The following is a 72,089-nucleotide window of genomic DNA, read 5'->3' on the forward strand; positions in this document are numbered from 1 at the left end:
CGAGTAATTTCACATATGAAAAGTTCAGTTTTTTTGTTGGCTAAAATGTATAGTTGGTTAGTTTGTTAGGGGAATAGTATATCATACTTTATCAAATTGTTGTGCATTTTTGTAAGTGATGTGCAAGTTTTGTGCATTTTTTTGAGTGCATGTGTTTTGAATTTTTTTGTGAAGGCATGTACTTCTTTTCTTTCAAGGACACGAACACAAGGCATAAAACACTTGAGTTCAAATACACACTCCACTAAATCTCTCTCTTTTTTCGCTGTTACTATTATATTGCTGCCTTACCTAACTGGCTGAAAGCCAAGGCTAGACTGTGGGAAACTTGCTTATTTTTCTCTGCATTTGCATTTCTTACTGGTATGTTCTAATTAAGCTTCTGCACCAACAACAACATGCTTATTTACTGTTTCTTGCATCCTTGCTTGTCTACTATTTGTATTCAACCTAGTACCATTATTAAAGCATGCTGTAACTTCCCCTTTTTCCTGTTCTGGATTAATGTATCATGACCTGTGAATCCTAAATCCCTACCCTAAGGTGTTTAATACTTGTGGTTGGTTTGGGGCATGACAACATTGGACATTCCCAATCCCTTGACCCCTTTGTATGAAATTGTTAACTCTGTAAAATGCTAATGGCTGTCTCCCTATAATCCTTTCCCCTCCTTTATTCCCTCAGTTCTTGAAACTCTGTTTCTGCACTTTCACCATCTTCTTAGACTTAAGTTCTGCCCCCCTTATGTGAGCCCTGCCTTGGGACCCATGAGCTCCCTCTGAACTTGGACACATAAGAGCTGGCATTTCCACACTACACTCATCCCTATTCTGGTTATGTAACTTGGGTGTGAGCACTGCCCGGGGTCCTATTGAGACCCTTAGGGAACTCTGACACACTCAAGTCCGAAAAAGGATTTGGATCAATGGCATTTTTGAGGTGGTTTAATCCATAACTCAGAGAGGAAGTCAAGAATTAGGCTTCCTCTGGTTGTAACTTTTCTTTGTACTTTTCTGATGTAATTCATTATTTCTGGTTTGTAATAATTTGCAATAAATATTTGGGGGCTGACTAGTGAAAAGGGTTGTGTAACTATATATGCTCAAGGGTATAGAACATGCCTATAAGACTTATGTTCTGAACAATTCAATTCTGCATTTAGAAAAACATGCCTATAGGACTGTTTTAAATTCTTTGTGTTCAATTCTGCATTTCTTTAGACACCATGTCTGTAGGGTTTATCTCAATTTTTTCATGGTCAATGTCACACCTAGATAACCTGCATATAGGACTTATTTACATATTGTATGCCACTTAGATATCATGTTTTAGGTTCTAAACGGCTATAAATAAAAGTCATGTTCATAATATCGAAATCAGTAATATATAGAAATCATGCCTATAGGGATTCCCAAGTAAATCTGGTTCGTTTCCATACATTCAATATTAGATATCATGTCCATAGGGTTTAAAATTAGCAATAGTAGATACCATCGCCTGCAGAATCTGAAATTAGTTCAATTTAAGATCAGTCTATTCTGAATCAGTTTTAAATAATCTAATTCCCTTCTTTAACGAGGTTTAGCAAGCATGCCTAGGACCCCCTTTCTCTTTATTTGCAAACTCCTTTTTTAAAACTCTTTTTTTAATTGTTCTTTCTTTTTATGCGTTTAAATCCCCTAATATTTGAGCCCATACTTGTCTATTTGCTAAATTCACAATAAACTGTCTGGTCGGGAACCACACTAGTGGATCCCGAGGGGTGCCTAACACCTTTACCTTGGGATAATTTTAAGTCCTTACCCTATCTCTGGTTATTCAAACGAAACTTAGAATTGAACCCCATTGGTGTCCTAATGCACCTTAAATCATTAGGTGACGATTCTTCAAAATTGCAAAACCCAGCTCCCAAAAGGAATGAGTTGTCTCATTCCAAATGTCATAAACCCGATTTCGCGAGAAAAAGGGGGCGCGACAAGCAGCCTAGGTGAAGCTACATACTAAGGAAAAGAAAGAGTTTAAAATCTACATACTAAGTAGATTTAAATCAGTTTTCTTTTCTTCTTTTATTTCCTTTAAAATATACAATGGTTTATCTTTTCAGAAGTTACAGCTTATAAACAGATCGTTCATGTAATGAGAAAGTCACATGCTCTTTAATATTGTTTAGCAAACTCCCTTCGTTCTGTTTCTTCTTTTCTTAGTTATTTTTCCGGTTGAAATCAAAGTATATCTATATTCTAATATATTAAATAATACTTATATATTGTTAGGTATTTAACAACTTGATGATGGCTAGAGTTTTGAATACAAACACCACTATTACTTTTATATATATTTGTAGAACTTCTAATTAACTAAACAAAGTAGATTCATTGGAGCGTCTTCCATTCTTGTGAGTGCATGTGATAAATAGTTGTAAAAGTCCAAATATACCTTAAATAATTGAAAATATCCAAATTACCAGAATGCATGAAAATACATTCTATTAAGTACAAGTACTATTATTGCTTATGTCAATTCTTGTTCTCCTTGAGCTTTTCTTTTTTGCTTTTGGCCTCTTTGTAGACTTGTTTTATATAGCATAGAGCAACAATTGAATGAGGTTGAGAATTATTCCAATTATCGCAGGTATCTGAAATAAATAACTAACGTTTACAAAATGAACAAGATAAAAAATTGAAGGAGAGAAGGTACCGAAATAAATATACAAGAATGTAAATATCAAACCAGATGAGGGCAAATAGTTTTGCATGTGATGTGCAAGTTTTGTGCATTTTTTTGAGTGCATGTGTTTTGCATTTTTTTGTGAAGGAATGTGATAAATAGTTCACTTTCATACTTTAATTAAGATGAAAGCAATGATATATATGGTTTCTAAAGGGATATAGGGTGTGTTTGGAATAACGGAAAATATTTTCCAAGAAAATATTTTCCAAGAAAATATTTTCTTGAAAAACAAGTAGCAATCTTATTCATTTTCCGGTGTTTGGTACGCAAATTAAGAAAACTAACTATCAAGAGTATTCATAAATAATTTAGATACAATAAACATGAAGCCATAAACTTTCGAACCAACAACCTTTCGAACCCACAAGTTTCATAAACTTCCGAACCTCTAAACTTTCGAAACTGCAAAATTTCGAACGCGTGAACTTTATAATTTCTAAACCCGTAAACTTCCAAATACATAAATCTCTGAACTCATAACTTTGGAACTTATGAAATTTCGAACTTGTAAACCGAAAAATGAAAAAAACTAAAAGGGGGAGGGGGTAGTAGGGTGGGTGATGACGGAAAAAAAACCTTTTTGGAGAGAGAGAGTGGGGAGAGTAAGCATGGGGTGGGGTTGAAGAGGGCGGGGAAGGTTGAGAAGGAGTTTTGAAAAATATTTTCCCTTCTCTTGATATTGAAACTTGAAGTTCTACTCATAAAACAAGCATGAACTTTATTCAAGACCATCCACTTTGAGAATTATTTGTGTTTTTCAACATCCAATGAATTTTTTTCTTTCTTCTGTAAATAATCCTTAATATGTTGTCCTAGGCCCAACTTCATTTGTTCCAGAATGTATATCCTATGACCAATCTATATATTAATCTAAAATCTCAATTAGTTAGTTTTCTGTTCTCTCCAATATGGGGATATGGTATTACATGCTCGTTTATCAAATAAATTCAGCCGCTAATATTCATCCACCGTCAGCTTCACCAATTGCTCAAATCCGACTCCGGGTTTCCAATCCAAAACCTTCTTCGCTTTGATTGCATCTCAGATTATCCACTTCAACAACAACAACAATAACAACGACACAGTATAATCCCACAAGTGGGGTCTGGGGAGGGTAATATGTACGCAGACCTTACCCCTACCCCGAAGGGTAGAGAGGCTGTTTTCAGGAGACCCTCGGCTCAAAAAAAAGCAACAGGAGCCGATATATTAGTACCATAAAAATGCATAATACAATAACAACAATATAAGAGATATGAAATACAGAATACGAAATACGTAATACGAAATAAATGGCTTGTATAGTAAAACTAGCAGGTAAAGCCCTGCATCAATAGACGACCAATGACATTCTTAGTCTAACTCCTAACTAGCTAGTCTCACTCTATTGTGCTGTAGAAATATTCACAACTTTCCCTAACCTACAACCTTAATGCTCGACCTCCATAATTCCCTGTCAAGGGCCATGTCCTCAGTAATCCTAAGTCGCGCCATGTCCTGTCTGATCACCTTTCCCCAATACTTCTTAGGTTGCCCTCTACCTCTCCGCGTGCCCACTACAGCCAGTCGCTCACACCTCCTCACCGGTGCATCAATGCTCCTCCTCTGAATGTGCCCGAACCATCTGAGTCTTACTTCCCGCATCTTGTCCTCCATGGGGGCCACGCCCACCTTCTCTCGAATATCTTCATTCCTAATCTTATCCATCCTTGTATGCCCGCACATCCACCTCAACATCCTCGTCTCTGCTACTTTCATGATTATCTTCTCAGATTATCCACTTCCACAGGCCTAAAATACATCTGGCCAATCTTCACACACATAATCAAATGTCACTTCGCAAAACTCCTCCACACCATGTGACTCTTCAGTAGCCAACACATAATCATCATGCTTCTCCCTGTTGTCTATCCGGACGAGTTCCATTTTGTTCTTCACAAGTGATTTAAATCAGGAATTAACAAAGGAATCCTTTAACGTATATATCAACCATGCAGTCTTTTCAATGCATGAGACAAAATGTGACAATTCAACCAGTCTTTTCACTTCAAGAATCTTTTCCAGTGAAATGTTTTAAATGGTATACCAAATTGGTGATCATTTATATATCCATATGTTATAACGACAACTCATTATAGCAGACAATAATAATATAGCATGCATGTGATGATATTAACTAATTATATAGCATCCCCTGAAAGAGCTAGCTTTACGAATTATTTCTGAGATAAAACTTTAATTTGGCAGTTGAAGAGAATTTTGGGGCAACGGTAAAATTATTTCTGTGTGATTTATAGGTCGGGTTCGAACCATAAAACCAGCTACTGATGCTTGTATTAAGATAGACAACCTACATTACGTCCTCTTCAGTGCGAACCTTGACGGAACCATGCATGAACGTGAAGTGCTAGTTATTAGGCCTATAATCGATCGAACGAAAGATGTTTTATAGGAGAAAGCAAAATATATGGATAGAGGCATATTCAGAATTTTAAGGGGTGAGTGCATTGATAATACCGTTTGGTTTGATTTCATTAAATTTTGCCATGACAATAATTTGACGAGGAAATTATAGTTAATATTATTTTGACGAGTTTTTATACTTTGAAAATAATTAATAATAACATTATCATTTAAACAAAATCTACTTAACAAATCAAAGAAAAAGGTTGAAAGGAAAAAAACCCATTCTTTTCACTTCTTTTTTTCGTCATTCTATTCAGTAATTGCACTTTTATTTTCGTGGGGCTGAAACTTGGCATTGAGTATCTCTTTCAAAAGTTAATAAATAAATGGAGTATGTATTGTCATAAAGGAATTATGTGGAGTCTTGTTGAACGATAACAAAGAAGAGTTTTCACACAATGATAAAACTATATATGGTCGTTTAATTAAGTCACGTGTTCAAATTGTGAAAAAGATTTTTCTATAGAATTTTAAGACAATTACATTCGTTAGATTTGATGGTCCAGCTTTTTCCTCGATCCTGCATAGGAGCGGAACTAACTCTTCGGTTACATGTTTGGCTGAACGTGAAATTCAAAAATAGCCAGATTTACAAGTGATAATTGAAAAATAGCAACAATTTCAAAAGTAATTAAAATTTAGCTAATTTTCATGTACAGATAAATCTGAACGAAAACACTGTTCCAAATCCGGAAAATATTCCAGCATAATATACTGGAGATCGAATTTTTTACATGTGAACTTCCAACATAATATACTGGAGTTCCAGCATAATATACTGAAGTTCCAGCATAATATACTGGAGTTCCAGCTAATATACTAGTCCAGCATAATATGTTGGAAGTTCATACACAGGTGCTCCAATCTCCAGTATATTATGCTGAAACTTTCCGTGTGATGGAGTGCCAGCATAATATGTTGGAAGTTCATACACAGGTGCACCAATCTCCAGTATATTATGCTAGAACTTTCCGTGTTACAGCAAAATAGTGGCTATTTTTTAATGACTTTGCAAACGCTGGCTATATTTCTATTACCAGTCTGAAAACTGGCTGACTCGTGCTATTTTCACCCAATAACTCTGGTTCAAGCCCTATATACAAATTATTGAATTTAGAATTATTAACTTTAAAAAGTTATAATACTAAACTTATAGTAAGTTTTAAATCTTAACTCCGCCACTAATCATGCATATAGCGGGAGCTTACTAGGAAGATTTTTTTTTCTTGTTGGATCTTCCATGAAACTTCTCGGAGAGTTGCTACATCAATATTGTTGGGCAAACAGACAGAAAAAATCTGGCCTTCTGTGAAGATAAAGTACTGAGGCTGTTTAAACTCATATGTGAAATTTCTCAGGTACAACTTAACATGTAGTGCACCTTCTTTATCTCATGTGATTTGGAATTATTCGTATTGTTTTCGTGATCATGCATAGGAAGTAGATGCAACTGCAGAATATGGACAAATTCTACCTAACATAGCTACTAAAAACATTTATGCCAAGAAGCGGAGCATGAAAGGGTTATCGGCACCTGAAAAGTTTGACTATAACTTTTTATATATTTGTAAATTTTTTCAAGAAATAGTCAATTATTGACGGAGGTCTCGTACTCAAACTTTTGTGAGCAGTGATAAATTTATATTGAATATCAAGATGCCCCACAACCGTGATGGAGCAGATTTTAAGTATTGTTGGACAAAGCAATATGAATTAGTCTCTAACGTGGTTAGAAAGAATATTAATAGAGACAACAACAACAACAACCCAGTATAATCCCACTTAGTGGGGTCTGGGGAGGGTAGTGTGTACGCAGACGTTACTCCTACCCTGAGGTAGAGAGGCTGTTTCCAAATAGACCCTTGGCGGGATCCCATCGTAACAAGCTGCATAGATTATGGGTGCTGAAGATGTTGGAGAAGGTGATTGGGCTGAAGGTGAACTATTTTGGACAAATGATGACTCAAAAGGTGAATCCATATGTGGCATAGATGCAGGATATGTAGGAGTCCTGTTGGCATTTAGTGTTTTTAAATTAAAAAAAGAAATTAAATGTATAATATATATATATATATATATATATATATATATATATATATATATATTTTTTTTTTTTTTTTTTGAAGAACCGAGTGAGAGCCGAGGCATGCATGAAAAAACTTATCTATTATTTTCAAGTATGTATCGTCCGCTGCATTATTCGTCGTTTCTGCTGCTACCAAAATCCTATCCTACATTGTTTTTTTTCTTTTTGTGTTTTTTAGGGGTCTCCGTCTTCAAACCGGTCCGTCGGCCTAATATGAATGAATATTACGTCAATAGAGTAAGTTGTTCTTTACGCAAATAGCGAGCAAATTTACTACTTGCTTTTCCTATCCAATGTACATAAATTATATACTGATTAAATACGGTTATATACATATATTATATATATGCGATATTCTTAGATTATTTTTAGTTTAAGCGGATGAGTGAGTAACTATTTAGGTTAATTCTTTGTCACTATTATTTAAATGGCCTTTTAGTGATTTCTGAAGAGGCCTTCTTGATTTTGACATTGACGTTGTTAGTGGATATGGCTTTTGCTGAAGCTCCAGTTGTTTATTTTAAACAAAAAAAAAATTGGTATTTGTTAAAAAAAAAAAAAGAGAGAAATTAAAAAGATAACAAAAATAAAATAAAAAATTCACCACAAGTTATATTTTTCGGCTATTTGACCACCACTGGTTATTTATGTGATAAGTATTGCGACTTTTAAGTGAATAAATAACGTTATGTGACTTTGGTGCAAAAATTATAATAATTGTGTGACCATTTTGAATTTTACCCTGAAATTTGAGGAGCAATTTTTGGGATATGAAGAAAAATAGGTTCTTTAACATTGACAAAGCACATCGCACTGAGTAGCTGAATATGGCTAACAACAACAACAACAGTATAATCTCACAAGTGAGGTCTGGGGAGGGTAATATGTACGCAGACCTTATCCCTACCCCGAAGGGTAGAGAGGTTGTTTCCAGGAGACCCTCGGCTCAAAAAAGCAATAGGAGATGATATATTAGTACCATAAAAATGTGTAATAAAAATAACAACAATATATAAGAGATATGAAATATGAAATACAGAATACGAGCTGAATATGGCTAAATAGAAGTAAAATACAAAGACTTTGATGTTTGAAAAAATGTCTTTTAGTATAGCTGAATATGGGTATTATGTCATTTGGTGACAACATTTCTGTTGGCATTATTACGAAATAAAAAGGAACAAAAGCAAAATAACCTTCTCTAGGATAATCTTGAGAATTAAAGTGAACTTATATAATTAATAAATATAAAGTCTGATGGCTTATTTAGCCATAATTTTTTAATTTTTCCAACAAGGTAAAAAAAATACCAGGTAATTTGTTTTATTTTTAAATTTTTAAATACTTTTCCTTGACGTCATTACTTATTTTTTTTATATACTCTTGAATAGTTCGATGATTTTATTGTTGCAAAAAAGAAAAAAAAAGATAATCCCTTCATTTTAAAAGAATGAACGTATTACTATTTGGGGAGTCAAATAAGATTTTTTTTGACGATATTTTTTATAAATAAATTTTAAATATTTTCAATTGTTAACTATTATAACTTATACTAGTATTTTTTTATACAGTTTCTAAATATGTATATTTTATTTTTAAAAACTTAATGAATCTATGTCCGAATTCACAGTGAACTCAATTTTGATCCTCTTAATTCGAATAAGTTCAAATAGATTGAAATGGAGGGGGTAAGTGACTTTACTATACAATTTTATTAATTTGAATGACCATTCAAGAAATTAACTCTTATACTTTAGCCTCCTCTAGTTAGTTAGGTAGAAACTAAAGTATTTTTTTCAAAATGAATTTTTTTAAAGTAAATAAATTTTGGGGTATGGTCATTTAATTTCACTTACACTTATACTTCACAAATTAACTTCTAATAGCAAGCATAAAATTCTGCATAACATTTTCCTCTATATATAGTATCATTTCCAAAAGTAAAGCATATTTTTGCTTAATGGTCACTCATTACAAAACTTAGTTCTCTTTCATTACCTCTTCAACCTTAGTCTATTTGCATATAATTCAAAATTTATACCAAAAATGGTAGATTCAAGATCAAAACCTCATGCAATATTAGTATGTTATCCACTACAAGGCCATGTTATTCCCACAATAAATCTAACCATCAAGCTTGCACAAAAAGGCTTCACTATTACCTTCATCAACACTCAATCTATACACTATCAGATCACTCAAAAGAACGATCAGGACGATATATTTTCTACCTATCAGGGTCTCGGGCTAGATATACGTTACATGACAGTATCTGATGGACTTCCATTAAATTTCGATCGGTCATTGAACCATGACCAATTCATGTCTGCCTTGTTACATGTGTTCTCAGCTCATGTTGAGGAAGCTTTGCTGAAAATTATGGAATCGAAAATCGATCCTCCTGTGAATTGCTTGATTGCTGATTCTTTCTTTGTTTTTCCAGGAAAATTGGCCAAGAAATATGGACTTTTGTACATATCTTTTTGGACAGAGACAGCTTTGGTTTTTACCATTTATTATCATCTTCATCTCTTGGAGTTAAATGGCCACTTTGGTTGTACTGGTAAGCCTCCCTAAGTTCATTTTCCTTCTCTCCTATATGTTTAATTTGAGCGGCAACAACAACAACAACAACAAACTCAGTAGTTTCCTACAAGTAGGGTATGGGGAGAGTAAGATGTACGCAGCCTTACCCCTACCCCTGGAAGGGCAGAGAGGCTGTTTCTGATAGACCCTCGGCTAGAGAACGACTGAAAAAGAAAAAGCAATTGCAACAAGTAGGAATAGTAACAAGATGAAATAAGATTGAATCCAAGAATGCAGTTAAATTTTATGTAGTAATAGTCATCTATGGATAAAAGATATCGTACTAACACTAATGCTAGCGAACTGAGTAAGACAAAAAGAAACGTTCGACTACCTACGAACCTTCTACCCTAATTTTTGACCTCTACATCCTCCTGTCTAGGACCATGTCCTTAGTCAACGAAGAATTTCAAAATATGGCATCAAATATATATGATGGTAGGTTAAAGTTAAATCCTGAATCACAAATTTCATGTGTATAGGTATATTAATTAATAGAAGAGGCGGAGCTAGGTTCATGTGAGGGGTTTAATTGAATCTCCTTCATCGAAAATGGTACATGCAAATAGGGAGACAACGATTTTTTTCTGGTTATATATAAACTATTGAATCCCCTAGATATAAGGAAACATTTTAGTATGATAGCAAAAAGGATCGATTCAGAATTTTTAATGTTCTTTTTAGAGATATTTTTATTCATTTCACAATAAATCAATTTCGTAATTTTAGTAAAAAAAGAAAAAAACTATCATATAAGAAAATTTTTCTTATTCTAATACAACATTCTTTTATAAAGATGTAATTAATTAGTATTAACAATCTTTGGTAACCAAACAAGCCTTAATTGATTTTCCATTTGAATAATCGCCTTTCGTCTTTTTCATTGATTTTCAATATATATATATATATATATATATATATATATATATATATATATATATATATATATATATATATATATATATATATATTAAAAACATAAAAGGGTCAAATATACCCTTATACTATGATAAAAGCTTTAAATATATCCCTCGTTATACTTTGGGTCCAAATAGACCCTTACTGTAATATTATTGGTTCAAATATACCCCTCTTCCGTTAAATTTGTCCAAGGTGGATATCCAATATATCCTACGAGACAGTAAAATTTGATGAGATAGATGTCATGACCCAAAAATCACAAGTCATGATGACACCTAACTCAACCGCTAGGTAAGCCAACTAACATGAACAACACAATACGAATAAGATAATAAGAAAATAGAGGATAGCTAACTGAACCTTTACATATTTAACCAAGATCTCGTAGTACGAATCATGAGCTTCTAAGATTTGGAATTTCAAAGCTGATACAAATAAATACACGTTCTGTTTGAAGGTTACATAAACAGATTAATAGTAATCTAAACTACCAAGGACAAGTGGCAGTTATATCTAAACGCACGAACATCTTCCGAATCAGCACCCGACATCACCAGCAGCTCCACTCCAAAATTTGCACGGGACGTGCAGAAGTGTTGTATCAGTACAACCAACCCCATATACTGGTAAGTATTTTGTCTAACCTCGTCGAAGTAGTGACGAGGCTTTTAGTTAAAAGATGCTTACTGCTATAACATGTACATTAGACTAACAGTAAAAGCAGTTCAAAGCATAACCGATAAAAGTATCATAAACAACTCGGCGAGACAGTCAATAATTACAAAAGGGAATCACAGTAAAGTATGAGATATATGTCCAAAATGCCAACTGTCAAATCACATGGCACGGTAATACCCTTCATGCTTTTATCTCATCCTCACCATGTATAATTAGATTATGTAACATTTCAATTAGCACGACAACACCTCTCGTGCGTTCAACTCATCCTTCCAAATGAACGTATAACGTAACCTACCATATGACAGAAACACAATGACAGGAATTACAAAGTAGGGAATACGTAAATAACAACAATGGACAAGGATATACATGTGGGAAACAATAAAGAACTAAACGGAAAGCACATGAGTAATAACAACAACTGGAAAGCAAGGTATATTAACTTCAATTAACTAGTATATTGGAGGCCTAAGTACAATTATAACAATTTAGATGGAAACGCATGATCTTCATAAGTTAACGAATAAGGCATGAATGGCTAGCATGGTGAAAGACTTAAACTAAAGTGCAACAGAATAAATACAACATGAGTATAATTATAAAAGCAGGAAGTAGGCACGGTATTCGCAAATTAGGCAAGTAAAAGAAATGGACAGTGCAACAACAATAGAGATAAAAGCTAGGTACAGGACAATAGCGACAAGTCACACAAAATATGTAAGTACAACAATAACAGCTCAAGGTAAGGGCACAAATGTATATACGGGAAAGCAGATACCACATCATAATGCATGTCCCTCGTCCTCACCTGCACGGAAACACCCTTTGTGCCATGACCTCACTATAACATACAAGCATAACAATATAAATGAAATGACACGGTATCATCCTTCGTGCTTTCACTCTCAATGATAGGCACAACATCACCCTTCATGCTTTTACTCTCAATAATATGGCACGGCATCGCCCTTCGTGCTTTACACTCTCCCTCACATGATAATGTATAAAGCATGGCGCGGCATCACCCTTCGTGCTTTACACTCTTCCTTACCAAGCATATATAACAGCAACAAACAAGGCAGGAAGCATAACTGACATCAAGGAGAGTGTTTTAACGGATATTTCAAACAATTCCCAATTACAACTTTTCAAGTCAACAATGATTCAATAACCTTCAGGAACCATATTATTCAAATACTTTCACAAATCTCATACATGATTCACAACACAAGTATAGAGTCTAGCATCTCATGAATATCGGTTGTAGTAATGTAGTAATGATTTCACATAGAGATGACCGAATTAAACACATCAGTGTATTCTTACAATTTCCATCAAGTGTGATCCAAGTTATAACAAACTAAGTCTTGATATCTATTATTTAATATTATGTCTTTAATATCTAAGAGTCAAGTAAGGCATTAAGGAGAATGTCACCAATCTCTACACACACAATTATAACATAATCCACCCCATTAGCATGATTAACCCTGGCACATATATATACGCTCATCACCTCATATATGTATCACCCTCGCATGTAGCAAACAATGACAAATAGGAGGAAAAATTCCTTCAACAAAGCTAGGCAAAACACTTACCTCAATTCGGTCAATCCAACACTCAATTTAGTCTTTTCCTCCACAAATTCGCCTCCGCCCGACTCACTCCAGCCTATGACGACTTGAATACACCACACAATGCAAGAGAAAATAATTCCAATTAATAAAGCTATGATTTTTATTAGATTTCCCAAAAGTCAACAAAAGTCAAACCCCGAGTCCGCCCGGTCAAAACCCGGGTCCAAGGGTAGGTCTTGACTACCCATAGTCTCACTAGTCCAAATATGTATTTTGTTTTCAAATCCGAGTCTTATTCGACTCCAAATCTCAAATTTTCATTTTTCAAAGCTTTGACAAAATCCCCAATTTTTTCATAGTTTTCCCATGAATTTGATGTTAAATTTTGTATAAAATCATGAAATATAATTGGAAATTGATTAAAGATACTTACCCAAAGATTTTCCATGAAAATCCCCGCTCAAAATCGCCTCACCTCGAAGCTAGGGTTCAAAAATATGAAGAATAAAGCAAAAACCCGGAATTCTCAGCATTTAACAGGTTACAGATGTCGCAATTGCGACAGGAAGTTCGCAAATGCGAAGCTCCAATTGCGAAGAATACATCGCAATTGCGAACCTGGAGGATACCTGCTGAGGTCGCATTTGCAACAGAAAACTTCGCAAATGCGAAAACCAGCCTTCGCAAATGCAGCTGGTTCATCGCAAATTCGAAAACTGCCCAGTCACCCAGGCTTTGCAAATGCGGGGTTTCTTCGCAAATGCGATGGCCGCATTTGCGATCCAAACCTCGCAAATGCGAAAATACTAGAAACAACAATTAAAAACTATGCAAGAACACTCCGGAACTAATCTGAAACTCACCCGAGCCCTCGAGGCTCCAAACCAAATATGCACACAAGTCTAAAAACACAACACGAACTCGCTCGTGCACTCAAATCATCAAAATAACTCCTGCAACCACGATTCGGACGCCAAAACGCATGCAAATCAAATTAGACTTCAAGAACTTCTAGAATCACAACTAAGCATCCGAACCTATCAAATCAATTCAGAATGGCGCCAAACTTTGCAGACGAGTTCCATATGACAAGACGAACCAATCGAAGCTTCAACTCACGCATGACAGCCTCGAAACGATGAATCACACCTCAAGTCAAAATCAATAAAATTTGAAACTTCAACTTCCACAACCGATGTCGAAACCTACCAATTCAGCTCCGATTGACCTCAAATTTCGCACATATGTCACACTTGACATTATAGACCTATTCCAACTTCCGAAATTGAATTTCGACCCCGATATCAAAAAGTCCACTCCCGGTCAAACTTCCCAAAAATCCAATTTTTGCCATTTTGCGTCAAATTCAACTACGGACCTCCAAATCACAATCCGGACGAGCTCTTAAGTCCAAAATCACCCAACGAAGCTAGCGGAACTGACGAAACTCCATTCTGAGGTCAAATGCTAAAAAGTCAAACTTGGTCAACTCTTCCAACTTAATACTCAACTCTCGAAGTTCATTCTTCCAAATCGATTCCGGACAACCCGAAAACTCATACCGACGATTTACGCAAGTCATAATACATCATGTGGAGATACCCAAGCCTTCAAACACCGAGTGAAGTGCAGATTCCCAAAACGACCAGTCGGGTTGTTACAGTAGATGTCACGTGACATGCTACCTCAGTGCTCCTAACAGTAGTATATTTAGACCCAAAGTATAACGAAGAGTATATTTAAACCTTTTCTCATAGTACATGAGTATATTTAGACCCAAAGTATAACGAAGAGTATATTTAAACCTTTTCTCATAGTACATGGGTATATTTAGCCATTTTCCATAGTAGAAATATATAACGAACCTATTTTTATGACAATTTCACTACTGCAATTCGTTTAGTTTTCTACTAAAATGTTCAGTAAACTTTTATTCTTGTTTCTTTTGCTATTGACAACAGACAAAAGTGAGGACGTGATTGACTACATACCAGGAGTCCAATCAATCAGACCAAAGGATCTAATGTCATATCTTCAAGAAACAGACACAACCTCAATATGTCATCAAATTATTTCTAATGCCTTTGAAGATGTAAGAAGTGCTGACTTTATTTTATGTAACACTATCCAAGAGCTCGAACCCGAGACCATATCAGCTTTACAAGTTGAAAAATCATTTTTTGCGATAGGTCCCGTTTTTCCACCCGAGTTCAACAAGATTGACGTGGCTACTAGCATGTGGTCCGAGTTCGACTGCACCCATTGGCTCGACCTACAACAACATGCAACAGTCTTGTACGTGTCATTTGGTAGCTATGCCCATCTTAACAAAAATAATCTTCTTGAAATAGCTTATGGTTTATTATTAAGTAAAGTTAGTTTTATTTGGGTGCTCCGACCCGATATTGTCAGCTCCGATGACCCGAATCCATTACCGGAAGACTTTCAAAGTGAAACTCATGGTCGTGGTTTGATCATACCTTGGTGTTGTCAGAAACAAGTGTTGACTCATACAGCAATCGGAGGATTCTTGACTCATTGTGGTTGGAACTCTATTTTGGAAGCTATTTGGTGTCAAGTTCCGTTGCTTTGTTTCCCTTTGCTCACTGATCAATTCACTAATCGAAAATTAGTCGTTGATGATTGGAAGATCGGACTTAATTTGTGCGATAAAAATCAAATCACTAAGGACGAAGTATTGGAGAAAATACACCATTTAATGTATGGAAAATCAAGTGATGAATTTAGAAATGCAATCAAGAAAGTGAAAAAGATGTTAGAGAATGCAATACGAGCTGGAGGATCATCACAGGAAAACTTGGATAATTTTATTGGAACAGTATATTTATTGGCCGGTAAAGAACTCACACATCCAGAAGATGAAAGTAGCAGAGATGAGGATGTTGAGGTGGATGTGCGGGCATACAAGGATGGATAAGATTAGGAATGAAGATATTCGAGAGAAGGTGAGTGTGGCCCCCATGGAGGACAAGATGCGGGAAGTAAGACTCAGATGGTTCGGGCACATTCAGAGGAGGAGCACTGATGCACCGGTGAGGAGGTGTGAGCGACTGGCTGTAGTGGGCACGCGGAGAGGTAGAGGAAGACCTAAGAAATATTGGGGAGAGGTGATCAGACAGGACATGGCGCGACTTAGGATTACTGAGGACATGGCCCTTGATAGGGAATTTTGGAGGTCGAGCATTAAGGTTGTAGGTTAGGGGAGAGTGTGAATATTTCTACAGCACAATAGAGTGAGACTATCCAGTTAGGAGTTAGACTAGGAATGTCATTGGTCGTCTATTGATGCAGGGCTTTACCTTCTAGTTGTACTATACCAGCCATCTATTTCGTATTTCGTATTTCGTATTCTGTATTTCATATTTCATATCTCTTATATATTGTTGTTATTTTTATTACGCATTTTTATGGTACTAATATATCATCTCCTATTGCTTTTTTGAGCCGAGGGTCTCCTGGAAACAGCCTCTCTACCCTTCGGGGTAGAGGTAAGGTCTGCGTACATATTACCCTCCCCAGTCCCCACTTGTAAGATTATACTGGGTCGTTGTTGTTGTTGTTATTGTTGTTGTTGTATGTTAATAATAAGTTTGAATTTCTAGAAATTAGCAGGTGCATGATGTTGGTACTATATATTCATGCGTTTTTTAGGATATTAATTATGTAATTTTTTTTTTGCACATTCCTTATGTATTTGATTTGTTTTTTCAATGTAGCCAATTTCCTATAATATATTTATGAAATTAGTAAAGGTAATTCAAATCCAAAAGAAAAAATGTACTCACTCCCTTCACTTTTACTTGTTTACTATACTAAAAGTATATTTTATCACTTTTACTTGTCCACTCTACTTAATAAAGAAAATGACAATCTTTTTTTTTCATGCTTTACTCTTATCATTAATTACGCATTCTCCAAATTATTTCTCAAGACGTTTAGGAAATGGTATTTTTCAAAATTTTTGAAAAATACTATCGTTATTATGGATAGAATTATAAAATATATACTTCATTTATTTTTTTTTTTTAAAGGGAGCAAAAACTCAAAAGTGAACAATCAAAGTGAAAGGAGGAAGTACTAATCAATGGAAACAATGAGGGAATTACTCCTAGTGCAATCCATGCTAATGGACTGAGGATAAGGATAAGTTTGGCCTTGAATTCAGTGTAAACAAAAGGAAAAAAAAAAGTAACTTTGACTTATTATAAATAACCTATTACATCAGAGTAAAAATTCTTACCTGTAGATGTATATAACTTTAACTAAATCCATTATAATTAAGTTTGTCACTCTCCATTTCATTCCTCTTACATTTTCTTGTTCTAGTATTTGTTCTTCTTTCTCTTCACAGCCATGGTTTTTGATAGAGATAATGCTCGTTTTGCTGTTGGTGTTTTTGGTCAGTTTAATTTTCTTGCCCCCCAAAAAAAGTACACATAATTAACACACACACACACACACGAATTGTTTCTCACTATTTATTTTTTTGGGCAAAGTCCTGTTATACATGAATTTTTCTATGTTTTTTCAATTTTCAGGGAGTACTGTTGCACTCATCTTGTTTTTATCACCATTGTAAGTAAGCTTTTCCCATGTTAACTCCACTGTTTTCTTTGAGTTCTCAAGATAAAGAATACATATATCATGACAGTCACGGGCGGATTTAGGATTTTTAGAACATGAGTACACCACTAAAAAAGTGAGAAAAAAGTACGAGGTGGGAATCGATTTATGTTCCTTTGGATAAATAAAGCGGCATTCAAAGTGCATTATTCAATATTTTTAGAGCATGACGGCCAACAGATAATATTAGATCAATTTTACGAGATATATACATAAAATATCCCTTCCCCCGCCCCAAAAAAAAGCATGCATTGAACAGATTATTATTGATTTTACATATATATACAGACAGTATAAAGAATTTAATTGATGATTACCACAAGATAACAAAAGTGATATAAGAGGTAAACTCAATTATGTGCTTTAATCTTTGAAGGGGAACCTTGACATAACTGGTAAAGTTATTGTCATGTAACCAGGAGGTCACGGGTTCAAGCCGTGGAAACAGCCTCTTGCAGAAATGTAGGGTAATTCTGCATACAATAGACCTTTGTGGTTTACCTTCTCCGGACCCGGCGTATAGCGAGAGCTTAGTGCACCCGGCTGCCTTTAGTATTTGACTTAACCTCTTAGTGATAAACTTTTTAACCTTTTGATTAGGCCAACATTTATTCATACATGGAAGAAGAAATCAATGGAGAAGTTCTCACCATTTCCATACATTGCAACATTCCTAAACTGTGGCCTTTGGCTTTTGTATGGACTTCCATGGATTCAACCACATGGGGGCATTCTTATAATGACCATTAATGGCATTGGACTTGGCATTGAGATAGTGTACTTGACGCTATTCGTGCTGTACTCTGAAAGGAAGCAAAGGATGAAAGTTTTCTTCATTGTCCTAAGTGAAATCATGTTCATTGGTTTAATTGCCATTCTTGTCATAACTCTAGTCCATAGCCATGAAAAAAGGTCTACAATTGTTGGTAATATTTGCATGGTGGGAAATATTTTGATGTATGGTTCTCCTTTGGCCATCATGGTACGTAAATAATTTATCTTACGTCAGTAGAAAATATATAGAACTTTTGATGTTTTTTATTTTGGCATAATACATAAATAGGCCCTCAAATTTGGCCTCAGCGGTCAAGTATGCCCTCCAACTTTGGGTGTGCACTAGTAGGCACCTCAACTTGTCTACACTTTATCAGTTGAACACTCCAACTTACAAAATGATCAAGGAAACACCTCCAAAATTTATGTGTCACGTCTGTTTCACGACAACATTTGTGTTTACATGTTCAACGTTATACAAATTGAGGTGCCTACTTGCGCACATCCAAAATTGAAGAGCGTACTTGCCAGTTGAGGCCAACTTTAAGGGCCTATTTATGTATTATGACTTTTATTTTATATAATATTAGTTTGAGATGAGTTTAAATGAAGCTATCATGACGAGTAGAAAAACATAAATTTTACTATTGTAGAAATTGGTGATCAAAACCAAAAGTGTGGAGTACATGCCGTTCTTCCTTTCCTTTTTCTCCTTTCTCTGCAGCGCTAGCTGGACTACTTATGCCCTCATTCGTCTCGACGTCTACATTCTTGTAAGTATTTCTTCAACTAATTCTTTGAGGTTATCTATTGCTATTATATACTGTCAATGTATATAAGTTAAATGCATATCGAATTTTCAAAAAAGTCCAATTCTTCATTTCAGACGCCAAATCTGATTGGAACGGTGCTCGGCCTCGTCCAACTGCTGCTTTATGCTACTATGAGACAGATAGCAGAAAGAAAAGCCCAAGGAAAACTGGATTTGGTTGAGAAGACAGTCTCTGGAGTCACCAAAAACACAAGCAATGAAGCTAGTGTTTAACTTAGTGTTAATAAGGCCCATATTCTAGTTATTTTGGGCCATTAACCCTACCTTATGGGCCCATTTTCCTTTCCTAGGACCACATCCCCCCCCCCCCCATGTTGGAACACAGACAATAAATAACAATAAGCAGCAACAACTTCCATCTACTGTGATAGTAATTCTTTGTTTCTCTAATCTTATTATCAAAGTTTAAATATGGTTAGGCGCACGTCACAGGTTTGTAACTTGCTGATAAAAGTCTGGTATTTAAGTTGAGAATGGTGGGGGTACCCGTTATTCTCTGAATATTGAACCATATACTATTAAAACCATCGAAGATTTATATTTCTCCAAAAATTCATCAAGCTTAAATGATATTTGTGGATTATGCACACATGGCAGCTAAAAGTCAAGTAGTTTATTGGGAGTATAGAATATATATATATGTTTGGTTATACATGCGAGAAGTCTAGAAATGGAAATGGGATAGGGCAGGGCAGGGCAGCACGAAGTGCTAGTAAGGCAGTAGGGACGGAGCTAGAGTACCGAGAGCAGGTTCGGCCGAATACAGTAATTTTGGTTGAAACTTTGTATTTGTCTTAAAAAATTTATTGAATATATATAAATTACTAATGTAGAACCGAATAACTTACAAAAATTAGAAACCCTAACCCATAAGCTTGAAGTCCTGGCTCCGCCTCTGTTAAAGGTAGGACAGGAAAACCAACATAAAAACGACTATTTGTAGCATATAATGCAAAACATATACTCATAAAATTGTATTTATAAGCACAAGACACAGGAACAAGATTCAAGGGCACAACACACACAAGTCATCAATGATATATGTTATTTTTCCATTCTCTAAAAACTGTTTTTTTCTATCCTTTTTTAAAATTAAAAAAAAAAAAAAAAAAATCTTAAAATCCTCTTGAGGGAGGTGTAAGTCAATGTCTGTCTTGCTTAAGCCAGTGTTGTAGTTGGTAGTCGCCAAAAGTAAATTAAACTTATTGTTATTATAAAATTTTAACTTTTTTTTTGTGACGATAGTATACGGGTCAGCTCACATTTCGATCGATAACAGGTATTGAATAATTTTGGCTATTAAAGCTTAGACAAATAAAACAAAATTAATATTGTAGCATGTTAACTACCTCATTTTCCAAGTTCAATTCCTCCCCATAAGCTATAGTTATGTTTTAGGTGATTTCATAGTATTGTTTACACATTTGTATATATAAGTTATACTCTAACAAATGCTTATTTTTAAGATATTTATGTATAATTAAGTTACTTAGCTTAAAGCAATGAATATATTAATTATAGATGTTAAAATATGTTATTCATGGGATATGAAATTGAGTTCATATTGATATGAAACTAATACAAGACTCATTATTAGATTTGTAATATCTAAGATGCGCTTATTATACGGTTTTTGCGTGATATTTAGGATAAAAGTATGGCTTGATATTTTGTTTAAAGTACTTCTCAAAATACATCTGCATACTTGTTTAAATTATGTTTAATGAAATATTTTAATAAGTTGACTTGCAAATATCATAGTATTATGAGTTGGTTTTACTATAGTTTTATATTTATGATAAAAGTATTGTTTGATATGCAGCTTAAAATACTTGATCAAAATAAAGGGCAGCCCGGTGCACTAAGCTCCCGCGATGTGCGGGTTTTGGGGAAGGGCCGACCTCAAGGGTCTATCGTACGCATTCTTACCCTATATTTCTGCAAGAGGCTATTTCCACGGCTCGAACTCGTGACCTCTTGGTCACATGACAACAACTTTACCAGTTACGCCAAACTCCTCTTTTACTTGATCAAAATACATCTATGTAATTGTCAAACTATATTAAATGAAATGTTCTAACAAGTTGACCTGCAAATATGATAATATGAATTATTGAGATGTGATATAATCAAGTCTAGTGATTTGTCTGTTTAATATCTAATTACTTAATATTCAGGTTTAGGTGAACACTTACGTCAATAATGGGATGAATTTCTCTTTTCTTCTTCTTATTTTTTTTTTTACTATCTATTTTTCATAACCTGTCCAGACCAACTTGCGCACGCCTTGCTATCGGTACCTACTGTCAATCCAATGAATTGTCTATCCAAAATCTGTTGTCTCCTTGAATAAAAGAAGGAAATTTTAAAAATAGAATTTGGTTGGGAAGCAAAAGAAACAAGAAGAAAAAAAAACAACTAATTTCCTCAGAGGATTGATACAATTGGAAGCTTGTTACAATTTTAGACAATATGTCAATCAAAATTTACACATATTATGGACAAGATCCTAGTATTACAAGAATGGTTTGACTAATTTTATGTATTTACAGCCTAATTCTTATTATCATTTACCTGAGCTCTCACATGAGCTCCCTAGGTTGGACATAATATCATGAACTAACAACCTGACAATACTGCTACCAGATGATAATGAGATATCGACATATTCCTGCAAATCTGCATCACAAGAAATTGAAACTAACTCGAGATCATCATCTCGATACTTGATGTCGAACGTTCCCAGCTCTAACTTGAGCCTCTTTGCTACTTCTTCGTTCAACTTAACTATACCAGAATTTAAACAAAGCCGAAATCTTATGATATCTTCCCTATATGCTGCTTTTATTGTAACGAATGTCACTTCAGGCCAGGCAGAATACTGTGGCAGCGTGTCAGCAGGAACATAAACAGGGTCCTTGGCAATTTTATCAGAAAATGGTGGGTTTTGCAAACCGTATTCTGGGACACATTCATCAACCAGAGCGTCTCCAGCTGGACAAAGATTTCTCAGATCATGAGAGCTGCCTGCATCCTCGACAAGCATTCCCCCAAACGGCTCCTGAGCACGTTCTGGAATAAAAGGCCTAGGTATTAGGAATGCAGCGGCTAAGTTATTTTCTGTTGTGGTTTGATGAGCTGCTTCCAGAGAGCCTCCCACTTTCATGCATGCCTCATGTGCTGGTGAATTAACCAGGTCGTTCTGAGGGGAGAATTCATTTCCAGCGGAAGGACTGCCTTGGCATGAACCCTGGGATGTAGGTGTCCCTGCGCTCTCTTCTCTTGATACACTCCCAGTTCTGGACTTATGTGAGCCTTCAGCACGCAGAGAACCATTCTGCGGAATGAATTCCTCCTTCCTGGTTACCCTTCCTCCTAGCATTTGATTTGAGGGTTCAGCTTCTTCATGACTTTCTGGTGTTCCATGGTTGGAGAACTCATTCTTCTCCTCATGAAATACTGAAGGTTTAGATAATGGTGAACTTGGTAGATTGGAACCACTAGCACAAGCAGGCCAAGAAATAGACCCAACAGCAGTAGGAAGGGAATTTGGTGCCAGTGAGGTAAGAGTAAATGCACCTTCAGTTCCTTGAACGGATTCAATTACACACTTTAGCTTTGAAAGTGAACGGTTGACCTTATTTATCTTGCGAGATGGCCATCTAGAGATTCCATGCTGCCTACAAATGCGTTTCATTGTGGTAGGGCAAACTGTAGTTGCAAGAACATTAATGAGAAAAAGCTATAAAAAAAAATAGAAAAGAAACGTGCATATATGAGCATTTTGGTCAACAAAAAGCATTTCAAATCGAGAACATACCACCAAGACTCTTAGCAGCATCCTTAAGACTTCCAGCAAAATACTGTTGCAAAACCTCTAAGCTTATTGTTTTCTCAGCTTTTCCACGTTTTCTCTCTGATTTCTTTCCCGTCGGTTTATTGTCAGAGGGGGATATGTGGTTAGGGGCTTCACCTGTGCCACTTTTGCTCCCTGCACCCTTTGCAACATCAGATTCCACTGAAAACTGCTGCTCTCCCAATGGATCAAGATGTGTCCGTCCATTTGGTAAACGAGTAGGCTGAGGAAGAGATTTCGGTGCTGGTACAGATTCAGGCTTCGCATCTATTTTCTCTTCCATGGAAGCCTTAATTATCTCAACTGAGCTCCAGTCATGCTCAAGTTCCTCTCCAGAAGCAATGCTGAGACTCCTGAAGTGCTGCTTCATTGTCAATAAGAGCGAGTTAAGCAAAGCCTGCTGATCGCTGTAATCCCCCGAGTTCGGTGGTAGAAAAAATTCCAGAATATAATCATCATTGCCGGTGTGACTGCTCCGTAAGCAGATTGCAAAACAACTGGTCAACCCGAACAAGCGCGCATAATGTACCAAGGGATACTCAGTTTTGCAAAATTGTGTAATATCTTCACAAAAGCATGATTTCTGTGAAGCATATGCTCGTCCAGCAACTCCCTGTCCCTTTTGCAAGTGATGTTCTGCACAGGCCTCACGGAAACCCCACATGTGAGCATCAACCACATAAAATGCTACGTCCGTTGTGGACATACAGATCTGTCCCATGCAGCTTCCATCAAAGCTACTACAGCTCTTTTTCAACCCACCGCCATCAGCCAGAACACTGCGATGCCTGCACGGAACCCATGTCTGAGCCAGAGGCAATTGGTAAGTTTCACATACCGCAGTTAGTATCTCCAAGATTTCAACCAATGCATTCTGCCGGCCTTCATTGCAAATCTGGTTCATATACCCCATCACATATACCTGTTCAGAAAAATGATGAAAAAACCACTTGAACAACGAGAATTGTTTACAGAACTGTTCCTTACCTGAGTGTTTGGGTGGTCCAATATCTCCGAACTTTTCAAATTCACAGTCTGCAGAAAGCACAAATTATTAACTAAAGAGACTTCATCTTGAAAGAAGAAAAAGTAGGAAAGGATGATGGATGCATTTGGTTTAGATGAAAGACACATCTATCTACTCAAAACTTTTTAATGTCTTACATACGTAACCACACTATTTGGATCAACTTTTGCTGATAGGTATCATGCCATTGAATGGATGTTCAGATGCACCTTTTATGAGCCAAACATATCAAACATTTCCTATTGAATGCAAGGAAGAAGACTAAAAGTTTTATAGGCAAAGTATACATTGTGATAAGTGATAACCACTATAATGCATAGGCAAGCGAAAAATAATGGTGATCTTCAACAGGGAGGTTCTCCAATTTATCATTTCAAACTCAATAGAATCTGAAAATATCCCAAAGAATCACTGAGGTAACACTTTTAGAACCACTGTTGGATTTCCTCACCAGCTTTTCTCGTATTTGGATCCAACAAGTGACAAACACCCCATCAAGTTTGGGCTAACAATCAGGACCTTAGCATAGGCACATAGAATTGACACACAAGTTTTATGAGACTTCATTCATGATCAAACCATGCAGTTGAAAAATATTGTTTACATCATCTTGGATCTGGTTATGTAAACTCGAGGAACATGGACTGCTGATCATTTAGTTTGATGGCCGTTGCCTCAACAAATATGAAGCTATCCGAGCCAAGATATTAACTCTTGAAATAGTACCACTTTTAGCTATTGAAGACTCAAAAGGCATTTAACCAAGTGCTACAACAATGACACTGCAGGCATTTCATAACAAACATTGTTAGCCATTAACGCTGGACACAATGTCTAACTTGTAAAGTGGCTTATCTATCTTGCCCTTGAACTGAATTAAGCACTTGTATAAAGACTGAAAAGCTATGTATGGCAGAGACTTAATGAAATTTTATAAGTTGTGAACACACATCAATGAACAAAACCTCAGCCTCCACCGGAGCGATAGATGCAATAAATGGCTACATTTCAAAAACATTCTACTATAGTTGATGCAGAAACACAATATCCAATGACCAATATTACCAAAAGCTAAGACATCTAACCTGAGATATGAATTAGAAAAAGGTTAAAAGAACCAACCTCGAGTGCTTTGCATACTTTATCCACCTCAGCAGCATAGTTAATCTTCTGGGAGGTCATTATGAGCTCCAGTACACCAAGACAAGATTGTCCAGATGGTTCAAATACAGGCAGCGCTAAAGTTCCTCGAACATTGTAATGCAGAGCATGATCAAGACGAGGGAACTCTTTACTGGAGTAATATTGCACGTTTGGTGTCCATTCAGGCAACTTCAGGCGAAAGACACGGCCCGGAAGTCCAAGAACTCCACCAGTCTCTCCATCCGCAGCAAACATATACATAAGAGAAACTGTTCGATACTGATGAAGCCCATTACAATCTGGATCAAGAACAAAGGGCTGTCCTGAAGTTGTCAGTACATACCGACCTGCGTCCTTTACAGGTGCCCAAACCTGAGCTAAAACTCGCTCTCCCGTCGATTCCTTGAAGTATCGGAGTGCTTGTGTCATCCTCTCCTTGATTATACAAGACCCATTTGGATAATCTCTAGGTGCTAGCTCCAAAATTGGTGAAGGAAGTCGTCCTTTATCAGCGTTGACAGAGACAGTTTCAGTTGTAGCCTCGGGATCATCAGTATCTGCTCCAAAAATGAAAGGCAAATAGATGATTCTTTCATTGTGTGTGACCAGCCAATGATGCACATTCAACTTGTTTATTCTTTTAATGGGGACCAAGTAAAGATAACTTCATAAATCACAAAGTACAGCGACTCTTGGAGAATCTAATTATGGACAGACTACATCTAGTCATTATAAAGTTTAAGATGGAAAAAAGTTTAACTTTTGTACATCAACATTCTATGTTGTTGGAAAAATAACTTACAGAAGAGTGACAGCATAGTTTTAATTGTTTTGCTATGTGAAGTAATCTTTTTCCTTTTTTGATAAGTACTATGTGCAGTAATTTTTTTGCTTATAATACTGAATTCATCAAAAAGAAAAAAACATGACTTGGTAGCTGGTTCAATGTTGCACTAAATCACAGTATCTTTGTACTGTTTTCTTTAATAAAGACAACAAATATTTCTACATATTCTTTTAATTAATATGTGTGCTGATTGTTTACACTAAACCAATAAATAAATGTATCTTTCTTTTTAATAAAATTGTTACCACTAAAGCACTGTTTCAATATCTGCAGAAAGTTTTGCAAATTTTTTTAAAGTTTTTGCATTTGTTTGATACTGTTTTTCCGAGAAGAGTTACAAATTCTGCAAAAAAAAATAGCAAAAGACCGTTGTTGGAAAGCTTAAAACAAACTCCATAAAATTTGAATGTCCAAAAAGTCACCGATTTTAAAGCAAGACTAAAAAGTCAACTAACGTAACATAAAGTTCTTCAAATATTATCAGTGAATTTTAACCTATGATAGAAGTTTAGTTATCATTCTATCAGATTATTAATTAATGATTATGTACAAATTTACCTGTAATTATCTAATAAATGACATGAATATACAAATATTTTTTACATTGTAAGTATATATAACTTAAACTCTATGCAAAAATAGCAAGTCAACAGTAACTTTCCTACAAAATTCTTCAAATATTATCAAGGAAAAACAGCTTAAACTCAAAGGCTTACATACAAGTAGCACCAAATCTAGGGTGACTGGAGAGACGGAGAGCACCGGAGAATGAATTTCCGGCAGGTTTTTCGTCAATATCATCGGAAAATGCCCAAAGAGGAGAACAAGGAAGAAATGGCGAGGCAGGATTAGACGAAACAGCTGCTGCCGCAGCGAAAATCTGATCAAACGACCAGGAAGCGTCGATATCGAGATCGAGATCCATCATCATCGTCGTTGATTCTCTCGCCGCCGCCGTGTACGGTGATTGTTGCGGTGGAGGAGGAGGAGAAAACTCCTTTGACTTTGTTGGCAGATATTTTGAAGTAATTTTTTCTTCTGGTTCTGCCATTTTTGTTCAAATTTTCTCCAGATTTTTTGCTTCTTCTTCTTCTACTATTATATACTCTTATTTTTTTTCTAAGAGAAGAGAGGGAAAATATGTTAAAAGGCAATTGAAAGAGTGTGATTCTATTGAAAAATGAGAATCTAATAGTAGTTGGGCACTTGGGCTACTACTTGTTGGTAATTCAATGGATTAAAGAATAAAGAAATATTCTATGCAATCACTATTTTTTTTGGTTCCCGTCCCGATGTTCAGTACCCGCATTAAGGTCTGACTAAGTCCGGATTCACGCCGGAAAGTCTTACATTGAGAGTAACACGTTGGAAAGTCTCACACTGAGAGGTAAAACGTTCTCTATCAAGGGTGACTCCATACCAAAGACTCAAACTCGAGACTTCTGATTAAGAATAAAGTAATATTTATTACTCCTTACTACAACTCTTGTTGGTCTATGCATCACTATCTCTCATTCAGTGGCGGAGTCAGAATTTTCGTTAAGGAATGTCAAAATATATAAAAATAAACATACCAAGAAATAAGGAGAGTCAATACATAGTATATATATATACATATAATTTATTTTTTTACCTACCTATACAGTGTATTTTTCCCGCGAAGGCCTTCCTATAAGGTGGCTTCGCCGCTGCTCCCATAGTAAATATTTGTACGAATTCGAATTAATTGGATACTGATTTCAAGTATTTGATATTTGGAGTATTATCCAACTAATTCGAATTCATCGTAAAAAGTCTACTATTAGAGATTTTAGATCTTTGCTATAAAGACGATTTCATTCCTGAATCGAGATTTGTTATAAAGTAGAATATGGTAAAGAAGAAAGATGTTAAACTTTAGCACTAAGTTTAGAAATAGTGAATGATAATAAGTAATCCTCTAATGTTGAATTTGCATGAATATAGCAAAATTTACAGTATTTTTTCGTTCTTAACTAGAGATTTTGAATTCGGAAAAAAATTGAATAGTAAAAGTTTCAATAATAGACAAGTTACTAGTTCGGAATTGAAGCATAACTGATTCGTTGATATCACCTTCATATTACAATCTCGTCATCAGCGGCGGAGCCATTTTTGTGTAATGGGAAAATTACACAATGTAGATAAATAAATAAAAAAAATTTATGTATATATATTATAAGTTGAATCTCATTTTCTTTATGTTCTGATACTCCTAAATGATTCATCGTGGCTTGTCATAAAACTTAGTGTCCAATGTATATAGTATTAGATAAAACATTATTGTATAATATATATTATTATTATTTTGCTAAATATCATGATCGTATTTTTAGTGTTCCATGGAGAATAAATGTAAACGTGCAATGATTGTACGGCATTGTAGTATGATTTGAGAATATTGTCCTAATGAAGTTGTTAAGTAAAGTTGACAACAATTATTAAGTGTTGGTTGAAGTAATTATTATTACCCAAAAATATACATACAAAAAAATTCAATATTTTCGACTGACATAATCCATAGAAAATAAGATTAAAATCTCAAATTTACACGTTATATATCAATAAATTCGTAGAAATATCGATATATGAGCTCCTTTTTTCTTTTTTTCTTTTTTCTTTTTTTCTTTTTCAAATTACCGCAAGGTGGAGAAAAAGAAATTGCTCTTTTTTTTTTAACAATAAAGAAGAACGAAAAATATTTTTAAAAGAAAAAGTAATTTTCAATAGCAACGTCATTGTACATGGAGTAGAATATTAAAGCATCAAATTCTCTCTTTTCTTCTTTTTGTCTCAATTTTATGTTGTCATTTTGTTGTTGATCGAAAGAGACATCTTCATTTTGATTGACTTGAGGATACATTTACAATATTTTTTCCTTCCTTATTTTTCTTTATTTTACCTTTCTATTATTATTTTTAGGAGAAAGAAAATAACGAGAATCGAATTTAAACTACATTTTGTTCATTATTGAATTTCCCCGACATTATGAAAATTATTGAATTTACCCTTATATTATAAATTACATACCATTAAACTATATTGATAAACTTTTATCCTACTTCATTGTTTGTCTATTTGATCAAAAAACTAATAAATGTATGATATGTATTTACCTATAGATATCTATCCCTAAATCGTGGTTATTTAATAATATTTAACTACATTAAATCAATTAATCATAATAAATTTAAGCTGGTATACAATCGTCAAATCTTAGAAGGGAGCTGAATGAGACTCTTCTTTCTTCTACTATTGGATTCGATGTTGTAGATGAACTGCTTCCAAGAACGAGATATGGTATTGATCAAGTATTTATATTTACATATTATATACACGTTACACGTTTTTTTTTTCTTCCAATAATTACCCTCCTAGAATTAAATTAACTTGATGGCGGGAGTAGGTAAGTATTTATAGTGATTCGCCACAAAGTAATTTATCAGTTTAAAAGTTATTCCCTTGGCCAAATAGCCTTAACTTTATGTCGACTTTAGTCGTGCTGACATTTTGTAGCAACAATAATAGTTATAAAAGTCGAATAGGTCTCTATTAAAGTAATTATTCCTTGGTGATTTACATAAAATTTATATTTTATAGTCGAAAATGTCGCCACTAAAAGTTGGCATAGCCAATGAATAATTACTTTAGTGGTGACGTTTTCGATTTTTGTAGTGCCTATAGTTGCAACAAAATATCAACACTTGTGTGATTAAAGTCGGCATAAAGTTAGGGATATTGTGGACGAGAGAGTTGCTTGTGAAAGGACAAATTGTTTTTGTGGCGAACTTTGTCGCCTCTGAAAGTCGAAGTATCGTCACTAAAGTCGGCACAGCAGGCTACCACATCACGTCGCCACTAGTAAAGACGACTTATCATGCAGACCTTAGTGGCGCCAGTTTACTTTGAGTGGCGACTTTTGTCGCCACAAAAACTATTTCTCATTTTGAAAGCAATTCCCTTCGCCACAATAGCCTTAGAAGTCCAAGCCCATGCAAAAATGACCTCATTGTCATGGGAGCCCTTTCCTTACTCCTCAATATAGTCGCATGTTCTATACATTAAGATTTGCAGCACCTATTCAGGAGCTGGGGAATCGGCTTGTAAGGAAATCTTGATTGAAAGTCCATATCTTTCTATTTTCCTCTATCTCCAGCTAGAAAAGAATGTATGCATCAAACTTTGATGTCTCACTGGTTTAGATACGACGAGATAATCATCAAAGTTCTAGAATCTCAACTGGAATACCTCACTGCACCAGTACCGGTTATGAGCCACATTCAGCGAAGTGTTTCTGGTCTTTGTCCCCTTAATGCATTATAAATTGCTAGAAAAATGAAAAAGAAAACAAACTTAAATTCTATAGGTTTAGCTAAGACGATTTCGGAAATTAAGAAATTCTTCGATTTCTTGCGGAAACAAATGATTAAACCATCTGCTTCTCAACTTTATGCCGACTTTAGTCGCATAAGTGCTGACATTTTGTAGCAACTACGGTCGCGATAAAAGTCGAATAGGTCACCATTACTGTAATTATTGGTTGACAATATACCTAAGATCTATTTCTATTCAATATTCTTTTGTCGTGTAATTATTTATGTTTTGTAGCAACTTTAGCTGCCAATAAATAATTTATACGATTTTCTAAAAGAAAATGTTGAAGAAAGATAAATGATCAGACTTGTAATCTAAAGGTATCTTGATGTTGCTTTTCATATGATAAAATGACACTAGACAAAATTTCTCGGAGGTGATAGATTTTTCAAGTACTAATTTCTTTTGTAAATCTAAAGGTATTTTGTCAAGAGTTGATGGTTGATGGTTCATGAAATCATGTGTGATTAGACTGGGTACATAGGTCGGGTTGGTTCGGATTTTGCAATTACCAAACCAAACTAATTGTGTCGGGTTATTAAATCTAAAGACCAAATCAAACCAATAAAACTCGGGTTTTTCAATCTCGGTTTTTCTCGGGTTATTCGGGTTTTTTTCCGGTAAAATCTTCGTAGCACAAAACATATAACTTGTACTCAAAATATTTCTTCAATCCTAGTAAGATACAACTATATAAGGTATTTTTTTTAAAATAATACAAAATATGAGATGTGTCATGGCATTATCCTAGAATATTCAACAATTAAAATAATAAAATTATGTAATATAAATATTGCTAATTAAAAAGCTATAATAAAAATAAACATAATCTAAAAGAACTAAGTCATGCTAAAATAAGTAGAGTAGTAGGGGAGCATTAATTACATGACTAAACGTTAAAGAAAAAATAAAAATAGGTTATGCATTTTTATCTAAATTGTTGCAAAACAAAAAATAGATATTCAATACATTGTCGTTCGTAGAATTGAATTGAATGTCTTTTGTTAGTATTAGTATTGATTTGATTTTGGTTTGGGCTTTTTGTTTTAACTTACTATATTAATGACTATAAAACTTATTGGAATATTCAAAAGTTCTAAGTCCAACCTTAAAATAATACCTTAAAAGATAAAATTATGGAAAGTTTAAGAAATATTTATAAATTACATCACAATAAGTACATTTATATATTAAATATATCTAATATTTCTATATATGTAATGTCGGGTTGGTTTGGTTTCGGTTTGACGTTCTTTAGTTAAAACCAAACTGTTGAGATTGATTGAGTATATTTATATACTTGTACTTGTTAGTTAGTTAGTTAGTATTAGAGGTGATTTGTTAGCTTAATAAGTCGTTTAGCAGTGTCATTAGTCAGTTAGTTTTGCATAGGTTAGTCCCCACCATCTGACAGCTGTCAATGTGTATATACGGTATCCAATACAATCAATAGAAATTACTTTGCATTTCTCAATTCTTCTCCTTCGATCTAGAATGTTCTCAGCTCCAGCTTGGAGCTTCATCTCCAATGGAGTTCGAACCCTGTAGTTTCAGTTCTTCACATGGTATTAGAGCGAGGCTCTGTTCCCTAGTCTCATCTCTGATTTTATGCTGTTCCGCTTCAATTCTAACTTGAGATTACGCATCAATTTCGTGAGTTCATGCAATTTTTTGTTTTTACCAAATTCGATTGAGTTTTTGGTTCAGTTCTAGATCTGAAGATAAAATCTTCTAAGTTTTGCATCGATCTCTGACTCCAGCTCAATTTTCTGTTTAGATCAGTTTTCGTTTGTATCGATCTATCGCTTCAACTAGTTTTTCAGTTGTAGTTCAATCTTCGATTCTACTTGAGATATAGTTTTTTTTACTTCATCCTCAATTTTTTCAATTCTTCAAATCATGGCCGGAGAAGATAACATCGCTGATCCAGTCATTGAGACGCAAAATCTGGTGATAGAAGTTATGGATTCCACTAATCCTCTATATATGCATCCATCAGAAAATGCTGGATCAAGTTTGGTACCAATGCCTTTTGATGGAATAGGATATAGATCCTGGAGAAGAGGAGTTCTACGAGCATTATCTGTAAAGAAAAAATTGGATTCATTAATGGAAAATGTAGGAAATCTAATTCTGAATCTACAAATTATGGACAGTGGGAAAGGTGCGACGATATGGTCACCTCATGGATTTTGAATTCACTTTCAAAGGATATAGCAGATAGCCTACAATATGTGAATGATTCAAAGGAACTTTGGCAAGAATTTGAAGACGGATATGACCAAACTAACAGAGCAAAAATGTATCAGCTTCAAAAGGAAATCAATGATTTAACCCAAGGCTCATTGGACGTCACTGGTTATTACACAAAGATGAAGAAACTTTGGGAGGAATTGCACACGTTGAATGCCAACACTCAGTGCAATTGCCAATGCATTTGTGGAGCAAAGGCAAATATGTATAAGGAAGAGCAAGATAGGAGGCTAATTCAATTTTTAATGGGCTTAAATGAGGTATACACAGTAATAAGAGGTAGCATCTTAATGATGAATCCACTGCCCACAATAGCCCAAGTATTCTCAATTTTGATTCAGGAGGAAAAGCAACGTGAAGTTAGACCACACAGTCAGTTAAATTTAGAATCAGTTTCAATGAATGTTCATGGTCAACCAAACAATGGTTTTAGAACAAATTATAATCAGATGACAAACACATGAAGTAACTCCAACAGATCAGGGTACAGAGGTCCACGTCTGTTCTGTGACTACTGTAAAAGGCCAGGCCATACCAAGGACAAGTGCTACAAATTACATGGCTTCCCACAGAATTTCAAGTTCACAAAAGGTAGAAATGTAGCATCAGCAGCAAATGTACATGGAGGACTTCAAAAATTTCCTACCGGAGAACATGATCTAGCTGAGAGCAATGGACAAAATCAACATCAAACTCAAATTGCACCAAACCTGACCAAGGACCAGTACAATCAGCTACTGAGCCTATTGGAGAAACTTCATATTGGAACTGTAGCTGAGACCACAAACAACATCACAAATGGAGCTGTAAACTTCGCAGGTATATTGGTTTGTTGTACTTATGATGAAATCATTGGTGATCTTTCATATAAGTGTTCACATTTACCTGCTAACTTTTGGATTTTGGATTCTGGTGCATCAAATCACATGTCCTATAACAAGAACTTATTCACCAACACTAGAGTCTTGCCATATCCCTTCTTAGTTACCCTTCCAAATGGTTATAGGGTTAAAGTGACAGAAATAGGTGATGTAGTTCTTAGTCCAAGACGGACCTTATACGGGGTGCTTCAAATTCAATCTTGTCTCTATTCATTCTTTGACCTTACAACTCAAGTCGATTGTTAATTTTTCTGCCTATACTTGTATATTGCAGGCCCCTTCAATGAAGATACCTCTAGAGATTGGTAGAGCAAGAAATGGTCTGTACTTCTTCTGCTCAGAGTGTCAATCAGCAAATCTAGCTTCTTTTTTCAGTTATGGTATTTCTAACTCATGTCATGATACTAGAATTGTGTAGACTGGTTCATTGTCTACATCTCCAATTGTAAATAGCTGCCAGTCAAATAATAAAACAGTTTGTACTAGTAAGAGTCTAAGTAGTCTTTCTAATTCTGTGCAAGCATCTAAGTCACCTTCCTTTGCCACTGTAAATACCTATCATTCACATAATAAAAGAGCTTGTTCAAATGGTTCTAGTTCCTTATCTGTTTCAGACCATGCAAATTGTGTTGATTACTTATGGCATAATAGATTAGGCCATGTGCCTTTTATGAAAATGAGAGGGATCCATTCCATACCAATCAATTTTGCACCTAAACAACCTTTTCTTTGTTCAATTTGTCCTATGGCTAGACAGGGCAGACTTCCCTTCACCATTCTGTCACTGGTTCACCTATATCTGCTGATGCTATTACAGATTCCTCTCCACAAGACTTATTCATTGTGCACACACATGAGCAACAAACAACAACCAATCTGGACACTGCCACCAATGTTATGCCTAATTCCTCTACTAATTCTCCTATCATATTGCCTGAACCTAGAAAATCCTCAAAGGTACATAATCCACCTTCTTACTTAAATGACTATGTTTGCTCCCTTCCAACACTGAAAAACCAACCACAACATGAACACACACATACACTCAACTCTCTTCTTTCTAAAACTCAACAGATTTATCTTCACACATTATGCCACAATAGTCAGTAGGTCATGGGGAACATTTCTCATGAGAGTGAACCATGTTCATATGAGGAGGCAACCATGAACCCTGCTTGGCAAGCAGCTATGACACAAGAATTTGAGGCCTTATATGCTAATCACACTTGGGATCTATTGGTTTTGCCTACAGGTAAGAAGACCATAGGGTGCAAACGAGTGTACAAGATCAAGCACAAGGCAGATGAGAGCATAGAAAGATTCAAAACAAGACTTGTAGTCAAAGGTTATACACAAACAAGCAGGGATAGATTATACAGAGACCTTCTCCCCCGTTGTCAAAATGACAACTGTCAGAACATTGATAAGTGTAGCTGTGAAGAAAGGTTGGGATCTTTTCCAATTAGATGTTAATAAAGCCTTTCTGCATGGAGATTTGCATGAAGAAGTGTATATGGATGTGCCACAAGGCTTACAAATCAACACACATGCATTATGTGCAAATTGAAGAAGTCCTTATATGGACTGAAACAGGCAAGCAGACAATGGTATGACAAACTTACAGAATCTCTTTGTTCAAGAGGTTTTGTACATTCAGTAAATGACTACACCCTTTTCTACAAGAAGAATGCTATTTCCAGCATATTTGTGGTTGTATATGTGGATGATTTCATTCTCACAGGGACAAACTTAAGTGAGATTACAGCATTGAAGAATTTCCTACATGATAAATTCAAAATCAAGGATTTGGGCAAATTGCACTATTTCTTGGGTCTAGAGATATTCTATAGGACTGATGGAGTGCTCATTTCCCAGAGAAAGTTTGCCACAAATTTATTGAAGGAGTATGACTGTCTGGGTTATACTACAGTGACTTCTCCACTTGACTGTACTGTCAAACTAAAGGCAACTGAAGGACCACTATTGGCAGACCCCACATTCTATAGGAAACTTATGGGAAAGCTAAATTTTCTCACAAATACAAGGTTGGATATCACCTATAGTGTGCAACACCTGAGTCAATTTATGCAATCTCCAAGAGAACCACATCTCAAAGCTGCATTGCACGTGCTTAGATATCTAAAGGTCGATCCTACACTGGGCATTTTCTTGTCCAACAGCCCTGACTATACTTTGAGAGCATATTATGATTCAGATTGGGCCGCCTGCCCTGATTCAAGAAGATCAGTGAGTGGGTATGTAGTCCTGTTTGGAGAAAGTGCAATCAGTTGGAAATCAAAGAAGCAAGATACAGTCTCGTTGTCGTCTGCAGAAGCTTAATACAGATCCATTCGCAAAGTAGTTGGTAAGCTGATATGGTTAAGGAGACTGCCGGAGGAATTGATTGATACATGTCAAGAACTTATCCTTGTTTTCTGTGACAACCAAGTTGCTGTACATATGGCAAGAAATCTCGTGTTTCATGAGCGTACAAAGCACATAGAGGTTGATTGTCATTTCGTGAGAGATAAACTACAAGATGGACTAATCACTCTGCATCATATTTCAACAAGTGATCAACTAGCTGACATTCTAACCAAAGCTTTGATTGGCATCAAACATACAAGCATCCTTGGCAAGTTGGAAGTGAATTCTTCCCCACCAACTTGAGGGAGGGGGAGGGGTGTTGAGATTGATTGAGTATATTTATATACTTGTACTTGTTAGTTAGTTAGTATCAGAGGTGATTTGTTAGCTTAATAAGTTATTTAGCAGTGTCGTTAGTCAGTTAGTTTTGCATAGGTTAGTCCCCACTATCTGACAGCAATGTGTATATATTGTATCCAATACAATCAATAGAAATTACTTTGCATTTCTTAATTCTTCTCCTTCGATCTAGAATGTTCTCATCTCCAGCTTGGAGCTTCATCTCCAATGGAGTTCGAACCCAAATCAATTATGGTCGAATTTTTTTTCAACACCAAACATAGTCGATTTTTTTTTTCTCAGTTTGACTTGGATTATCGGGTTGGTGCAGTTTGTCGATTTCCTTTGTACACCCCTAAGACTGGTTTTTGGCAGCTAAATCTTTTATATTTAATTTCTCTAAGAAAAGGTTCAGATATTTTTTATGTTCATCGTATTCGAAGTTGAGCAATATTATCTTTCGTTAGGCTTTTGGTATAATTTTATTCAAGTCATTACGAAAAATCATGTTTTTACCATTGACTCTTAACGAAACTCCAACTTGAACGTAATTTTGAACAATAGTTAAAAAGTTAATGGGTAAATTTGATATTTTTTCCTGAAAAGTTGCACGTGCATTCAACATTAGAACTCCGTTAATAATAAGGACAAATATAAAACAATTTACTAAAGATAAGAATATAAATGAATAAATTTTGACGTTTTGTGATTTCTCTAAAGTAAGGTATTGGAATCTGTCGTAGTATACTTTATTCATATTATATTAAGAAAAATTCATTAATGTATTTAAATTCATTAAAACAAAAAGCGAACCTACTTTTGTTGTCTTGAAGTTGAATGCTTCAAATTGTGGTCCATGGATGGTGATTAACATCTGCATCTTTTGTTACTAAGATGACGATATTACCCTCTAATTATAATTAACTCCACTTAATCACAACAAAAGTACAATTAGGGCTGATTTATTTGTTCAACATTCAACATGAGTATGATGGTTCAAATAAATATACAATTAACCTCAATCATTAGGAGAAAATATCTAAAATTTCATTTCGAGAACTAGTATTTGTGGTGAAAAACTTAACACTTTACCATTCAATATGGTGGATGGATAATATTTTTTCGCTTTTAATCAGAAGTCTTGGATTCAGATCTTTAAAATAAAGAAATGAAACATTTTTTCCATTTTAATGGGTTTTAAACGGAGTCTCGGGTTTGGATCCTTAAAATAAAAAAAATAAAATATTTTTTCCTTTTTAATGAGTCTTATACGATGCTAATCTGAATTCATCAAAGTCACCGAATTTTGAATATTGAATGGTTTTTAAAGAAATAAACTTGATGGTTTAAGTTGTCCACCCACTAAAATTTTGTTCTTAAAATATGGATGATTAAGTTTGTCAAATTAGCATGCTTCAAGTTGCCTATGATTGCAAGGCAAATTATAATTATTTAGTAATTAACTATTGGAGTTTGGAGTTCAGCCTTCTAAATTGTCTTAATCACTGAAAAAGTGTTTTCTCCTACTCAATTTTAGTTATTAAATAAATATATTGCAACTTTGTTAGACCAAAAAGGACCCCATAGAAAAAGATAGAATAGAGAGGTTCTGCGTCATGTTAAACTTATAATTAAGTAGTATTAGCAGTAGTATTTAATCCCAAAATATTTGAATTAGAAAAATCATTTACTTTTAATTTAAACACACTGGAGATTTTATTTCCTTAAACCATATTATTACTTGACCGTAAATAATGTTTGGAATTCTCGTCACCCTAGTCCATAAATATTTTTCCGAGATATCAAAAGTCTATTTATTAACGTTGTAAAAAATATCTAAATAATCAAGTCACTAATAAAATAATAACATATAAATTTCTATAATAAGTATTAACTGATAACATGATAAAAACGATAACTAACATTTTTCTATCATATTGTAAGCTCACTTATAGTGTTAATGATCTTTACTATATATATATATATATATATATATATATAACTTAAATCCATACAAATAAAAAATAATCTTACTAATAAATAAAATACTTAAGTGTGTAAAAGTTAATAAACACTTAACCATTTGCAAATAAAATATTACATTTAAGAGTTGGATTACTCATGAAATCTGGCACAACTGGTTCGATCATCATCAAATATGTTCCCTTTTTGTTTGGCGTTTAATTGCTTAAACTAAGGCCCTTTCCAACTAATCTCTGTCTTAATTACCTGTTATTGGCACCATTATCTTCTTAACCATGATTATTATTAGTACTAATTGTCTCTCTATCTAAAAAGAAAAAGGAAAGCAAATACATCCTTAATTGACAAAACCTAGTAATTTTGGATCAAAGTAGCCACAAAAAGTATAAAAAATCGCCACTAAAAGAAAAAAGTCGCCACTAAAAGTCGCGGCATAGTAGGTCGCTAAAGAAGGAACGACCTACTATGCCGACTTTTATTGGTGACCTTTTTCTTTTAGTTCCATTTTTTATCTTTTTTGGTCGCCACAAAAATAATTTATCCTTTTAAAAGAAACTCTCTTGATCACAATAGCCTTAACTCTATGTCGGCTTTAGTTGCTTAAGTGCTTATATTTTGTAGCAATTATAGTCGTCAAAAAGTCGAATAGGTCACTATTAAAGTAATTATTCTTTTAGAAATCACATGAAAATATTTTTAAAATGTTTGGATTGTAGTAAAAAATTGTTTGATTCCACAGGAATATTTAGGATCAATATTTATATTAAAATCAAATAGGTTCTTTTAGGATTTTAGCATAAACATTTTACATAGCATCAAATCTTAAGACTTTTTAATATCAAACAAATATTCACGACCACTTTAAGAAGATGAGGAATCTCTTACCATAAAAGAATAAATGATGGTGGTCAAATTGGCTACTATCAACTCAACTAAAGCAGAAAAAATCTCCTATCTTCTCTTTGAATAAAGTAAATTATTAAATATTAAATAAAGAATATTTGTTTTCTCCTTCCTCCCATTTTATAGGTCTTGTAGATATATCACTATTGAGGTATAAATATTAATTGTTTTATATTTAAAAGCTATTTATCCTCTTAAATGAAGCTCTTAATAACATGCATATTATAAGGGATTCGGACAACTGTCTCAAATGCAATATTCAAAACTATCGCTTGTTGAACCTCAATCTCCACATGGTTATTAGCTAAATGGCAATTGACATTCACAATAAGCGAAGGACTGGTTCCATGGACGGATCTTAACAAATTTTCCACTAGATGACTACTACAACTACATTATAATCGAGGCGCCTCAGTCTGAACATACTAGATTAGTTGATAAACTCGCTTAGTATTCATGTTCGTCTTCTTTCCTTTCCTTCCACACACTAATTTGAACATTAAAACGAAATTTTAAAAGATGATCTCACTGTCTCTAGATGATGGTGATGTAGTGGGTTTTTTAATGTTTAGTATAAATGTGTAATTAAAATTGTTGCATATATATATTTGTTTTGGCTACGTAAGCGATTAATGAGATCACTGTAATATCCAATTTTAAAAACAAGATCCATCTACTATATAAAATACATGTAAAAATAAGCTAGTCGGTGGTTGATTATCTATATTCTAAGAGGTTTAATTAGTGCTTCACCACATCAGTAGAACATTATGAAGAAAAAAAAAGTCTTTTTAGCAATACTCCCTCTCACTTTATGTGAACACGATTTAGAGTAGGAAGGTCAAATTATCTAATTTTTGGTGTGAGTTGGAACACAAAATCTTCAAGTTTTTACAACAACAATAACCCAGTATAATCCCATTTAGTGGGGTCTGGGGAGGGTAGTGTGTACGCAGACCTTACCCCTACCCTAGAGTAGAGAGACTGTTTCCAAATAGACCCCCGGCATCCTTCCCTCCAAGAACTTCCCACCTTGCTCTTGGGGAGACTCGAACTCACAACCTCTCGGTTGGAAGTGGGGGTTGCTTACCATCAGAGCAACCCCTCTTGTCTTAAAATCTTCAAGTTTTTAAAAAATAAAATTTACATATTTAGAAATTACATAAAAAGTAATACAAGTCATACTCCTTCCGTTTCAATTTAGATGAGGTGGTTTGACTCGGTACGGAGTTTAAGAAAAAACGAGAAGACTATTAAAACTTGTGGTCTTAAAAGTATAAGGGGTAAAAGCTTTGTACGGCAATGACAATTGTGTGGTTATAAAAGCTTCTCATTAATGATAAAATAGGTAAAATGAAGAGTTTAAAGCTGAATTATTTCCAGTTACAAAAATATATCATTCTTTTTGGAACAAACTAATAAAGAAAGTGTCATTTAAATTGCAGAGAGAAAGAGTAATAATTAACAATTCAAAATATCTAAAAGAGAACTCACCCGAGGCCCCCGGCACCTCAACCAAAGGCACCAACATGTCCTAAAACCTTATTCAAACTTGTTCCAATCACTAAAATACCTCAAACAACATCAAATGACGCTAAAATTGCGATAAAAAAGCACTTTGAGTCTCCAAACGGTAACTGTGTTACATTAAGGTACTGAAGGAGTATAATTTAAGAATCAATGAATTTGTTTTTATATAATTGGCTATCTTTAGTTTCCACTAAAATTTTGTCATATACGTTCATGTGGAGAGAGAACTAGGGATGATAACTTTTCTCAATCTAGTGTAAGATGAAACATTAAAATATAGTGTTATTTCCAGTATATAAATCACACTGTTTCAAAAAGAAATGAGAATTAAGAAAAGAAAACTAGAGTGTTGCATTTGTGGCCCTTATGGACCACCAACAAGTGTTGTTTTTAGACAATAAAAATATGCATAGAGAGTGGTCAAACTGTTGCAAAATGAGAGGGAACAGTATTACATACAAAAATATTTTGAAGTTGGAGTTTAAAAAAATATGTAAAAATTCACATTTGGATAAAATATCGAGTATTGCTAAATACTGGTAGGATCATCAGTATCTGAACTAAATTCTTGGAGAGAAAAGAACTTTTTTGTTGATCTTGCTTACTAGATTTCTCGTTTGTTAATTTTCTGTCTTTAAAGGAGGGAGATAAGATATCTATAGATGACAAAATTGAATACTTGTTTGATGAATAATGGTTTTCATATATAAATCTTTAACTCGATTTCCCAAGTGAATTTCATGTCCAAGTGCAACTTAAAGAGGCAGAAGTTAGTTTTCGCTAGACGTAGAATTGGAGAGGAGAGTAAGTGTCGAAGACTGCCATTGTCATGCTTGAGCTAAACTCAGTCACAGAGAGGAGAGGTTTTGAGAAGAAGAAGAAAATACTGTTATATTGAATTAAAGAAACAAGTTACAGTACAATGTATTAGTACTGTTTTAACCGCCTAAACTAACCAATCTACTATTTACTTAAATACCCTCTACATCATAACTACTTAACTACTTCAACTAAATCTATATCCGTAATACTCCCCCTCAAGCTGTGCAGTGTGAACAAATTGTACACTCCCAGCTTGGATAGTAGAAATTCATGTTGTGCCTTCCCCAATCCTTTTGTCAACGTATCTGCAATCTGCAGGTCTGTAGAGACATGTGCAGTTTGTATTAAGCCCTGCTGAATTTTTTCTCGAACAAAATGACAGTCGATCTCGATGTGTTCTGTTCGTTCATGGTAGATGGGATTTGCAGCAATCTATATAGCCGTTTTGCTATCACAATAGAGTATTATTGGAAAGTTTTAGGTCAACATTCAGCTCCTTAAACAACTCTATCAACCAGACTACCTCTGCTATAGCATTGGCCATACTCTTATACTCAGCTTCTACAGAGCTCCTTGACACTGTATTTTGTTTCTTGGACTTCCAAGAGATAAGAGAGTCTCCTAGTTTTACTACAAATCCACTCACTGATCTTCTAGTCATTGGACAAGTAGCCCAATCTGCATCACAATACACTGTGAGTTGATCAGAAGCCTGAGATGATAGCAGGATCCCTAGCCCAAGTGCATTCTTTAGGTACCTTATTGACTCAGATTTTGTACAACATAGCTGATGTCTGGCCTTGTCATAGTGAGGTATAACATCTTCCCAACCAATTTCTGATAGCTGCTTGGATCATTGAGTAACACATCAGCAGCCACAGTTCCATGAGCATTAGCTTGATCATACTCTGCACTGGTGAGTTTATGGCTTGTGTCTAGAGGTGTGCAGGCTGGTTTAGAACTTGCAAGCCCAAGTGTAGCAATGAGATCAAGTGTGAATTTCCTTTGACAAATCAAGATGCCTTGTTTGCTCCTTGCAACTTCAAGACTAAGGAAGTATCTCATGTCTCCCAGGTCCTTGATCTTGAAGTGATCTTGAAGGACAACTTTGGCATCCTGAATTAATTGAGAGGAAGAGCCAGTAATCAAGAGATCACCCACATAGATGAGGATGAGAACCAAACCAGAACTGGACTTCTTACTGAAGAGGGAATAATCATGATGGCTCCACAAAACCTGAATAAGAAAGGGCTTCACTAAGCTTCAAGTTCCATTGCCTAGAGGCCTGCTTGAGCCCATATAAGGATTTCTGAAGCCTGCAAACTCTAGGAGGCTCCCCCTCACCTAGAAGACCAGGAGGAGGAGTCATATACACTTCTTCTAGCAAGTCACCTTGAAGAAATCCATTGAATATATCCATCTGATGCAACTGCCAGCTATGCATAGCTGCCAAGGACAGAACAATCCTTACTATAACCATTTTCACCACAGGGGAGAAGGTCTCTTAATAGTCAAGACCCTTCTGTTGAGTGTACCCTTTGGCCACTAAGAGAGCTTTATACCTCTCCACCTTACCTTTGGCATTGTCTCTCTTGGCAGGTGGCAAGGGAACTAGTTCCCAGGTGTGATTGTCCTGAAGGGCTTGCAACTCAGCATCCATGGCTGCAATCCACTTGGGATCTCGAAGGGCATCAATATAGGAAGTGGATTCCATAACAGCAGTGAAAGAGCAAAGGGACTTGAAATAAAGAGAATATAAAGAGGCATAGGACATATAGGCAGACATTGGATAACTGGAACTCAAGGCAGTAAAAGGACCAGCTTTTGGCATCTCATGAACAAAATCATTGAGCCATCCAGGTGGCTTGGAAGTCCTAGTAGACTTTCTTAGCCCCTCTTCTGGCAAAGCATGCAAAGAACCCATACTTGGATGGGCCATTACTATGGCAGGAACTGAAGGAACTGAGGGAAGGTGAGGTTGTACCAGATCTTCAAAAGGTGGGGCCACAGGAGTAGGAGCTGATGATGCCTCAGGAGAAGGTGATGTTGCTGCTGCTGAATTATTAATAGTCTCTGACTCCTCAGAGGTAGAATCAATAAGGAAGGCATCATTTGTGTCAATGAACTGCTCAACAGTGGTCCTCCTGCATGTTGAAGTTGTGGTTTGGAAAGGAAAACTGTACTCCTTGAAACAGACATCCCTGCTTACAAAAAATGTTTGTTAGTAAGGCTATATAGCCTGTAACCCTTTTGAGTGGATGAATATCCCATATGCACTGCTGGTTCTGCCCTAGCTCCAAACTTGTCACCTCTATCAGTGGTAGTAGCATATCAAAGACTGCCCAGAACTCTGAAATGTTGTAGTTTAGGTGGTCGACCATAGAACATTTTAAAAGGTGATTTTCCTGCCAATGTTGTGGATGGTATCCTATTGGTCAAATACACTGCATTCTGCACAAAAAGACCCTAGAATTTCAAAGAAATACTTCCCTAAAATCTGATAGCCTTTGCAACCTCAAGAATCTTTCTGTGTTTCCTTTCTACCACTCCATTCTGCTGGGGTGTGTAGACACAAGAGCTTTGATGGACCACACCTGCATGCCTAAACATATCTGCACAATTCTGAGCTTCCTACACAAGAAATGGCCAAGTTATCTCCATTTGGAAAATGAACCTTTCTACCTATACTTTTAGAATTTTCTTGAGGCTTAGAGATCATTTCACTATTGGACACCATGTGGTCTGTTGCACCTGTATTTACTATCCATTTATCACCCTTTGCTTTACTATCAGTCGAATGACTTACACTAACTGCATTTGAAAGCACTGGAGGACCATTTATACCCGTTGCATTAGCTGCATTAACTGTTGATTCATGGATGTTGTCCTTTTGCATCATCTTCAGAATTTGATCATATTGTTCTGCAGTGAATGGCATTGGCATCTGCATGCTCATCCTTGCATCTTTCTCTGCACCTACAAAATATCCTAGTGATCCCGTGTAACCTGCATTAATACAATCAGTATTTGGACCTAAGGGTTGTGTAACTCCATAGCTAGTGTGAACATTTCCTGAGTTATTTCCCATTCCTTGATGCTGTCCATGACTCCCTAGTTGTGCAGAATTACCAAAATGTGCCGAGTTAGCCACTGGCTTTCTTCTGCCCTTAAAATCCGGTGGATATCCAACTAATTGGTAGCAATTTTCTTTGCTATGTCCTTTCATTTTACAGAAATCACACACTACATTGAAATTCTTTCTAGCTTTCTGCATCTGAGATCCTTTAGCACTCCAAAGTGCAGTAATGTCATTTCCCTCCATTAGTGAGTTAAGACCTACAGAGTTGTGCCCTGACGATCCTTTTTGAGTCTCATCCTCGATGACCATGACATATGCTTGATTTAGACTAGGCTTTGTAGATTTCATAAGAATTTGACATCTTGCTTGACTACACGAGTCATTTAAACCTCCCAAAAACTGAAGCAACCTCTGTTGACTTAAAAGCTCAACATAGTCCTTCACAGAGTTAGGAGGCGGCACAATGGTATCAAATTCCCCCCACAGTTCCTTCAAATTCGTAAAGTATGTAGATACAGAGTCAGTACCTTGAGATATTGTTGCAATTTTCCTATGCAGCTGATAGATTCTCATGCGATTCATCTTGTCAAATTTCTCACGAAGATCCTCCCACACAGCTTGAGCATTTGATGCATACACTATCCCACTGAGTAGATTCGGCGATACAGTGTTCATAATCCATGAAAGGACTATGGCATTACAAGTTTCCCAATCCTCATGCAATGCTTCAGAAAACTTAGCTTTAGTGTGCTTACCATCAACAAACCCTAGCTTCCATTTAGCTTGAAGTGCAATCTTCATCGATCTCCGCCATATGTTATAATTCTTAGATCCTTTAAGTTGGATGTGAATTAGCACTGAACCTGGAGTGTCAGATGGATGCACGAACAAAGGACGGGTGTGATCAATCTTATTTTCCCCCATTTCTGAATCGAAGATAAAATCAGAATTTTGAGATATTGTTTATCTTCCGACTGAGCTTCAACTTCTGCTATTGAGCGACGAAGAGGCGTGTCTAGATCTTCTCCTCTAGCTCTGATACCATGTCGAAGACTGCCATTGCCATGCTTAAGCTAAGCTCAGTCGCAGAGAGAAGAGAGGTTTTGAGAGGAAGAAGAAGATATTGTTGTATTGAATTAAAGAAGAAAGTTACAGTACAGTGTATTAATACTATTTTAACTGCCTAAACTAACCAATCTACTATTTACTTAAATACCCTCTACATCATAACTACTTAACTACTTCAACTAAATCTATATCTGTAATAGTAAGAACAGTATCAGATTCCTAGAAAATAAACACAATAACAACAACAATAAAAAAAACTCAGTATAATTTCACATATGGGGTTTGAGAAGGGTAGTGTGTACGCATACCTTACCCTGAAAGGTAGAAAGGCTGTTTCCGATAGACCCTTAGCTAAATTCCCAAAAATAAAAACAAAAGCAAAAGAGAAAGGGAATAGACATAACTTAGACTAGAACTTTGATTAAGATACAAACGGTGATACCTATAACACCTCCTTTTCGCCACCATTAATTTTGCAGTGAAGGAAAAAAGAAATATTTGTTGTAAACAAGTAAAAATTTAATTGTCTAGAATTACATACGTTAAGACCTCTCTATTATAGCATCTTTATATAACAACCATTCAGTATAAAAATCAATTTTTTTTAAATCGATTTTTTTATGTTATGTTATAATATATATCCTTTATAACAACACCTTAATATAGCAACAAAAAAATATCGGCACAAACGAGGCTGTATAGAGAGGTTTGATTGTATATGAAAGATTGAAATTGCGAAGGAAGCTGGGGTGTTGTACTCAATCAGACAATGCGCTCCAACTCCCTGGCGTAGCTAAGTGTTTGTGTGATAAGCTGCAGGGATGGTATCTCCTTGCAAGATGCATATCTCAGGCTAGATAACATTAATACAGTTATTATATTTTTCACACCAATGCTTCCATGTCGAATAGCAAGTTTCCATGTGTATAACTTCTTCTTCTTCTTCTTTTTTTGATAAGCAAATGTGTATAATAACTGGCGGCTAAAAGAAAGGCACCTGAATATATGTCTAAAAATGCTGCTTTTTTTCAAGAATTCAGGTCAAGCTATGATCACAAAATTATGAAAAACAATGGTTCATTCATTCTCTCTCTGTTTCAATTTATGTGTCTTACTTTACTGTGTAGTCTGTTTTAAAAAGAATGTCACCTTCTATATAGGGCCAAAGCTACTGGCCACATCTTAAAGCCTACATCCGCCACTGGATACAGATAATAACATGGCTGATCCCAACTAAATTTGAGATTAAGCAATAGTTAATTGATTTAATTTCAAACTCGTAATATGTCATGACACTCATATTTTTAAAAAAGTAAAATTTATTTAAAAAATTCAAAAAAAGTGAAATTTTTACGGACTAGTAACAGTAACTCAAACTCTTCAAGGCCAATACAAGTAAATTTCACAAAAAAAAAAAAAAAAAAAAGCCTAGGGTTCTGAATAGGTTTTGAGTATTAGCAATGGTAGGGAATTGAAGCGATTAATTACCTTGAGCTGAGAGAGTAAGCTAGTATTATATGTATTATACATTAATATGCAAAAAATATATATGTTATCGGTTATTATTTTTGGGAGCGACTATATTATGTAGTTTTTCCATTTTCTTTTTCTTTTTTCTCCCACTTGAAGCTCGAAACGACTATTAATACCTCGTAGGCTGTTGAGAATATGGAGAACTTCGCTCGAGTAAGGTCTTGTGTCACTATAATGACGTATACAGAAGTACACAAATAGCCTTCAAAGTAAATGTTCTTGAATTTTTGCCCCCATTTGCACATGAGTGGAACTTCAAGTTTAACAGGTGTTGGCCCTCGCTCACCCCATGAAAACACTTTTAACTTTTGACCTTGAAGTTCTACTTAAAAGGCAAACGGGGGCCAAAATTTAAAGACCACCCCAAAAAGTGTCATATTTATGTAGTTTTTTGGAATATGTACAAATAGTATCAATCCATTATGGCAACCTAGTTTGTATATAGGTTTGGGTGTATCACAAAAGGTTCTTGTAGGGTATTCATCTTTAATTAGAGATCAGATTAAAAGCCGCCTTAATAAGGAGCGTTTTACCTTCTAATGCGAAATTGAATTAGTCGAATCTTCAAAGCGAGTCCGAATAAAAAACAAAAAAAGTTTATGTTTGGAAATTTGATGGAGCTATACATGTCCTAAGGCTTTACTTTTTGTTTCAAAATTTGATTTTACGTTACATTATTTTCAAGTGATGTCGTTTTTTATATGCAAAACTAGTGTTTATTCGAGAATACTTGCCTTGTCGATTCTTCCCGTCGTTCTTTTTATCTTGGACATTGACATTATTATACATGTATGCATGCGTGTATACATATATTTATAAATTTTTCAAAGTACATATGGCACCCCCTGAAGAAAGGATTAGTGATAGGTGATTTACCACAAAATCAACCATTCGGGTTTTTTTCTATTTTTTTATTGGTTAACCATCTAGTATTCGAGATGTACTGGTTTTATTAATCTTAAATAATTTAAGGGGATGCACCTCTTTATTAGATAATTAACGTAAATACAATGAGAACAACCTTCCATTAGTTATAGTTTGGTTCCTTTAGTAGTAAAAGAGGACAACAGGTAGGAGACTATTTTTCCAAGTATTAGTGTAATACCATATCAACTTTTAATTTACGACTGTTTTATTGTTGAAAGATGCATTTAATTTATTTGGAAAAACTAAATACTCTTTTATTGATGTTGCAAACACTGAAATAAAAATAGATATGTATTAAGAAAATCACAAGAAATATAAGTATGATGTTACATATGTCCTACAAGACAAGAAGATATTGTGTAAAGACACAAAGCTAAAAATGTTGAAATGATAGTAATCAGGGGCGGATTTAGGGGCGCAAGGGGGTTCCCCTTCGCCGAAAAAATACACTGTATATATAAGGCAAAATTTATTTTTTACCTCTATATATTAAGTTTTGAACCCTCTCTAACACAATCCAAAAGTGTAGTTTAGTGGTCAAGGGGGTTCAAAATCTACATAAGGTCATGAGTTCAATTTTCACTAAATACAATTTTTTTTTGAACCCCCTTCGTGGAGATCCTGCCTCCGCCACTGATAATAATATTGGTGTGCATCCTGCCTTTATCAGCTCTTAAAACCATAGCTTCATATATTGGCAAACAATTTACTACTCCAAAACAAGCAATAAGAGTGTGGAGAAATAATCCATTGAAGTTTTTCCATTTGGAAAAATTCACTATTGCTTTGAGGAATGCCATTAAATTGATAATTGATGCCGTTGTTAGGGGCACGAACATAGGCGAAGCAACCCCAAACTCAAAATTTCCTTTATTATATCTTGTACCTTGGTCGTGATCGACTACTTTGCTTGTTATATTGAACCTTTGTGTGGCTATACCAAGGCGTTTTGTTAAGTACTCAATAGTTCCAAATGTCAGCTTAACAATCATATTTGTTAGGACCGAAATAATCAGGTGTCATACGGAAGCTAGCAAAACAAATCTTGAGCGACGATAAATCATACAACAAAGGAGAAATATACCAAAAGAGACACAAACAATACTGTTTCCAAATAGACCCCTGGTATCCTTCCTTCCAAGAACTTCTCACCTTGCTCTTGGGGAGACTCGAACTCACAACCTCTCGGTTGGAAGTGGGGGTTGCTAACCATCAGAGCAACCCCTCTTGTCTTGATGAGAAAGACGGATCCTCAATTTATAGAAGTCCAAACCTTTTCCTACAAGAAAAAGGACTAGCCAGGTATAGGAGAATTATAATTTCCTTCTACAAAAAGGAAAACTCAATTAAGGTAATTATATTGCTCTTTCCTTCAACAAATAGGAAAACCAAATATGGTAAGAAAATTATGGTAAACACATAACAATATTTATAATTAAAATATTTCTTATGAAGATCTAATATTACGAGTAATTAAACAATAAATCAAGAGATACCTTTGGAAAAATGGGAACTCCGGTGAGAAGAGAGAGTTGAGGAAGGAAAGCATAGAGCGCGATGGGGATGAAGTAAATGGGCCAAAATGCATAGTAAGTATAACATTGGGCCATTATAGGGCCCAAAGATCGCGTACCGAATGTAAATGGGCTGTATTTTGAGAAAGCCACTTCAAGAAGGCCCATGGACCATCGCTTGATTTGAATAAGCCCATCCATATCTAAAGCCCATCTGTACATCTTTTTGTTGTTAGTTTAGTCACCAACAAAAAGCTTTTTTCAAAATATATATATATGTTAAGAAATGTAAAGACTCTTTTCCACAGAATGATTATGACAGCAATAACATACTCAGTGTAATCTCACAAGTGAAGTCTAGGAAGGTTAGTGCATCCACAGACGTTAACCTTATCTTGTAAAGATAGAGAGACTGTTTTCGATAGACTATCGACTCAAGAAAAGTAGAAATACGGTAGTAGAGAACAGAAGAAGCTGTAATAACAGCCAGAAAAATAAGATAACCAAAGTAAAAGCAACAACAGGTAATAATAGAAATCTAAGAATAGAAATTTTCACGAAATGGTTAAAAGATCATAATTCGAGCTACAATGTTACAAATCCAAATCACACGGGCTTCCTCCTTACTGTTACTTTAGTTGGCTTTTCATGACATCCATGTTACCAGAGGCGGATGTAGAGGATAAGTTATAAGTTATACGAACGGAGTAGATCTAATGAGTTGTGATAAAATTTCGAAATTGCACTCACAAAATTTAAATTCTGAATTTGTCTCTGTCATTGACGATGAAAAAAGAAAATAAAACATATACATACCTTGAAACCCCAGTTAGTTTGGTTCTCATAATTGTAACTTGCCACTAGGTGAGCTTGCTCTAGAATATTTTGGGCCTTAATAATGGGCTTGTTCACTGCATGATCTAGAATCATTTCTTGCTGCACAAATGTTGATGGGCCGCCAAACAAAGCCCGACGACGGAAAAAGCACCCAGTCCTTAAGTAATTGGGCCCAAAAAGGCCATCCATACCCAATGGGTTAATTTGGGCCAGAAATTTGATTCCCTTTGTGTCAATATATTTCGATTTTCGAAAGTCAATTTGACTATTTTTTTTAGCTAAGTTGGATAAGAGCAATTTAATAATTTAAAACTAATGTTTAGATATTCAAAGAACATATATGATGAAAAATATATTTTAAAATATTTATAAAAGTTCACATAGTTTGAACCTCGAGAATCGAAAAGTGTATCAGATAAATTGAGACGGAGGAGGTAATTATAAGATTTATCTGCTAACAGTAGAAAGATATTTAAATACGTAGGTGTAACCACATGCAGTCGGTCTCTACACCAAATTATATTTATGTGAAAAATGGATTAAAATGTGAATTAGAGCTTTAAAACTCAATCGGGTTGACTTTGGTCAACATTTTGATTAAAAACCATGATTAAGAGATAGAAATTTACGCACAATTACATATATAAACACTGAGTAAATTTTACCATACCCAAATTCTATTATTTAGAATTCTATTTTACCATGATTTGGCATAAAAATATCTGTAATGTCTTTGTCTGTGCCGTTTGCCAGTAAAACCTGCTTGAAAAATTTGGGAAAAAGGAGAATGAGTTATATAACTTAATAATATAAAAAATATTTACATAGTCGAAGGATATTAGTTGAACATTTATTATAGCAGAATAAATATCATTTTTATCCCATTTAGTCATGTTATCGTAGAATCACTTATAATTACCACATAAATGACATGATTGTATAAATACTTCTTATATTAAGTGCATGCATCTGGTAACTAGCTGGTGGAGCTAGGATTTCAAGCTTATGGGTTCGTGATTTTAGTCGTTTTAAGTTACTGAGTTCTAAATTAATAATTTATACATATTCAATAAATTTTTCTAAAACAAATACATGATTCGAATCAAAGCTATTGGGTTCGGCAGGACCGAATATTGAAGAAAACATAAACCTGAATAATAGAAGGATGATGATGGGGAGTAAATTCAGAAGACGAATATTTGTTATAAACATAAACAATTAATATTGCCCGTATTATTTATGTATACATATTGATCAATGATCACTCATAAACGATTACCTCTAGGCAACAAATGAATGGAAAAAAAAAAAAAAACTCCATATATATTGTTATAATATATGTCAACTTTGTAGCTGGGATATTCTCTCTTTTTTTATGCTAAATTATTGTATACTTGATCTGTTTTAATTATTATGACTTAATTTTCCTGAGTATAGAGTTTAAGAAAGAAAAAGAAGATTGTGAAAGTACTTGTGATGTTAAATATGTCGGATTATTTGTGCAGTTGTAAGATTTTTGAAATTTGTGATTTTAAATATGTCATAGTATTTGTGTGGCTGTAAAAACTTGTCATTAAAGGTGTGTATTCGTTGTGTTTGGCTTAAATGTTTTGGAAAATATTTTCCTCCAATTGGAGAAAAATATTTTCCTTGTCAAGAGAAGGGAAAACATTTTCCAAAACTCTTTCTCAACCTTTCCCACCCTCACCAACCCACCAACCCCACGCCTACACACCCCACCCCCTCTCCAAAAAGACATTCTTTTTTTTTTCTTTTCAAATTTCAGTTTTTTTTTCGTCACCATCCACCCTGCTACCTTCGCAGCAAAAATAATTATTTTTTTTACTGTTTTTTTTTTTTGTAATTTCAAATTTCTATTTTTTTATTTTTCTGCAATCCCCCCTGCTCCGCCGCACAATTTTTTTCTTTTGTAATTTCAAATTTTTATTTTTTCACTTTTCTTTACCCCCTGCACCCCGCCCTCCCCAAGAATTTTTTTAAATATATTTTCAATTTTAATTTTTTCATCTTTCGATTTACATGTTCGGAATTTTACAAGTTCCAAAGTTCTAAGTTCGAAGTTTATGTGTTTGGAAATTTACGGGTTTAGAAATTATAAAGTTTATACATATTTAATGAATTTTTCAAAATAACTACATGGATTGGACTAAACCGACTGAGTTCGACCGAACCCGCAGTCAATGAGCTAGCTCCGCCCCTGTTGCTAGCCAGCCTAGCATGGAGAGTATTCCAATCTCCTCAATCTCTCTGGGCTAAGATTTTAATCCAAAAATACTTAAATGTGTCTACAACAACAAATCATCGCAAACCTGGCGCAATATCCATACAGCATGGCAATATTGCCAACTTGGGTTACAATGGAAGATAGGCACATTTACGGTTAATTCTATGTATAGGGCCTTCGACGACAAAGTTATTGACACTGTAAACAATTTCAACATATTCCAATGGATATGGAAACTACCATAATGTTCTAAACGTTAATACCACACAAGCGGGTGATTTGTGTGGTATCCAATTTTTCAATCTAGAAGAACCTGGTTCTTCTAGGTGTTCTAACTGCTACTGTTGCAGAATTAAAAGTACAGAAAATAAAGAACACAGAGATTTTTATGTGGAAAACATCTGGCTCAAAAGGTGAAAAAATCACGACCTACTACTCAGTAGGATTTTCCCAAACATCCACTAAAATCACTGAGCCAAAACAGCATTTACAAAACTCTTTGTAAACCTAAGGATTAACTCTAATCCCTGTGTAGCATACAGCCTCAACTGTTGCGAAACCTTCAAGTTAGCATATAACTTGAACCTTGAAATGCTTCTATGAAAGCTGAAAAGGTACAACTTTAAACCACATACTACAATTGAACTAGAATAAGAATAAACACAATGGAACTGGTTCTTCTATCTCGTTCAAGTAGCTTCAGGTTTGCACACTTGAATTACACACGAACTGCTTGCAAAAAGCATTGCTATTTTGCTCCCTATTCACGTTTAACTTCTGCGTATGTGCAACACCTGTAAAAGAGAACAATCACTGTTATTTAATGAGTTAGTAATCAGAGTTTGATTGAGACTCAATTGCTGATCTTCCATCGAAGTTGAGTCCTTGTTCAATACAAACTCCAACCTTATCATTTATCCGGATTGTGTGATTGTGTCCTCTTCCCATAAGGAGACTTTCTCTCCTCATCCAATATGTAAACTTTTCAATCAGTTCAGGAGATATTGCTACTTGATTACTGAGACTTATCTCATTCACGTGTATACTATATTTCTAGGTTGATAAATACTAAGCCTCACATGATGAACCGGTCCATGACTGAGTTCATTTGTCATTCTTCAAAACTTCACCTGAACTTGGGCCAATAAATTCCTCCTTTTTGATGATGACAAACTCGTGTGCTTTTACTAATCAAAGAACCTGTAGGAACTCAGCTTGACCATCAACACATTAACTTAGAATTTTAACTTATAATCAAGAACCAGATTTAATTAGGTTATAAATATCACATTATTCAGAATAAAGAGTAAAACACAATATCTCTTCCCCCTTTTGGCATCATCGAAAAGTTGCATGCATTGTGAATCCCAGATTTTAGTAATTACTCATGGCCACTTGGGCAACTGCAAGTGAAAACATGGATGAAATCATCAATAATCAACAAACATATTCAAACTATTAAGAGAAAAATCTTCATAGAATAAGAGAAACATCAGCTGTTATTGATAAGATATGTTTCCATCAACAAACCACAAAAAGAAAGAAAAACTTCCAAAGCATGAGCAAAAAAACGAAAAAGTCCCTAATCTGGTTCACTGGGGGGGGGTACTAGTTTGGTTCAGAAGACAACAACTGGACATCCTAAGGCTTGGAGGAACTAGAGGGCTGGGTTTGGAAAAGGTTGAGCATATTCTGAAGCATCCCATAACTCTTCTCCTTTTCTTTTGCTAGCTCAGTTCTAAGGCCATCTTTTTCAGTTTCCAGTTCAGCTACACGAGCCTGGAGTCGAGCAATTTCAGCATCCTTAGATCCACACTCTTGAACCAAAGCCCTAACCTTGCTGTTCACAGGTGTCTTCAGGGATGAACCAGGATCAACTGGGGTGGCATTGACTGGATAGTCACAAGCCAGAAGAGTCTTGACGCCAAAATGTTCCTTGCTTGATGCCATCTCCCATTTCTTCAAAGGCATATTCAGCCTATCCAGAACAGTAGTCAATATGAACCCATATGGGGTGGCATGAGCCTTGGAGCCATTTATGACTCTGTCCAGTAATTTGACAATAAAGACATGCCAATTTATCTGCATTCCTCTCACAAGGCACTCCATAAGAACCAGGTCCATGTAGTTGGCAGTGTGTCTTCTCTCATGTTTGGGCAGCAAGCACTTGTTAACAAATTCAAACAAGAACCTGTGCTTAGGCCTCATCTCACTTTTCTACACAAATCTGGCTTCAGACATATCTTCAGCAGTTGCAGCATCACAAAAATTCCTAGTGATTTGAAGAGCAGTAGGGAGAGAATCTAGACATGACCACATTTGCCTTGTATAATCATCATACCCCTCACTACGTATGTCTAGAATCTTACCCAATTTGAGTGCATCAAACTGCACCCTTACTCTTTTCACTATACTGGTGACTACCCCATTATTCACTACGGCATTGGCCATAAACTCAATCAATTCTTTCCTAGCCAGCCTCTCATCCATTTCAAGGACCATGTCCTTCTAACCTTGTGCAGCTAGGGCATCCACCAGTCTTCTCATTCCTGGCTCATCCAGGTCTCTCAACAATCTTCCTTTCAAAAGACTTCTTCTGCCATAGATAGCAAACCTATCTTGTTCCTTTTCAGATTCCTCTTCTTTTTCTTCCTTAGTAATTTTTACCTACTTACCTTTCACTACAGATCTGGTTCTTTTGGCTAAAGAGGGTTCATCAGATACAGGTTCAGAGGAAGACTTCTTGGAAGAAGCCTTGGCCCTTTTTGGTTTGGGTGTAGGAACCTCCGCAGTTGTTCCCCTTTCTTGATGGACCAGTTCAATCTCCTCTTCTTCTTCTTCTTCTTCTTCTGCAACATCAGAACTCTCCACAGCCTTTGCTTTTCCCTTCTCCTTATTTTTCTTCTTGCTTTCTTCCAGAGCTTTCTGTAACTCAGCTTCACTTTGTCTGACCCTGCTTCTAGTGACTCTTCCCTTAGGTACTGAAGGTACAGTAGGTTTTGGGGATGACATTTTGCTTTTCTTTGTTGGCTTGGAAGCAGTTGGAGCCTTTTGTGTGGAAGCTTTACGCTTCTTTGGATCATAACTGGCCTCAACTCTCTTCAGAAGATCAGCCAGTGTTTCCTCAACAGATGAACTAGGTTCATCTTGTTGCTTGCTTAGATGCACAAGCCCTTCAGCCGCCTCCCCAGAACCACTTCCCCCTGACTTGTTGCCACCTTCTTCAACACCTCCATAGATAACCAGAACTTTTTCTTTCCTATTTCCCCTCTCATCACCACTTGCTCCCTCTTTCTCTTTTTCTTTCTTTTTACCTCCACTTCTACTAGATTCAGCCCCCTTTACATCTTTGACAGGACCAACCAAGACAAACTTATTTTCTACATTTTCAACCACAGTAGAGAGTACCACACAAGAACTTACCTCACCAGGGGTTTCTTGAATTTTGGCAGTGTCAGAAGGCCCATGTTTTTCTCCTTCGCTAGCAGAAATAAAAGCTTCAAACTTGGAGCTTGAGTCAGATTCTTAAGTAGGACTTTCCTTCCTCTGGCTAGCCTTCAATTTCTCATTTAGAACTTTTCTTAGAGCTCCAGAAGCTACAATTTTTCTGACCAACATTTTCTGCCTACGAAACCTAGGTTTTGGGGTTTCACTAGGGGGTGTAGATGAGGATGTATTCGAATGGGATACTGGTGGGGGTGCCAGGATTATCTTGGGGGTTAGTCATGGTGGATTGTTTCTTAAGAAACATTTGGGAATTTTGGAGAGAAGAAGGCCGATCAGAACTTGAGAAGAGTTTTGACGGTTATGGACTAATGAAGAAGAGGTGTGGCGTGTATTTAAAGATGATTATACTTAAATGCAGTAACGAAAGCTTTTTCAAAGGTCAATTAGAAGTTTAATCAAGATGTAATTTCGGTCTCTTAGTGATTATTAGGCATCGCTAGATTTTAGGCAAAAATCCCGATTTTTAGAGTTATAGGGGAACGAAACTGGTTCAATGCTCAACGGATAGAATTTATGGGAATTTGATGAATGTAGGACTTCTGCTCATGATTGGAAAAATGATCTTTCTAATTGTGCAGAGTATAGAAAACATACCTGAGCTTTTCATATGAACACATACTGATGAACCAGGTTCTTTATATAGAACTCTCTTGAACATGCCTCAAATGCCAAAATAGAAGAAACTTTGTAAGAGATCAGTGAGTCATACACATGTCACAGGAGTATACTAATTAAAGTATGAAACTGAGTAAGAATTGATCTAGATATTTACACAAAGTTAGAACTCCTAACCAAAAATATATTTTTCCTTTTTTTCCCATTGTGCATTCTGAACTGGACCTATTAGGTGATCTTAATCATCCCTAACTCCAACCTGTTCCTCTCAAAGTTTTCTCTACTCAGTGCTTTAGTAAAGATGTCAGCTATTTGTTTATCAGTAGCACAGAATTCTATTGAAATCAATCCTTTCTCATAGTTATCTCTTAAGAAGTGGTGTCTAACATCTATGTGCTTAGTCCTCTTATGATGAACATGGTTCTTTGTCATACTTATAGCACTAGTGTTATCACAGAATATAGGAATGACATCGCACTTCAATTCCAAAATCTACCAGTTGTCATCCATAACAATTGAGCACAATAGGAAGCAGCATCAATATACTCAGCTTCAGCAATAGATAGGGCCACATAATTTTATTTTTTGGTATCCCATGACACAAGACATGAACCAAGAAAATGTGCCGTACCTGAGGTGCTTTTCCTATCCACTAAGAAACCTGCATAATCAGCATCAGCATATCCAACTAGATCAAAATTACTACATTTAGGATACCAGAGACACAAATCAGTGGTGCCTTTCAGATATCTTAGTGTCCTTTTTACCGCAGTCAAGTGGGACTCTTTTGGATTTGCTTGAAAATGAGCACAAAGACCTACACTGAAAACGATGTCAGGTCTGCTTGTAGTAAGATACAAGAGTGAACCAATCATACCCCTATACAACTTTTGATCGACTGATGAACTAGGTTTATCAATATCTAATTTGGTGGAAATTGCAATGGGTGTGTCTATTTCTTTAGATTCCTCCATTTTAAACTTTTTGATTAGATCTTTTGTATACTTCTGCTGATGGATCATGGTTCCATTTGGACTTTGTTTGATCTGCAAGCCTAAAAAGAAGTTAAGCTCATCCATCATGCTCATTTCAAACTCACTGCCCATTAGTTTTGCAAAGTCCTTACTCAGCCTATCAGTGGTAGCCCCAAATATGATGTCATCTACATATATTTGCACAAAAAGGAGATCTTTACCTTTTTCCCTTAAAAATAAGGTACTGTCAATTTTACCTCTTTTGTAACCGTGCTCCAGTAGGAATTTGGATAGTCGTTCATACCAAGCTCTTGGGGCCTGCTTGAGCCCATAGAGAGACTTGTCTAACTTGTACACATGCTCAGGACATTCCTTGCTCTCAAACCCTGGAGGTTGTTTCACAAACACTTCTTCCTTTATGTAGCCATTCAGGAAGGCACTTTTGACATCCATCTGATGAAGAGTGAATTCCATGTGTGCTGCAAAGGCTATGAGGAGTCTGATTGCCTCTAGTCTTGCAACTGGAGAAAATGTCTCATCATAGTCTATGCCCTCCTCTTGGCTGTATCCTTGTACCACCAGTCTTGTTTTGTTTCTTGTAACTGTTCCATCTTCATCAAGTTTGTTTTTGAAGACCCATTTTGTACCAATGACTGATCTGTCCTTGGGTCTCGGAACTAGATGCCAAACTTGACTTCTTTCAAATTGGTTGAGTTCATCTTGCATTGCATTCACCCAATCTGCATCCTGCAAAGCCTCAACAATATTTTTAGGTTCAATAAGAGATAGGAAAGCATCAAAAGCACACAGATTCTTTAGCTGTGATCTAGTTTTGACTCCAGATATTGGATCAGTAATAATGTTCTCAATGGGATGAGAACTTTGATACTTGTGAGGTTTCACAACCAACTGGTTTCTGCTAGATGTCTCTCCTATGTTCTATTGCTGAGGAACAGGTTCATGAACAAGTTCCTCTAGGGGGTTTGATTCAATTTCTCCTTGATTAGTTCCCCCTGTCAGGTTGCCCTGATTTGAAGGACATGTTCCATCACCAGTTCCTTCTTTTGATGCCACTTTGACTTGTGCTGGGGATTCAGTCAATTCCTTTACCAATCTAATGGCTTCATCTTCATGTTCCTGTCTCTCAGAAAGAATGTTAGTTTCATCAAATACTACATGTACACTTTCTTCTACACACAGAGTTCTTTTATTAAACACTTTATATGCTTTGCTATGTGAAGAATATCCCAAGAATACTCCTTCATCACTTCTGGGATCAAACTTACCTAGGGAGTCTTTTCCATTATTGTGCACATAGCACTTGCAACCAAATGCCCTAAGATAGGATATGTTTGGTTTTCTCCCTTTAAGTAACTCATATGGAGTCTTCTCTACCAGAGGTCTGGTCATGCATCTATTGATTATGTAACATGCAGTATTTACGGCCTCTGCCCAGAAGCTGTGGGGCAATTTACTAGAAAGCAGTATGGTTCTAGCCATGTCCTCCAGAGTTCTATTCTTCTTTTCAACTACTCCATTTTGTTGAGGGGTCCTAGGGGCAGAGAAATTATGATCTATACCATTTTCATCACAAAATTTAGCAAACTTGGAATTTTCAAATTCAGTTCTATGATCAGACCTAATGGATGCAAGTTGATTTTCTAATTGTTTCTTAGTTTTTCTAACAAATGCAATAAACATGTCGAATGCTTCATTTTCGGAGTTTAGAAATAGAACCCAGGTAAATCTAGAATAATCGTTGACAAGCACCATTACATATTTCTTTCCACCTCTGCTCATGGTTCTCATTGGACCACATAGATCCATATGGACCAGTTCCAACGACTTGGTTGTACTTACCATTTTCTTGCTTTTGAAGGATGATCTTACCTGCTTCCCCTTGCACATGCCTCTCAAACTTTGTCTTCCTTGAACTTGATATTAGGTAACCCTATCACCAAGTCTTTAGAGACTAATTTGTTTAGCTGATTTAGACTTGCATGACCAAGTCTTTTGCACCACAAGCGGGGATCATTAACCAACACACTTAAGCAAGTGAGTTCATTTTCTGAGAGAGTAGACAAATCTACAATGTAAATATTGTTAACTCTTTTTCCCTACAAAACAATCTTGTCAGTGGTAAGGTTAATCACAAAGCATTTGGTAGAGGTAAAAGCTACAAGATTACCTCTGTCACACAATTGTGACACACTTATTAGGCTATATTTCAAGCCATCTATCAGGTAGACATTCTCTATGGAATGAGAATCTGTTTTGCCTACCTTTCCAACCCCAATGATCTCACCTTTCTTTCTATTACCAAATGAGACATTACCTCCTTTTAAGTCCTCAAGTGAAAGGAACCGGTCCTTGTTCCTTGTCATATGTTTTGAGTAGCCACTATCCATATACCATATTTGGCTCATCCCTTTCACTTGGACCTACAAAAAGAAATCAGGGGTTAGTCTTAGGAACCCAAACTAGTTTGGGTCCCTTTCTATAGGCCAAAGGATGAATCAGATTCCTTCTTGCCCACCCAGGCAACTTGTTTTTCTCTTAAACAAAGACTTTGTTCTTTTGACTGGCCTTTTCTTTTGCATTATATTCATTTTTGTAATGGCCAGCCTTGCCACAGTGTGTGTAGATTTTATTTTTAGGAAGAGTGAGGTACTTGCTTCTAGAGTCCCATTTTGGAGCTTGAGTCCCATAGCCAAGTCCTCTTTTGTTGCTACTGTGATGCTCTTGTAGCCAAGAGAGTGCATCAGAAGCCTTGTTCCACTTGCAGGTTCTGTCTAGTTCATGTTTCACCTTTCCTAGATCTTTCTTCAGGACTTTGATGAGTTCATCTTTCTTATACAATTCATCTTTCATTTTTCCCAAGTTTTCTTCTAGAGTGAGATATGTGTGATCAGCTTTCTTCTTTCCTGTTCCTAGTTTCAGTTTTAAGTTTTCAGACCTAAGTTCTAGGACACTGTTATCAAGTTCAAGAAATTGGTTCTTCAACTCAGCATTTGTGTTATCACTCTTATTAGCCCTAGACTCTAGACTTTTGCATTTTGCTTTTAGGATCACACATTCCCTACACAGAACTTCTTTCTCATTGTTAATTATCTCAGACTTATCAATGAAGTCTAGTAGTAGCTCAGCCAATTTTTCTTTAGACAAAAATTTAATCTTATTTTTGAGATGAAGGATACTTACCTCTTGTTCATCATCTGATTCTCCGATGGACATCAGTGCTTGCTCTTCTTCTGCTTCATCTTCCGAATCTTCATCTGAAGTTTCTCCCCAAGCAGCAACCATAGCCTTGGTTGAACCTTTGTTATTTTTTGGTTGAACCTGTTCCTTCTTCCTGTTCTTTCGTTCAACCCTTTCTTTCTTCCACTCAATTTCCCATTGAGGGCAGTTTTTGATTATGTGATCAGTCTTACCACACTTGTAGCAATCCTCATTGGTATGTTTCTCAGGAGCTCTTGACTTGTTCAAGGTTGTACCTCTTGAATAACCATTTCCTCTCATCAGGTACTTTTTGAATTCTCTAGTGATCATAGCCATCTCATCATCTTCCAGATCTGAACCTTCAGTAATTCTGAGAGCTAGGCTTCTCTCCTTCTTGGGTGTATCCATCTTCATGGTTTGCCTTCTCAGTTCATAAGCAGTAAGATTTCCAATCAGTTCATCCAGTCTGAGAGTAGCAATATTCTTGGATTCCTGAATGGCCGTGATTTTGCTTTCCCATAAGACTGGCAGAACCCTTGTCAAGATTTTCTCAACCTTGTCTTCTTCAAGAATAATCCTTCCAAGGGACTTAAGTTCATTTGTCAGTGTAGTGAACCTAGTATACATCTCTTGGATAGTTTCTCCTTCATTCATAGTAAAATTCTCATATTGAGAATACAACAGTGTTCCTCTGGATCTTTTCACTTGAGGTGTTCCTTCATGAGCCACTTGCAAAGTGTCCCATTTCTCCTTGACAGTAGTACAACTTTGGATCCTACTTTACTCATCTGGACCTAGTCCATACACAAGACATTTTTTGGCCTTCGCATTTTTCTCCCACTTTTTTTAGGTCTTCAGCAGTGCTCCTCACTTTTCATTATAGTTGACAAAGGACCATCAGTGACTATGTCCCAGAGTTCATAGTCTTCTCTTATGATGTGATCTTTCATCCTGTTCTTCCACCAAGAGTAGTACTATCCATTGAACAGTGGAGGCCTGGCAGTGGATTTCCCTTCCCAGTTCCCAGGTGGTGCACTCATGTTGATCTTTTCCTAAGGTGTTAGCCTCTTCAAGGATAACCTGCTCTGATACCAATTGATGTTCTAAACGTCAATACCACACAAGAGGGGGGGGATGATTTGTGTGGTACCCAATTTTTCGATCTAGAAGAACCTGGTTCTTCTAGGTGTTCTAACTGCTACTATTGCGGAATTAAAAGTACAGAAAATAAAGAACACAGAGATTTTTACGTGAAAAATACCTGGCTCAAAAGGTGAAAAAATCACGACCTACTACTCAGTAGGATTTTCTAAACCAATTGATGTTCTAAACGTTAATACCACACAAGAGGGGGGTGATTTGTATGGTACCCATTCGATCTAGAAGAACCTGGTTCTTCTAGGTGTTCTAACTGCTACTATTGCGGAATTAAAAGTATAGAAAATAAAGAACACAGAGATATTTACGTGAAAAATACCTGGCTCAAAAGGTGAAAAAACCACGACCTACTACTCAGTAGAATTTTTCCAAACATCCACTAAAATCACTGAGCCAAAACAGCATTTATAAAACTCTTTATAAACCTAAGGATTAACTCTAATCCCTGTGTAGCACACAATCTCAACTGTTGCGACACCTTCAAGTTAGCCTATAACTTGAACACTCAAAGTACCTATTACAAATGCTTCTATGAAAGCTGAAAATGTACAACTTTAAACCACCTACTACAATTGAACTAGAATAAGAATAAACACAATGGAACTGGTTCTTCTATCTCATTCAAGTAGCTTCAGGTTTGCACACTTGAATTACACACGAACTGCTTGCAAAAAGCGTTACTATTTTGCTCTCTATTCACGTTTAACTTCTGCATATGTGTAATACCTGTAAAAGAGAACAATCATTGTTATTTAATGAGTTAGTAATCAGAGTTTGATTGAGACTCAATTGCTGATCTTCCATCGAAGTTGAGTCCTTGTTCAATACAAACTCCAACCCTATCATTTATTTGGATTGTGTGATTGTGTCCTCTTCCCATAAGGAGACTTTCTCTCTTCATCCAATATGCAACCTTTTCAATCAATTCAGGAGATATTGCTGCTTGATTACTGAGACTTATCTCCTTCACGTGTATCTCACATGTCTAGGTTGATATCTACTATGCCTCACATGATGAACCTGGTCCATGACTGAGTTCATTTGTTATTCTTCAAAACTTCACTTGAACTTGGGCCAACATACCAATTCATCCTAAAATAAAGCATTTTATTTGGTTGCTTAACCATAATAGATTGCCAACACGTAAATTCCTACACATGTTACATATCATCAATGATGCCACTTCTTCTTCTTGCTAGGGGTGTTCAAATCGAACTGGAACCAAATCGATTAAAAATCCCGACTAGGTTTGGTTTGACTTGGTTTGGTATTGAGTAAAAAAAATCGAACCAAACCGACATATAAATATATAAATTTTATTTATATTTTTAAGACTTTATAGTAATTTTTCTTTAGAAAATATAGAAATATTTGGGATCCTCTCATGTATTAAATTTGAAAGCGTAAATTAACGAAAAATTATTATTAGACGACTAAGAAAATAACTATCATGTATTACTAAAAAAATTCTCCCATTAGAATATTTTAATAGATCATATGTTTGTTAAGTTTTTTCATATTTACTAAACATATATTCACTTATCAAAGATTTATCTATAATTTTAATAAAGTAAGATTGAAATAATATTCATGTAACAAAAAAACCCGAAAACCCGAAAAACCAGACAAAACCTAACCAATCCAAATCGATATAGTTGGTTTGCTTTGATTTTGTTAAAAACTGAACCAAGCCGGTCCATGTACACCCCTACTTCTGGCCATGAGGTAGATGAAACTTTAAATCATATCTTCTTAACTTGTGCAAATGCTAGACTCTACTGGCACAGTCTGGGTTTAGGAGGCATCTGAACACACAAATCCAGTGGGACACACCCCAGCAATGGCTATTCCCTTTAATAAATTACAAAGGCATAAAGTTACCTTATAACATTAATCCGCGTACCTACTTACCTTTAAGCCTTTGGAACATTTGGCTCACTCTCAATAGGAACACTCCCGATGGACTTCGCACTAGCATAAACATCAATTTCACAATGCAACAAGCAACTGAATTTTCTTACCTGGCAGCTTCTTATTCCCACAAAGTGCCCCAAAGGGTCATGACTCCTCTTAAATGGATACCTCCCGAGCCTAATTTTTACAAACTAAACACTGATGGGGTACACACACCAGCACTGCATACTGATGGCATTGGGGGCCTTATTAGAAACCACAATGGGGATTGGATTGTAGGTTTATTAGGGAACATGCCACGACAATCATCTATCTCCGCAGAATTATTTGCTTTGATACAGGGTCTTAAACTAGCAAGTCAGCGCGATCAATCACTATACTGCATTGTGACAATATAATACATGCTAATCAACTATTTAACTGCAGGCAACTTCTGCTGACGCTCCATAATACCAGGGTTCAACATGCGTATAGAGAACAAAATCGAGTTGCAGATCAACTGGCTAAAGCAGAAAACTTTTTGGAAGGCAGTCTTACAATGCGAGTTTTTGATAAACCACCACATTTTGTAACGCCTCTTTTGGAAGCTGATAAAAATGGACTAACAATTATGCAACCTCTACCAAAAATAGCGTCAGGAGCAGTAACAGCACACAAAGTATATGCATGGAGGCACATCAGATGTTATCCACATCCTTTTATTGTTGTGATGATAATTCCATTAGGAATACCACAAACAATGTTGCTACTACTAGTTTTAACCAGTGTTTTAAAAGGCGTTCCTGGGGCGAGCCCTAGGGCGAGGCGTACCAAAAACGCCCAGGGCCGATGGTGGGGGGCGAAAATCCCGTAAGGCGTACGCCCGGGCGAGTTTTTTGGTTGAGGTGTAAGCCCAAGAGATATCTTTTTAAAAAGGAATTAAGAACATTAAATTTAAAAGTAAACTTTTTAATATTGCTAAAAGCCCTAAATTAGAACTCTTTCCCAATTCTTTCCGCTAGTCTGCCTCTACCAAGAGCAACGATTTATCACTTTTTTTGGCAACAGAAAACTTCATTCTTCTCCGTAAGTCAAATTCAACAGGTTTGTTCTTTCCTCCATGTAAAAACTTTATTATTTTGAACTCATTACTTTCCTCTCTTTTTATATTTCATTGTTAGTTTGTAAATATGTATGTAATTAGTTTTTTAAGTTCAATGTTTCTCTTGCTCTCTTTCAAAATATAATATGGGATTATATGTATGCGTCTTTTATATATATTGATTAGATTTATATATAATTTCACTTATTTATTTGGGATTTATACTTTCATTAGATAATATGGGATTTCACTTATATATAATTATTTGGGATTTATATGTAATTTCACTTTATTTGGGACTTCTATATAATTTCATTAGATAATATGGGATTTCACTTATATATAATTATTTGGGATTTATATGTAATTTCACTTATTTGGGACTTCTATATGATTTCATTAGATAATATGAGATTAATTATATATTTCACTTATTTATAATTTTTTTCAAAATTTTATGCAATTTTACCTATTTAATAATATTTTTTATAATTATATTATTTTATAAAATATTAAAAATTGAATATCCATGGGGCTTACGCCCCGCTGAGGCATATACAAAACGCCTCGCCTTACGTCCGCGCCTTTTAAAACACTGGCCTTAACTTAGATTGTAATATGGTGCAACTTGGGCACTAGTCTCTGTACGCATGTTTTAATTAATGCTATCTATCTTTCTTACCAAAAAAATAAAAAGTTTATTATTAGAACTTTATGTAATGTTCGTATTAAAATATATAACTCATAGAAAATAAAATTATATCTAGCATTTTTCTGATATGCCTTCATCTCATTCACTATGTTGAAACACACAAGAGCCAACGCGTTGCATTTCTAGATGCACGAAACCTGACAACTGCAACTCGTAAAAAACTTATTTACATTCGATGTTTCCACCAAACCACATGAATTAATCATATTTTAATTAGTAACGAATGAGTCGGCCATAGTACATAGAAGAAACATGTCATATATTTATTGATTTGATATAAACACCTGATCGTAAAGGTAAGTTTTTTCCACTACAATCCCACTTGACTAATTGCAACGAAAGGGAAAGGAGACTTACTAACAATCAAACCTCTACCACAAACATCATTACATATATGCAAGATGAAATTTTAGAGATTTTTCTCATATATGTATGATGCATATAGGAAAATATTTGGGATCTTTACACAAGTAGCCGGTCGGATTACTATTTAAACGGGGTCGCCCTTTGTATACAGTCAAACAAAATTGCAATTTAATAAATAAATTTAAAAAAAAAAAACAGAAAATTTCTGCAACCTAAAGTTAACAAATTTCTGCAATTTTAGAAACAGTTGTTGGACATAGGTACTATTAGATGTATTTAAATAATCATAATTGAAAGCTTGAACCATATGAATCATAATATTATAGTCATTATCTTATGATCTCATAATATGAAAAAAAAAAAGTTTTAAACTTTGTTTAAGGATTGTAAGGCGCGAAAACAACCACTGAATTATGCCCTCCAAATCCAAATGAATTGGAAATACCTGCAAAAAGGAGAGAAAATAAGAGATATTAGATGAGGTTGTTCGAGCCATAGAAGCAGGGGCGTATCTAGGTCTTAGGATATGGGTGCACGCGTATATATTTAAGTAATTTTCAAGAAATATATAGTATTGTTATTTTCTTATTTTCTCTCCTTCTGGAGGGAGAGGAGTATGAGTTCATGTTAACCCATATCCTAAGACCTAGATACGTTCTTGCTTCTAGATATATATTTGAAAATCACTAAAATTAAAAGAATATAATATTGTACCTATTAATTCAAAAGTATAGTAGGTTTATAGTAAGAGACTAAAATTAAACTCGTCAAATGTAAATTCTAAATTCAGCTATTCACAATAGTGCACTCATCCTCTTCAAATACTGGATCTACCTCTAATAGTAGCTGCCACTAATGCTTGCATTAGGGACTCAGAGGCGGAGCCAAGATTTGAAGTTTATGGGTTCGAGAATCTAATCTGTTTAAGTTACTGGGTTCTAAATTAATAAATTGTACATATTCGATGAATTTTCTAAAGACAAACACAACGTTTGAACAAAAGCTACTGGGTTCGGCCGAACCCGCAGATCGCGTTCTAGCTCCAACCCTGATTAGGGTGGCTGTATACACATCACACCCTTTAGAGTGCGGTCCTTCCCCTGACTTTGCGTGAATGCTGGATACTTTGTACACTGGACTACCTTCTAGATGAGGCTGTTGTATCTGCTTTTGTTTTCTATTTATCCTCTCTATTTTAAGGCAAAAATACTCTCATTAACCAACATTTGATGAGAGATTTGTGCCAAAGGATGAAAATACTAACCAACATTCACTTCATGTTGTTTCTTCACATTTGGAACAGTGTCTATCGTAACCTGAGGTTCCAAATCCTACACGCAAAAGTGAAGAAATTAGAGCTTAGAACAGCGATTGAACTGCAGGATAATGTATAAATAGAGGAACAGAGTTGGTCAGTAGTTACATCTTGGTTAATAGTTGGATGTAGCCAACCAGTTGTTATTGCTTTGATCGTTGCAATCGCTTCAAGTCCACCAGCGGCCCCGAGTCCATGCCCAATCATTGACTGAACAACAAAAGTAAACAAATTAAACATCATCTAGTTATACAGCCACTGCTATATGTAGTATTTTTACGCAGATGGATCATGTTTTATTCGACGAGAATGAGCTTAAGCACATATGAACTGTATGCTAAATGAGCTATAGAGGATGGTCTAGCAATATTGATCACTATTTACTGGATAGGTAATCATAAAAGTAAGGAGATAAGTTAAGCCGGTTTCCTTATAGGATAAGCTTTAAAGTATGAAACCTTGATCGAAATGATGTTCTTAGATAGTCACGAAGAAAATAGGCAAGAGCTATTTCTTTGCTTGTAACGATCGATATTAGGACATGCAAGGGGCAGTGGCAGTAGTCCTGTCCTCGTTTGTAGTAACGATCAAGTTATTTTGCTCGAAAAAACATCTATTTGAATGATAGTTCGACCAATGTGAGTTGTTATTATTTGGAACACGATTATTCTCACCTTTGTTCCGTTCATCTTAATCTCTGAAGTATCCTTAAAAACCTTCTTGATTGCATTGACCTCTGCCAAATCTCCAGCAAGGGTTGATGTTGCATGCGCGTTAATGTAATTCACCTATTTGAGGAAGTATTTAACAATCAACATATCAGCAATCAAATAGTACAGAACATATACAGGATGGACCAAAGTGCAGGATAAAAGGGCAGCCCGGTGCACCTAAGCTCCCACTATGCGTGGGTCCAGTGAAGGGCCGGACCACAAGGGTCTATTGTACGCAGCCTTACCCTATATTTCTATAAGAGGTTGTTTCCATGGTTCAAACCTCTGACTTCCAGGTCACATGACAGTAACTTTACCAGTTACGTCAAGACTTCGTACGAAAGAGCAGGATGCTTTTCAAAACAGAAAGCATAAGAGCAATCTTACCTCTTCAGGAGAAATGCCAGAATCTTCCAAACTTTTGGTTATGCAAGATGAAACTCCAAGCCCATCGGAACGAGGATCAGTCATGTGATGAGCATCACAAGTAACAGCTCCTCCCAAGTATTCTGCTATAATATTAGCACCTCTTTTCAACGCATGCTCCAAACTTTCCATTACCTGTTCACATTGAGTTAATTCCATCATGTTACAAAGCTACGACAATTTTTTGGCAGAGCGAAACAATTTCTATTGCTAATAAAGCCAATTTATCAAAAGGAAGAATGTGGCCGAGTTTGTGTACCAGGACACCAGAACCTTCGCCCATGACAAAACCATCACGATTCTTGTCCCACGGCCTTGACGCCTTATGTGGTTCATCATTTCTTTGAGATAAGGCGCGACAAGCTATGAAGCCGCCAACACCAGTAGGCACGATTGCAGCTTCCGTCCCACCTGCTACCATAATATCAGCTTCACCCCTTCTAATGTGATTTGCAGCAGCATAGAAGCAGTAGTTTGCAGTTGCACAAGCCGTTGAAATGGAATAATTAGGTCCCATTAGTCCGGTACCTATAGCTAACAATGCTGATCCCATATTGGTGATAGAGTAAGGGATGAAAAATGGACTGATTTTCTTGTATCCTTTCTGAACTAAGGATTCCACTCCACTGCTAAAAGCTGTTAATCCTCCCATTCCAGTTCCAACTAAGACGCCGATTCTTGTTTTGTCCATCTGCAATACAAATGCAGAAGTGGAGTTAGGTTTAGCCCTCGTCGGAAAATTATACTATTGTGCAAATAGGCCAAAAACAAAAAAAAATTGGTTATATATTAACCATTGAATCTCCTTAACATAAAGGAAGATTTTAGTGTAGCGGTAAAAGGGGTTCAAAAATTACTTCAAGTCACAGGTTCAAATCCTAGATGTGGCATTGTAGTATATTTTTGAATCCCCTTATATGAATTTCTGGTTCTGATGTTGTACAAGAGATTATATTCTTCTTACATGTGGATGCTTATAGGGGCGGAGCTAGAAGTCGACGTACGGGTTATGCCGAACCTAGTACCTTTAGTCCGACTCTATATTTGTATTAAATTTTTTACTAAATATGTACAATAATTAAATTTGAAGGGGAGTCTTGGCGTAATTGGTAAAATTGTTGTCATGTGATCAGGAGGTGAGAGATTCGAGCCATGGAAACAGCCCCTTGTAGAAATGCAGGGTAAGGCTGCGTACAATAGACCCTTGTGGTTCGGCCTTCCCGACCCTGTGCATAGCGGGAGCTTAGTGCACCAGACTGCCATTTTGTGCAAAAAATAAATTTAGAACCCAGGTACTAAAACCTGATGTCGCTATTCTAGAATTTAGAACACATAAAGTTGAAGTTCTATATCCGCCTTACGCCTCTTTCTAACTTAAAGTTTGAAGCATTGAGACTCACAGCTTCAAGAACTTCTTGACCAAGGTTAGCATCATCAAGGGCCTTCTTGCCAGCGACGAGACAGTACCTCCAACAGTCATCCAGACGACGATCATTCTTCCCGTCTATGTAGTCTACAGAGGAGAAATCACGAATCTGTCCTGCAAACCTAACGGAGTAATTCGATGCATCAAATCTGTCGATCAAAGTGATTCCACTCTGTCCCTCAAGCAGACTATTATAGAAATTGTCAATATCACTTCCAAAGACTGAAACAAGGCCCATTCCAGTTACAACAATCCTTTTCTTTGGGTCCTTTTCTCTTTTGGGAGCTGAAGCCATGGCCCTGATTCTTCCACATTTTACAGCTGCTTTTAAGAATTTCATTGGATTAGAATTTTCGACAACCAAAACACAAAATATAAAGATAATCCAAGTTTTCCATATACACAGTTTCCGCGTGGAATTTTGAATCCGCTATTACACAAATTTAAGAGCGTGCTATGCTTAAGATACACCTATATGCATTTTTAGCGCACGACATCAACAAAAGTCCGACTCAAGTGATGCATCATTGAGAGCAAAAAGCTTGTAACTACTAGTAGTAAACATGCATTAATAAGAAGATCATGCTAATAAATGGAGCTACAGAAAATATGACCTTGCAGCAGTTGTGGAGTTCAACTCATGGGTGCTAGACAAAAGGAAAATGGACAGAAGCTCAATAATCCATTAAAACTATATCATTCACCATATTTATAAGGTCATCAATTAATGTGTTCATATAGTTATACCTATAAATTCTTTATAGGCAGTAGCACAGTCAGAATGTTTATTAAGTGAAGTCAAAATATAAAGAGCCAGGTAAATATACAAGAAGTCAAGGGGATTCAACTGTGGCGAAACCAGGAATTTCTCCAAAGGTGTTAAACTTGAAAGAAGTCAAAAAAATTCTCGACAAAGGGTGTTCAATATATGTTAGATACCTCTAAAATCTAATAGACTGTAGCTTTGCCCATGGGATTCAACATATAGTGTGTATATATATATTAACAATTACTTGTCTACACAGTGTAATTTTCCGGCGATATTGACACTCCTTTAAAAAGGTGGCTTCTCCGATGCTTATACATGACCTAGTTGTGTATATTTTGTACACTATTAGTCTATCAGTACATAGAACTTAAACTCTTAGAAAAATAGCAACACCATCTGAATTTGATCAAGGATAACTATTAGTAATTAAAAGAACATTCAAAGCCAAGAAACACTCTTGTCACATTTTCTATACAGGAAAATCCAGAACTACCACCAAAGGATGTGGTGAGTGGATGAGACTGCTCTTCCCTTAATCAAGGTCTCGAGTTCGAGCCCTGGGTATGAAAAAATCCTTGGTAGGGAGCGCTTCCCCCCGAATGGGGCCTTACGCGGTGCGAATCCAGATATAGTCGGGCTCCAATGCGGGTACCGGATACCGCGTGGGAAACCAAAAAAAAGGAAAATCAAGAACTGAAATTGCAGTAATAGCAAGAGAAATATTAATGTACCTTTTGGCTTCCAGGAAATAAACCCCACTGGCATTTTCATGTTTTCTATTGTTCTAAGCCCATTGTATTGGAACAAAGAATTCCCTTTTATCCCTAATTCTCTCTGCTTTAAAATCAAACCAGAAGAATAACCAGTACCAGTAATACTAGTCATTTTCTTTAAACACAAATTATAGTTTGCTTATTATGGCACTATTTCTCTATAACTCAGCTCATCATTTGGTGAATATATAGGAAAAAAAGAAAGTTGACACCCTGTCAAAAGTACAAGAAATGACAGAGACATTGAACAATAAGGAGGGAAAAACAAAGTTAAT

The 72,089-nt window shown here is 35.7% G+C and overlaps 4 protein-coding genes across 10 annotated transcripts; 2 read left to right on the plus strand and 2 right to left on the minus strand.

The window, feature by feature from the left end:
* The first annotated feature begins 9,208 nt into the window (after positions 1–9,208).
* On the plus strand, positions 9,209–19,640 carry LOC107799914 (UDP-glycosyltransferase 86A2-like). Of its 5 annotated transcripts, XM_016623053.2 has the most exons (7): positions 9,209–9,845; positions 15,012–15,142; positions 15,240–15,345; positions 17,610–17,646; positions 18,295–18,676; positions 19,122–19,241; positions 19,355–19,631. In XM_016623053.2, exons 1-7 carry the CDS (start codon positions 9,329–9,331, stop codon positions 19,511–19,513), a joined length of 1,452 nt encoding a protein of 483 aa, XP_016478539.1. In that variant the 5' UTR covers positions 9,209–9,328; the 3' UTR covers positions 19,514–19,631. The 5 variants fall into 5 exon arrangements, with proteins under 5 accessions (XP_016478539.1, XP_075109339.1, XP_075109338.1 ...); XM_075253238.1 differs by lacking the exons at positions 15,012–15,142; positions 15,240–15,345 and having other exon boundaries at positions 19,355–19,633; XM_075253239.1 differs by lacking the exons at positions 9,209–9,845; positions 15,012–15,142; positions 15,240–15,345 and adding an exon at positions 17,179–17,470 and having other exon boundaries at positions 19,355–19,640.
* A 2,070-nt stretch (positions 19,641–21,710) lies between these two features.
* On the minus strand, positions 21,711–27,357 carry LOC107799923 (protein NLP6). Of its 3 annotated transcripts, none has more exons than XM_016623062.2 (5): positions 26,894–27,357; positions 25,306–25,883; positions 24,144–24,191; positions 23,121–24,078; positions 21,711–23,011 (listed from the first exon to the last, which is right to left on the minus strand). In XM_016623062.2, exons 1-5 carry the CDS (start codon positions 27,222–27,224, stop codon positions 21,867–21,869), a joined length of 3,060 nt encoding a protein of 1,019 aa, XP_016478548.1. In that variant the 5' UTR covers positions 27,225–27,357; the 3' UTR covers positions 21,711–21,866. The 3 variants fall into 3 exon arrangements, with proteins under 3 accessions (XP_016478548.1, XP_016478549.1, XP_075109341.1); XM_016623063.2 differs by having other exon boundaries at positions 23,121–24,051; positions 26,894–27,352; XM_075253240.1 differs by having other exon boundaries at positions 26,890–27,243.
* Positions 27,358–32,464: 5,107 nt separating this feature from the next.
* LOC142181305 (uncharacterized) lies at positions 32,465–36,039 on the plus strand. Its single transcript, XM_075254322.1, has 8 exons — positions 32,465–32,650; positions 32,722–33,190; positions 33,302–33,849; positions 33,974–34,079; positions 34,457–34,656; positions 34,810–34,951; positions 35,064–35,206; positions 35,293–36,039. The coding sequence occupies exons 1-8, from the start codon at positions 32,465–32,467 to the stop codon at positions 36,037–36,039; spliced, it is 2,541 nt and encodes an 846-aa protein (XP_075110423.1).
* Positions 36,040–66,328: 30,289 nt separating this feature from the next.
* On the minus strand, positions 66,329–72,003 carry LOC107767494 (3-oxoacyl-[acyl-carrier-protein] synthase I, chloroplastic). The gene is made up of 8 exons (XM_016586504.2): positions 71,773–72,003; positions 70,247–70,593; positions 69,106–69,537; positions 68,808–68,981; positions 68,382–68,495; positions 67,816–67,917; positions 67,657–67,723; positions 66,329–66,837 (listed from the first exon to the last, which is right to left on the minus strand). The coding sequence occupies exons 1-8, from the start codon at positions 71,924–71,926 to the stop codon at positions 66,770–66,772; spliced, it is 1,458 nt and encodes a 485-aa protein (XP_016441990.1). The 5' UTR covers positions 71,927–72,003; the 3' UTR covers positions 66,329–66,769.
* Positions 72,004–72,089: the final 86 nt, after the last annotated feature.

The sequence above is a fragment of the Nicotiana tabacum genome, chromosome 5 (genome assembly GCF_000715075.1).
Source record: "Nicotiana tabacum cultivar K326 chromosome 5, ASM71507v2, whole genome shotgun sequence".
Lineage (NCBI taxonomy): Eukaryota > Viridiplantae > Streptophyta > Magnoliopsida > Solanales > Solanaceae > Nicotiana > Nicotiana tabacum.

What these genes read in the sequence shown, in the direction of transcription:
- LOC107799914 (XM_075253236.1), top strand. Translation starts at nt 9,329, where the DNA reads ATGGTAGATTCAAGATCAAAACCTCATGCAATATTAGTATGTTATCCA. An exon ending in TGGCCACTTTGGTTGTACTG is followed by an intron (nt 9,846 to 15,011) that starts GTAAGCCTCCCT and finishes TATTGACAACAG; the next exon opens with ACAAAAGTGAGGACGTGATT.
- LOC107799923 (XM_016623062.2), bottom strand. Translation starts at nt 27,224, where the DNA reads ATGGCAGAACCAGAAGAAAAAATTACTTCAAAATATCTGCCAACAAAG. An exon ending in CCCTAGATTTGGTGCTACTT is followed by an intron (nt 25,884 to 26,893) that starts GTATGTAAGCCT and finishes TTTTTGGAGCAG; the next exon opens with ATACTGATGATCCCGAGGCT. An exon ending in AAGTATGCAAAGCACTCGAG is followed by an intron (nt 24,192 to 25,305) that starts GTTGGTTCTTTT and finishes TGCTTTCTGCAG; the next exon opens with ACTGTGAATTTGAAAAGTTC.
- LOC142181305 (XM_075254322.1), top strand. Translation starts at nt 32,465, where the DNA reads ATGGCCGGAGAAGATAACATCGCTGATCCAGTCATTGAGACGCAAAAT. An exon ending in AAGTGACAGAAATAGGTGAT is followed by an intron (nt 33,850 to 33,973) that starts GTAGTTCTTAGT and finishes TGTATATTGCAG; the next exon opens with GCCCCTTCAATGAAGATACC. An exon ending in TCTATTGGTTTTGCCTACAG is followed by an intron (nt 34,952 to 35,063) that starts GTAAGAAGACCA and finishes ACAAACAAGCAG; the next exon opens with GGATAGATTATACAGAGACC.
- LOC107767494 (XM_016586504.2), bottom strand. Translation starts at nt 71,926, where the DNA reads ATGACTAGTATTACTGGTACTGGTTATTCTTCTGGTTTGATTTTAAAG. An exon ending in TATTTCCTGGAAGCCAAAAG is followed by an intron (nt 70,594 to 71,772) that starts GTACATTAATAT and finishes TCTTAAAAGCAG; the next exon opens with CTGTAAAATGTGGAAGAATC. An exon ending in CTGGCATTTCTCCTGAAGAG is followed by an intron (nt 68,496 to 68,807) that starts GTAAGATTGCTC and finishes TTCCTCAAATAG; the next exon opens with GTGAATTACATTAACGCGCA.